Source organism: Triturus cristatus, chromosome 3_1 (genome assembly GCF_964204655.1).
Source record: "Triturus cristatus chromosome 3_1, aTriCri1.1, whole genome shotgun sequence".
NCBI lineage: Eukaryota > Metazoa > Chordata > Amphibia > Caudata > Salamandridae > Triturus > Triturus cristatus.
Window position 1 is genome coordinate 333844722 of NC_140583.1, and position 72089 is coordinate 333916810.

The following is a 72089-nucleotide window of genomic DNA, read 5'->3' on the forward strand; positions in this document are numbered from 1 at the left end:
AATAGTCTGAATACATTAACATCCCAGAAAAAGAGATTGAACTGTCAGCAGCATGCAATTTAGATTCTATTAATTTACTACAGCCCTCCATGGAGATTGCTCCCTATCTTCCCTTAAGGCAAGATAGTGGGGACACATTGTCAGTGGCGGCTCCTCAGCTAAGGCGGAGGAGCGTCGCCCCACTACTTTTTTGCAGTGAAACACAGAGAAATAAAATGATAATAACTCGCCTTATTATCATTTTATTTTCTCCTACTTCCACCCACAGCTTTGCGTGAGAGGCAGGGGCTGGGGAGGAGTGGTAGCACCTTCCTAAAGTGTGCAATGACTGCTTGGACGGCTGCCCAAAACAGTCTTGTGCACTTCGCATGTTCACAATGCAGGCTGCATTACAGCCTATGTGGAGAACATGCCCAGGTCCCTAGTCAGTGTCTGAGTGCCGAAACACAGCCTTCAGACCAATCACAATGCTTAGCAGCATTGTAATTGATTGACTGGGACCCTGGGTGTTCTTCTTATGGCTGAGCGAGGGGAGGACTATGGAGGAAAAACGTGGTGAAGAACCGGCAAAAAGGTAAGTTATTTTATAGCCGCTTCCCTGCGTCCCCCCTCTCCCACATCCTCCCCCCTACATCCTGCATCCTGCCGCCCCCATAGCTCTGATCCATGCCAGCAGCTGCTGCACAATGTACCCTTCAAGGAATACTTTAACATTTGAGTTAGCTGAAAGGCTGCAAGCGGTAGAACTGTCATGGATGCTTCAAAAGACCCGAGATCTCTACCAACTGTAGAGGATGGGATGGACGAGGCTGGAAGGCCGAGAATACACATATTGAACACTCTCCCTGCTTGGACACTCCCCACAGAGTTTATCTCATATGTGTTGGTGTTGACTAGTGTCCCATCACAGGAACAATCAAGGACTGAAAGTTAGACCCAACTCAAGAATCAGACAGTCCAGTGGCTGGGAAATTTGGTTGGCGACAATAATGTTTTAGCAGGGGCATTATTGTGGTGCAACAACTTGAGTGGATGGGAAGAGGTCAGAAATGTCGTTCAGGAGATTGTGTTCTTAAGTTACAATACACAGGGGTAGTGGACAGTAATTTGAAGAGTGTGAGAACTCAACACCCACGCCCCTCGCAGATTATGGGGGTCCTTCATTTTTTTTTATAAACTCATTAAACTTATGAGAAGTTCAGGGACCTCATCAAAGTTACCCTACAAAACCAACATACAAGATATTTTCAATTGTTCACGCGTTATTCAATTTAGACGTCTAAGTTCTTAAGATGCTGCAGAAAATCTCTAAAGGCCATATGTACAAAAGGATTTAGCATTTCTTAACAAGCCAAATCCCAATTTCGGTGCTTTAAGAAATGCTCAATTGCCTTTCCATATGTCAGAAGGTAGATTGGGAATCACAAAATGTGATTTCTACCCAGTAGAAATCGCATTTTGCAATTCCCTAAATAGGATATCGCAAATAGGGATTTCCTATTTGCGATTTCGTAAGCACAAGTAGAAACCATTTCCTAAATGTGAAATGGGCATTCAGGAAATGCCATTACCATCGGCTTCAAGTCCATGGTAATCATATGCAATTTTTAAAAATAAACCCACAATGCTTTTCTTAAGCGTCATGTAGCACACATGCCCCTAGGGTGATTGTGCACTTTACATATGCACCACTTTTTGGGGGGTACATCAAGGGGGGGCCTTAGGCCCATAAGCACCCTTGGTTTTGTATTTCCTCATTTGGGATTTCCTACTAGGAAATCGCAAATTTCGAAATGCAAAACCATTCATACCTATGGGCCTTTTAGCCCATAAGAACTAATGGTTTAGCATTTCCTAAATAGGGATTTCCTAACAGTGATTTCTACTCTGTAGGAAGTGCTGTTAGGAAATTTCTATTTTTGTACATTCCATTTTGTATTTCCTAAAAAGCGATTAATTGGGATTTGCTATTTAGGAAATGCAAAATGGAAATTTCGTAAATATGACGCTTAGTAAATTATTTTTCACCTAATGCCCACAGTATTCAGATGCGGATTGCTGATTTGGGGTCAGCTCCAATTCTTGAGTCATCAGTAACAACATTCAATGGTTGAATGGGACTTGTGAATTTAAAAGTCAATGCAAAGGTTTCAACAGGGCATACTGAGGGAGATCATTTTGAAGATGTTTGTTGTCCGACTCCTACCGGTGGGAGTGGAGTAGCTGAAGGGAGACTTGTAGCTAATTTGTGTATTCTTCTTTGAACTGTGGCAGGGTCAAACAGCAAATTAAGTAACGAGTATTGGGGAAACTTTATTGCTGGCTTTTCCATCGTATGCTTCCTAGAGACATGGGAGATGTATAGTCTAAATATCAATGAGTACAATACCTTCTGTCTTACAGCTATTTGATCAAATGCTAGAAGAGAAAAAAGTTGAGGCTATGAAACATCCTGCCTACTTTGGTATCAGCCAAGATTTTTAAATAGTGGGCTGGGAATCCCTTCTATCAGATTATAGGTTTAGAGAATGGACAGGGTGAGTGCATAATTCTTATTAAGTTTATTTCATTTTAGGTAAATCAGGTTTCATCAATCGTTCTGATAATAACTTAGATCCGTTTAGGCAAAGGATGAGCCAGGATTGTACTTGATTTAGGGTGGGGATTTTAATGCCCATCTTTGCAAATTACCATCTAGGGAGGTGTGTGGGTTTTGTGATCTTGAGAGCAATGGTCAGGCACATTTTAAACACAATGATTACGGTAATTTGATTAAATCATTATGTGGTGAATATGATTTTGGCTACTAATCAATTATCTATGCCTAAGGCCCAATTTAAAACATGTTTAAAGACAGGGGTGTGGGTTCCATTATTGACAGCTTTTAAATTTCAGCTCATTTAAGTGCATATGCTCTTAATTTCAAACATATTTAAATTGTTTCAGTGATCACTATAAGCAAATAATTGATCTCAGCATGGAGCTGCGGGGAAATTCAACCAAATCAGTAGACTAAATAGCAGGGCTATGGGTGCCTAAAACGAATGGCCAAGAAAAAGGTGGGATAGGGTCAACCCAGAGGAGTTCTTAGCCATACTTATACAGGACAAAACATCCTTAGTTGATATCGACCTGGATGAAGAGTCAAAGCCTGCGGATATTAAGAAGGAGTTTCAAGAGAGAGTGAACTATGTGTAGACGGAACATACAAGATCTGGTCCAGACAGACCACCTCAGGTTTGATCACAGCTGCTCTAAAGCACACACTGACTTGATAGGGACCTTAAAGAAACAAAATTGATCACAAAGTGAGATATCAGAATATAGGAGGAATTACAAAGCTGCTATTATGCGAAGGAAAAATACCATCAAAGCAGAGACCCGGGAAGAATTGATGACAGCAAGCAAGGACAGGTGATGGAAGCTTCGGTCTTCTGGCATGTTATCAATCAACCCTATTTTAAGGTACAAGGTGCCCCAACTATGGAATTGGTAATTCCGGTCAAACAATGGTTTACCATTTTACCAGTATTTATACAGGACCCTCTATTCCCAAACTAATTCTGTACCCATGTCGCCAGGCATGGGGACCTCTTAATTACCTTAAATGAAGTATTGAGTGCACTCCTGAGAAGTGCTAATGCTGAGGCGCCTAGGCCCAATGGTATTCCGGTGGACTCTTTAAGGTAAAAATTACTTTTGGGGGTCCATTCTTACCATCATCCTACGGTCGGAAAATATAAATGGCAAGGTGGGCACATAGTCACAATCTGCAATTGTGCCAATCTATAAAAATGGATTTGCAAAGATCCTGGATGTTACCACCCAATGTCTCTGATGGATTCTTTGGTAAAGGTAATGGGCCACTACTTTTAGCCAGATTAGAGGATTGGGAGGAGAAACACCAAAACCTCGCTGGCATTCAATACCGATTTCTCAGGGGTTTAGGTACTGTGGATCAGTGCCGAAATCTATCTTTAATGGTCAGTAAATAAATGGTATCTAAGCAGGGTTCAGTTCACTTGGCGTTTATGGACATTTCAAGTGCAGTATGGCTTTAGACCCTCCCATTTTAAATTTGATATGGGATAATCTTAATGTATTGACTGCTAAGGTAAAATACGTCATTGGAGGGAATGTACAGACAAATTCCAGCTCAATAGAGGGGCAAGGCAGAGGTGTGTCCTTGCACCTTTCTCTTCACTCTATATATTAAGAACATACAGAGGGTGTTGGTGGAGCAATGCACGGACACGCTTCAGGTAGGCCATCCTCTGATTCCTGCACTTTTTTAGACAGATGATGTAGTCCTTATGGAATGTGCTCTGATAGCCGTACAGTTACATTTGGATAAGTATGCTGCCTTCATGGGGGATTTAGACCTTAAGGTCAATCTGGCAAATTCTCTTATCATGACTATAGGCTCCAGTCGGTCCTATTCCCACAGGTTTTGGGTAAATAATGTGAATTTTAAAATGTACTCCAACTTTTTCTTACCTGGGAATTCTTTTTGATACTGAAGGAGGCATTTATCACCCTAAGTGGGATGGGTATGCCCAGACATGGGTCCCGCTCTCTCCATGCCTCTTGACTCAAGCTAGACTGGCTGCTGAGGGATGAAACCCTGAAACAAGACCCAGGATGTTTGTTTTTAGTCCAGGGAGGACCTGGTATGGCAGTTCGGGCTGGACTGTTCCCATGGATAGCAGGATCAAGACTGATTTGCATATGGCTGGGTTTAATATGGAATGGCATGCGGAGCAAAAAAACAATAGATTTAGTCCCAGAACTCTGCTGCAGGTAAGAATGGTGGGGCGGGTGGACCGGGTGGAGGGATTCAAGAGACGACCATGAGGGAACATTAAATAAATAATTAATGTTTTCCTTGTGGTCTTCTCTCCAAATTCCCCCCCCCCCATCCACCCGGCCCTATTGCCCCACTGCTCTTACCTGAAGTGGCCGTGGCTGGGCGGAATGTTTGACATTGTTCAACATTCTGTCCATCAATTGTTCTTTTTGCATTTGTCACTCCGAGTGAGAAGGGTATGCCCAGACGTCGTTCCTGTGCTCTCCATGCCACTGAAGTCAAGCTAACCTGACTGATGACGGGTGAAAGCCCAAAACCAGACCCAGGATGCTTTTTCCCTTTCCAGGGAGGACCTGGCCTGGCAGATCGGGCTGGACTGTTACCATGGCAATCAGGGTCAAGACTATTTTGCATATGGCTCGGTTTTAAGTGAAATGGCATGCGGAGCAAAATAAATTATGGATTTAGGCCCAGATCTCTGTACTGGGGAGAATGCTTGACATTGTACAACATTCTGTCCATCAGTTGTTCTTTTTGCATGTGTCACCCAGAGTGGGAAGGGTAGGCCCAGACGTGGGTCCAGTGCTCTCCATGACACTGATGTCAAGCTAGCCTGACAGATGAGGGGTGAAACTTCAAAACGAGTTCAGGCTGGACTGTTCCCTTCGGGAGCAGGTTCAAGACCGATTTGCATATGGCTGGAATGGCTTAGGGAGCAATAAAATGATGGATTTAGGCCCAGATCTCTGTACTTGGGTGAATGTTCGACATTGTTCAACTTTCTGTCCATCAACTATTCCTTTTGCACTTTTTAAAAGAGGCTTTTCAAACACAGGATTTAAAAACGGACTTCACTAAAAGATGTATCTTTAAATCCTGAGTTCAGGGAAAACAAACTTCACATCTCTATCTATTCCCAAATAAAAGTTACATTTGTAAGTTGTAACAAGGTAGCTTCTTTATTAACCTGCAGGAGAGATATTCCTTACAATAGTGAAAAATTAAATTGACAGTATTTCACTGTCAGGACATGCAACATACATCAGTACATGTCCTACCTTTCATATACACTGCACCTTTGGGGTGCCTTACATGTAGTAAAATGGAAGGTTGGTCGAGCTGGCAGTTTAAAACTGCACTGGCAGGCACTGCAATGGTAGGCTTGAGACAGGTTTGAAGGACTACTCATGTGGGTGGCACAACCAGTACTGCAGGCCCACTAGCAGCATTTGATTACTGGGCCTGGGCACCCACAGTGCATTTTACTAGGGACTAACCAGTAAATCAAATATGCCAATCATGGATAACCAATCATAATCACAATTTACACAGGGAGCACTTGCACTTTAGCACTGATCAGCAGTGGTAAAGTTCCCAGAATACACAAACCAGCAAAAACGAAATCCAGCATACCATCAAAAATACAGGACTAAGAGGAAAAAAGACAGGGGAAACCACACCATGGATTCCAGGTCTAACAGGCATGTGATGGCTTCAGTGATGCAAACCTCTGAAAAGAATTGTTTAAGGAGAATGCTGCCATTGCCTCAGAATACTTTGTCCTGCCTGTGCCATAGAGTTGGGCCTACAAAAAAGGTTCTATTGACTTTAAATTACTTTAACTTGAAAACATAGTTTAAACACACGGGTGACTACAAAAATAAAAGAATGACTAATAATGGAAAGAAAAAAGCATTGGCAAGTAATGCATTCATTCACCAGCCTTGACACTGAAGTGCACTTCTTTTGAGGATGATGTGCCCATGTGATTAAGCAAAATTCAGCCATTCAGAGTTCAAGGGATCCAATGGCCAAAGTGGGCTGACTGATTGCTCCGAGCTCTATGCTGTGGCGGGCAACAACAAAATCTGAATCAGAGTTGAATAGACCAATGTATTACTAGGGATGACCGAAACTCTCTCTATATAAGTATGTATGTATATATAACCCATCCCCTGGGCCCTATTGCCATTAAAAAGGGGAGGGAGGCCTTTTGCCCCCTCCCCAAGCCTATAATGGCAGTAGGTACCCCCTGCTCAGGGCCTATCTTAACTATAAGTCGGTGCCCAGGTGAGCACCCAGGGCAACCACCAACCAGGAAGCTGAGGGCCACAAGGGAACTGGAATTGCTCCAGCCCAGAAGGAGTAGCTATTTTTTGCATACTCTGCCCCGGGAAGGAGAATTTATTTTTCTGTTTCCTTGTCCACAGGAGTGCAGGCAGAGAAACAGAGGTCTGCTCTCACCCAGCGGGAGCATTTTTAAATCTCCCACCAGCTGGGAGCAGATATGTTTTCCCTGCCTGTGCTGTTGCAGGCAGGGAAAGTATGATTGCTCCCACCTGGCGGGAGATTTAAAAATGCTCCTGCTAGCCGGGAACAAACATATGTTTCCCCGACCAGGCTAATGCGAGCAGAGAAACTACTCTGTTCTTGGGAGCCCACCCCTTTTTAGTTTACTTCAATCCTGGGGATGTGGTTCCTGGGGCCTTTTAAGACTTGGTGGGGGTCCTCCCCTACAATAAACTGTTTGGCCCTGGGGATGGGGTCCCTTGGGCCTCCCAAGCCCTTCCCTTTTCATTATGGATTTTTGCTCTAGCGTATGGGGTCCCCGGGGCCTAATGAGGCTCGGGGACAGCGACATGAGCATCCTTCCCAACATGAATATTCTGAGTCGCCCCAATGGGCTCTGGTTTGGCTTAACAGTAGCACAGTAGACCACAGCTTTTTTTAAAAAAAAATGCTGCCATAGATTTGCGGATCCTCCACGAATTTTCAGCAAAATTTTTAAAAACTAAGATTTTTGTATCAGGCCTAGGGGGTCTGGGTATCTATACCCTGCCTCCTTATGTCTTTTTTCACCTTTTTCTGAGTCCAGAGTCCTAAGATGGTTGCTGTCACATCGTTTTTAAGGTGGTGGTAGCCAGTCAGATATTTCCAAGACATCTGTCAGTTCTAGGGATCCTCAGGGGTGTGAAATATACAAAGTATTTGAGCATTACTTGCTCAAAAACTACTAAACAGATTTACACCAAATCACAAAAGCACTCTTTCTGAACCAAGATATAGTTTTCTGCGACATTTGATGTAAATCCGTCTGCGGTTTGGGCTGTAGCTGTGTTTAAAGTTCAGATGAAAAAAATAATGGGAAAAATATGGACCCCCTTTTTCTTGGCATCCACTGACAGATACCCCCAAAACATTCCATATGCAAACTAGCCAAAACGTAGCACTTTAAAAAAAATGTTTAGTTGAGATTCATCAAACAGCGCCAAAGTTATTAGCAACACAAAAAAGGCATTTTTCTATGGAAAGACTATCAAAACAAAGGTTACAGGGATTTTATAGTTAGGCTCAGATCCCACATGCACAAAACCATCAAAATTCAGCAGTTATAGTTACCGGAGCTAACTATAACTTACGCCCTCACACTTCACTGCTTATGACCTCACATGTTTCATCACTCATTTTTTTGTGTAAACAGATTTTTCTTGGGGGTTTTTCAAGGTGACATCATAGAAAAACAGCCCAGAGGGCCCAGTAGATGAGCAACGGTGCGATTAAGGTCCAGTGCGGTTAACCCGTCCCCCCGCTCAGTGTCATGCGGTCTGCCTTCCTCACTCAATTTCTCCCATCTGTTGGACAACAGGAGTGGGTCCTGGGCTCACTGTGCCACTGGAATCAAGCTATCCTGGCTGAAGAGGGGTGAAACCCCGAAACCGGTCCTAGGATGCTTGTTTCCGGTCCAGGGAGGACCTGGCTTGGCAGTTTGGGCTGGACTGTTCCCATGAGGCACAGGGTGAAGACTGATTTACATATGGCCAGGTCTAAACTGGGGTGACATGGTGAGTAAAAGAATGATGGATTTAACCCAGATCTCTTGACTGGTGGTGAATGTTTTGATTTGTTCTGCATTCCGTCCATCAATTGTGTGTCTTTTGCTTGCTCGACCTAAGTGCGCCGGGTATGCCCAGACGTGGGTCCTGGGCTCACTGTGCCATAGGAACCAAGCTATCCTGGCTGAAGAGGGGTGAAACCCCGAAACCGGTCCTAGGATGCTTGTTTCCGGTCCAGGGAGGACCTGGCTTGGCAGTTTGGGCTGGACTGTCCCCATGAGGCACAGGGTCAAGAATGATTTGCATATGGCCAGGTCTAAACTGGGGTGGCATGGTGAGCAAAAGAATGATGGATTTAACCCAGATCTCTTGACTGGGGGTGAATGTTTTGATTTGCTCTGCATTCCGTCCATCGATTGTGTATCTTTTACTTTAACCAACAAGAGCACACAGCTTTGTAAAAAATGTCTTCCCAACTGGAGTACTTTCTACTGCTTAACTTAAGCTTAAGTGCTAACTTGTTGGAAAAATATGAAGTGCATATTCTGCACTACAGCTGCGTAATGGACCAGGAGGAAATTTTTCCAGTGACCTTTTGCATGTAATTTCAGCAATGTGATTGTTCCCCAAGCATCATCTTCCAGAAATCTGTAATAACATGAATCCTCTTATAGCAAAGATGATGAGATTACGAAGAAGGGAATCTCCACCAAACAAGGGCACTTCCTCTTAACTATATGAAGTAAGTGCTTCTTTGTTTCATGGAGATGTCCTTCCTCATATTCCTCAGCATATAGAACCAAAACTGTTGGGAAATGCGCTCTGTGGGATTTTTAGTAAGCTGTCAATTAGCATGGTGAAAGGTGGGAAGACCTTTGCCCACTACTAAGGAGGATGATGCGGAGCCAAATAGGTGGAGCTTGCAAATGATTTTGTGCATTTGCATACTCAAACTAATTTAAAGCAAGGACCATGCACTCTGCTTTCACCAGGAGACAACAAGAAAGAGCCCACTCGTCACAGTCACTACTGCTCTCTATTAGATCAAAAATGCATTCACATCCAGCAAAGATTTCAGAACATTTTTCAATGTGGAATTGGGGAGAAAACACACTTGCTTTGCCTTCACCAAGCCAAAGAAGTTAAGATCATTTGTACTTTACAGAAATGGAGTTTCAACTGGGGAGCCTGCTATTTTTATATTTGTAAGTGCTTCCTGTTGAGGTTTAATTTCGTGAAATGAGCATCAGGGCCAGAAAGAAAGCTCACCTGCCCATCTATTTAACAGGAGGCCACAGTTTTGTACAAAATGTCTACCCAACTACAGACCTTTCTGCCGGTTAATTAGTAAGTGCTAACACGCTGGGTTAATATCTAGTGTGTATTCTACACTGCAGCTGTGTAATGGACCACGAGGAAATGTCTGCAGTGACTTTGTGTGTATTCAATTTCAGCAATGTGATTGTTCCTTGAGCGTCTTCTTTCAGAAATCTGTGATGACATGACTCCTCATATATGGAAGATGAAGAGACTACAAAGACTATATGAAATAAGTGCTGCTTGGTTTGGTGGAGATGTCCTCATATACCCCAACATCAAAAATAGGTCACCAAAATCAGTGGGAAACACACTGGAGGCCTTTTGGTAAGCTATACATTAGCCTGGGAAATGGCAGGGATAACTTTGAATACTACTAACATGGTCAGAGCGGGACCAAACAGGCGGAGCTTCTAAATGATTTTTTGATTTTGTATACTTGTAGTAATTTAAGAGGCTAACCATGGACTCTGTTCTCACCAGGAGACAACAAGAAATCGTTAAAGTCACTACAGATTGTGTTCTGATAGATCAACGATGCCTTCACCTCCATGAAGGATTTTAGATCTTTTTAGGTCTCACCTATTCCCTGTCTCAAACAGACATGTTGTGTTTCATATGTGAACTTCAGCCGACCAACAGGATTCCCATTTGCTTGCTCCATCATCTGACTCATATTCTTTGTCACCATTTGTCCTGACATGGATGGTCATGCCTCTTCTTGTGTTTAGACCCTGTCACTGCTTTAAAGCCCCATTTTAGTCTGGTTCTTTCTAGTGAGTGGTGGTGTTCTACCTTTTAATGTCCTCTTAGTCTATAGCTAATGTTCTGATTGGAGTATGTGTGTATTGCTGCTATTACTAGGCACACATGCAGTGTGCGTGTTTACACCATATGTTGTTGTAGGAAGCTAGCTCTCTATAGTGTACTAAAATAAGGTGCACTGTGCAGAGAGTCCAGTAGCTCCCCAATTGGTTTACAGAGGCTAAAGTAGATAATACTATTGCTTTCTTTTGTGGTATTGTGGGCAAGCAGTTATGCTTATCCTAGGTTAGTGCTAAGCATTTGTTGTATTCAGAGAGGCAATAAATAAGACACACACTCAAAGAATAAATCTGAGATCAATTTAGAAATAAATAAATCTTTTTATATATATTTTAGAACCAAGAACTACATTTAGAGGTAATAGTCACAGTCATGCACAATTACCCACTATGCAGTCCTATGGAAGGTAAAAGCAGATAGGTAAAGCACACAGCACAGACAGTTGTAGAAGCTCACCTTCTAGGTTTAGAGTAGCAGGAAGCCAAGGTTCAATGTTTTACCAGCAGTTCGTCTGGTTTGTCCTGAATTCTGCCAAGAGCAGGTAGTTGGTGGAGTTGGTAGCTGACGCGTTATGGGGAAGGGTTGGCTTCTAAAGATAGGCTGTCCAAGTGTACTTGTGGGCAAGTTGGAGGGCTATGGTCGGAAGGGCTTTAGGCACAAGGGTGCAGAGCTGATTCATTGTCACCCAAGTCAGGCGGGCTGGGTACAGAGCAGGTAGGTTCACCGGCTTTGGTGCATAAAAGTGCTTTTCACAGTCATGGGAGAACAGGTGGCACGGGAAAATTTTGGACTGCTGGGCCACCCTCAAAGTAGGTCTCAGGGATCTTGATGTCCCTCAGTGGCTGCTGGGCTCTGGTACAGCCTTTGATTTCAGTCTTGGTTGCAGGGCATCTGGTACCCCAGGGACAGGTACTGCATGGCTCCAGTCGGTCCTGGTGCCTCCACACTTGGTGGGGGACAGCTCTGACCACTTCCTGGTCAGTTGCTGTCCCAGTCGGGGCAGGAGGCTGCAAGTCGGTGGACCTGACTCTGGTTTTTGATGCCTGTGGTCTGTAAGCGAGTAGCTCCTCTACTCCGAGGAAGCTCTTGAGCAGTTTGTGAAGGATTGTAGTCCTCTAGTGTACTTAAAGGCCACGCAGCAGCAGGACGACACAGCTCACCCGATGGTTAGGTCTTGAAGTGACAGGCAAATCTCCACAGCAGGCACTCAGTTCTCGGGTTCAGAAGTTCTTCTTTGTCATCCTCATCTTTAGTTCCTTCAAATCTGAATTTCAGGGTGCAAAAAATTAGAGAGAGGTTGGAGGAAAAATTATGACCCCTCCCTCAAATCTGACTACAAGCTGCTAATCAGATCATACCATAATGAAATGAAGTTAGCCCAATCCAAATTCTATGGAGAAAAAATAGCCCGGGCAGCAAACACTCCTAAGGAATTGTTTAAGGTAGTAAAAACCTTGTCTAACCCACACGAAAACACAAATGCCCCCCTTACTTCTATTAAAAGATGCAATGACATTGCAGCCTATTTTTCTAATAAGGTGACTAAACTATACGATCAATTCGCAAAAAACAGGGAATCTATCACTGTTATAACAGCTAAATCGCCCCCGACATCTTCCCTGGCCTGTTTTCCCAGATTAGAGGAAGAGATGGTCCGACAGCTGATTAGGACAATTAAATCGGGTTCTCCATTGGACCCAGTGCCCCCTCGTCTGCTACTGGACGCACTGGATATTCGTTCACCCTCGGTGACTGAACTTCTCAATCTCTCCCTAGATTCGGCGTTAGTTCCAAAAGCCTGGAAACATGCTATCATCAAGCCACTCCAAAAGAAAGCCAATCTCGATCCAACAATTTTGAATAATCTCTGTTCAATCTCCCTCTTACCATACCTGGGTAAACTCCTGGAGAAGCATGTTAACCATTCTTTGTCTAACTTCCTGGAGTCCAATGATATCTTCCATCCTACCTAGATGGGCTTCTGAGCCACATACAGTACTGAGTCAGCTTTACTGACAGTTACTGAAAAGCTAAAATCCACACTTGATGAGGGTCGGTCTGCCGCCATCCTCTTGCTAGATCTCAGTGCCGCTTTTGACACTGTGGATCATGCTATTTTAAAAGTGAGATTGGGGGAAGTGGGAATTCAGGGAAAAGCCTTGGAGTGGCTTGCCTCCTTCCTGGATAATAGATCTTTCCAGGTGATGGAAGGGGACTGCGCTTCAGAGCACCTCCCTACCACATGTGGCGTCCCGCAGGGCTCGTCCCTCAGTCCGACTTTGTTCAATGTTTATGTCCGTCAGTTGGCTGAGTTGGTAAAGGAATTTGGAATATCGGTTGTGTCATATGCCGATGACACCCAACTAGTGGTGTCCTTTTCTAATGGCTCCGAATCTAGTAACAATCAACTAACCATCTGTCTTGAGAGAGTGGTGAGTTGGATGTCCAACAGCTGTCTTAAGCTGAACGGGGGAAAACGGAGCTCATGTTGCTCGGAGAACCAGGTATCCACTCACCTCTGATACATTGGCCCAAATGTATGGGAGATCCTCCTGTCGTCAAATCCACAATAAAAAACCTTGGTATTTGGCAGGAGGACTCCCTAACACTGGACTGTCAATCCAGGAAACTTTCAGGGATATGTTTTTCCCTGCTCAAAATGGAAAGGAAAACCATTAATGTAATCCCTGAGCAGCTGAGGAAAATGGTGATACAATCCCACCTCATCTCACGTTTGGACTATGGAAACTCCCTCCATCTGGGTTAACCTAAATATGTCATTAGGAGGCTGCAAGTGGTACAGAATGTGGCCGCTAGACTCTTTTTAAAGATCCCCAACCGCATCTCTGCTAGGGAAGCACTTAAACAGCTCCACTGGCTACCCATTGAGGCTAGAGTTAAGTTTAAAACTCTTTGCATAGCTCGTGAAGCTATTAACAATTCTGGGCCGGAAGAACTGAGGAACCTGATATCCAGGTACATTCCTTCTAGACATCTCAGATCCGGCCAGCAACAGCTCCTCAAAACTACCAGAGTTAAAAGAGCCAGATGGGGAGGTAGATCTTTCTCTCATCTGGTACCTAAGTTGTGGAATGCCCTCCTACTGATAATTCGTGCTGCCCCAAACAAACTAGCTTTCAAGAAGAATTTGAAAACCTGGCTTTTTCCACAATAATTAGGCATTGGCTAAGCTTGTTCACTGTCAGAGCTCTTTTTAGCGCTGGGAAGCCCTTGGGCACCCATGCACTCTATAAATCCAATAAATAGAAATAGAGGGATGCCACTTAAATACTCAATTTAGGGGCGTGAAGGAGAGTACCAGGTAGTACCTAATAGGATAATTACCAGTAGGTCGACTCCACCCTCTATATGACCACTTCCTGTGGAAGGTGGGCATACCCCTGACCCCAATAGGCTAATTCTCTCCAACACAGGTTGGAGGATACTGAAAAATGGGGTCCACATCAGCTGGCTTGCCCTAGTGGTGTTGCTGGATGAATGAGGGCACACCTCCAAATCTAACTAATTTTCTTGCCGTCCTGCTGCCAAAAGGTGGGGCCAGGCGGGGGGGGGGTGAGCACCTCCACTATCTGGAGAGGCCCAGGGTTGCATATCAAAAGCAGCACAGCCTTTGAAGCTTCCCGCACTGGAAGCAGATAGTGTTCCTGTCCTCTGAGAGCGAAGGTTCTCACCTCAGGAGATCAGAAACCTGTCTATGTTAGCTGGCTTGTTGAGACCAATCAGTCAACACACTAGTAATCAGTAGGTTTTCAGGGGGTACCTATAATGTGCCCTCTGTGTGCATTTATTAATAAATCCAGCACTGGCATCAGTGTAGGTTTATTAAGACAAGGTGTTTGGTACCAAACACCTTGGAGTACAGTGAAGCTCTCATGTAGCTGGAGAACTCATAATGACGAGTGTCCAACTCATGTACTCATTATGGCTTCCCTATGTACTGGTAATATCTAAGGGTGAACACCAGGGCATATTCGCTCTCGCAGATATGCCCTCAAATTAATATAGTGCACCATGCCTTAGGGCTGTAAGAGGTGAATTACCTATACCACATATAGTGCTGGCAGGCATGGCACAAAGCGATGTGTGCCATATCAACTCTTCGGTTTTCACTGCACCAAGACACGCAGACTGCAATGGCAGTTTGCATGAGCTTGGTGAGGGGTCCCTTGGGTGGCACAATTTGTGCTGCAGCCCCTAGAGACCCTAATTTAGGTCCGAAGTCCTATTTACCAGGGGTACCATTCACTATGGGCTTGCATGGATCCTAAAGGCTTGCGAATTGTGGAACAATCGTACAGTTTAGGGAATGAACACTGTTTCTGGGGACCTGGTTAGATGGTACCCAGCACACTTGCAGTCAAAGTTGCACCAGATACAAGGCAAAAAGTGGGAGGAGATACTGCAACAAAACTCCCAGTTTTCTACAGTTGTCGCTCGGCAATGGTGTTTATAGCTGGAAAACCAGACCTCATGTGAATCAGGTAAGGGTTATCACAGGGCATATCAGAGCCTCTAAAGTACCTGTTTCTTCTGCTGTAATTGCATAGCCATGTTTCTCCTGTGCAAAATGATTGAAATGTTTGTGTCTCACATTGTTACTTCTCATTTCATTTGGTTGGACTCTATTTCTTCAAATTTCTCCCATTGGGACACTTTCTTTTTTCGCATACACTGGTGAAGTGTCTCTGTGTGCCATTGTTGCATAACTTGAACTATCCTCAAAAGAGCCAGGCTACCCTGCCCCTCAGTGTCCATGGTAAATGTAGTCCTTTTAATGTGGTTGCAGATGCGACGTATTTCCTCATCTTCACTACTGTAAACTAGCCTAACACTGTGATTCTTTCTGGGTTTTTGTGTGCAGCTTTAAATAGCACCATCACCTTTACACATGTACACATTTGTTTTTGTAGGCTTAGGGAGATAAGTGATTTGTCCAGAATCAAGTATGTTAAGCTGATGCTGAAACTCAAACCTGGGTTCCCAGCTCCATAGTTGGCAGCTGTGGCCCTTACACCCAAGAGAATGCCACATCGTCTCCCTTGTCTCTGCCTCAGTTCCACATTTTGTGATTACGGCCAAATTACTTAATCTCTCCATGGCAGCCTGCGTTTGCTGTTGGTTGCCCCTCCACCTCCTGCCTATCACTGCTTGCCACACCTAAATTCCGTTGCGAAGATCCCCTCCTCCCCGACACTGCTTTTCACATTTGTTTTGTGCTGTTTTATGTAGCGCCAACACCACCCAGAGTTATTGTAGTGGTTAGGATCCGGTATTGCTCCTGCATGCAGGCAGCAGCAAAGAAATGCCACTCCCTGCATGTGGGACCATTTTTTTCATCGGTTTCCTTGCCTGTCTGTGAGCAGGTAGAGAAACAGATGAAAATTCAGCTCCCAGAGAGCAGGAGCATTTGTAATGCTCCCGGTCGATCGGAGCAGACTTACTGTTTGCTCTCAGTTGGCGGGAGCTTCAAATTGCTCCTGCCAAGTGAGAGCAAACAGAGGTTTCCCTGCCCACACCAACTGCTATGTCCCGATGGTAAACACATCAGGACATAGCAGGAGAAGGCCCTGGGTGGTGGTGGTCCCCAGGATCATTAATAGCTCCAGTTGGGGAATTGCCTTCCTTTAAAGTGCACGGCCTAGCCCCAAAGATTTGGTGATCCCAGGGGCCAAATACAGTGCCGAGGAGCCCCCCTCCCCCTTTTATCATTCAACCTGGCTCTTAGGAGGTGGTGGTCCCTGGGGCCGAAAAAGAGAGGGACCTTGCACCCCCCCATTATAATTTATTTTTTTAAATAAACCACCCAGGACCTGACCCACCCCAGGGACATATAGAAAACAAGTGTGGAAGACTGTGCTTGTTCTTTTTTTTCAATTTTGCAGTAGATTCAGACATCAACCGCAATATTGTGGCAAAAGTTTAAAAAAAATCTTTTTGACCCCACAATCAGGCCTAGTGGGGCAGTTTATTTCTCCTCTGCCCCCTTGTCTTTTTTTAAATGTCTTTTCTTTAGATCCAGCTGAGTCCGAGTCACAAGATGGCTGCCAACACTTCCTGGCTGAAGTGTTTGAAGCCAATCAGATCTCAGCATTAGATCTGTCAGATCGGTGGAGGGTTCACATCCCTAGATATACACATTTTTTTTTTAATAACTCCAAAACTACTGAACAGATTTATACCAAATCACGAAAAGGGTTCTTTCTGAACGAAGAGCTAGCTTTCTGCCAAATTTGGTGTAATTCCGTTCAGTGGTTCAAGTAGAGTAGCAATCGCGACTAAAACTCCTATGAGAAATTACATGGGGAAAACTCGTTTTGGTACTCCCTTTTCTAAGCCACCGCTTGAAGAATCATACCGAAACTTTTATGACAGCAGCTGAAGTAAGTGTGAAATTAGTTTTCGTGAAGATTTGTCAAACGGTATTAAAGTTATTAGCAAAACAAAAAAGGCTTTGTCTAGGGAAACTAGGTCCTAACTATAACTACCTACCTGCAACCATATATATATATATATATATATATATATATATATATATATATATATATATATACATATATATATACACACATACATATATACACATATTCCCCTTCGATGATCCCTCTCACAGACAGCAATTGAGGCGCACTCCAGGAGATATATATTTTAAGTATATTTATTAGCCACACACAAAACAAACACCCGACAGACGCGTTTCAGCTACATGCCTTTGTCAAAAAAAAAAAAAAAAAAATATATATATATATATATATATATATTACCTACTGGCGATAGCCAGTAGGTAGTTATAGTTAGGACCACGTTTCCATAGGAAAACCTCAACATTCTATTTTGAATAACTTTGGCGCCGGTCGACGAATCCTCGCGAATTTCTCAAAATAGGTGGGGCGCTACGCTCCGCTCCTACCCTGAAAGTCTCGGGGGGATTCGTCAAGCGGGGGCTGAGATAAAAGGGGGGTCCCAAAACGCGTTTTTCCCATGCATTTTTCCATAGGACCTTTAGAACGAGCTACAGCCCGAATGGCTGAACAGAATTACTCAAAATTTGGCAGAGAGGTAGTCCCTAGGTCAAGGAAGTGCCTTTTGTAGGTTTGGTGTAAATCTGTTCAGTAGATTCTGAGAAAATAGCCTTTAAATCAATATATATATCTGAGCCAGCTTACGGTACGCTTACCGTACGCTTACGGTAAGCGTACGGTGGCGTGCGCGAGCGCGATTCTGATTGGCTCTTAGATCTTAGTAAACATTCGAATCGGCCGAAACCAGGAAGCGGCGGCCGCCATTTTGTCTCTCGCACTGAGAGAGATTTTTAAAATCGGAAGCCCAAAAACATGTAAAGGGGCTGTTTTGACAACTCCCTCCCACATAGTCATGTTGAGGGAGTCCCCAAACATCCCCCAAGTGCAAAAACGGTTTTATTTTTTTTTCGGCAATTTCGCGGGGTACGCTTACCGTACGCTTACGGTAAGCGTACGGTAAAAAAATAAAAATAAAAAAAACACTATCCACACTTACCCCACCCCCTGTGCTTTTGGTGGCCGAAGGCCACCAAATGTGCTGGGCTTATTACAATGGAAAAAAACACTATCCACACTTACCCCACCCCCTGTGCTTTTGGTGGCCGTAGGCCACCAAATGTACAGGGCTTATTATAAGGGAAAAAAACTTAGCATTTAAAAAACCGTACTAATTCACTGAAAAAACCATAGGTTTCACACACGTTATAGTTAGGAATTAGCATTTAAAAAACCTTGCAAATTCACTGAAAAAACCATAGGTTTCACACATGTTATAGTTAGTGGAAATTTTACTGATAAAAAACCAATGAAATTGCCCCGTTATAGTTAGCGCAGGCAACTATAACTCACGCGACCGCAATCCTCTGCTGATGACATATGTGTCTTTATGAAAAAAAAATATTTGTAATATATGTATAGCTAAAAATGTATGGAAGAAGACATGGGCAAATAAGTGTCTAAATACAGTATTAGCATCAGCAGAGGATTGTGGTCGCGTGAGTTATAGTTGCCTGCGCTAACTATAACGGGGCAATTTCATTGGTTTTTTATCAGTAAAATTTCCACTAACTATAACATGTGTGAAACCTATGGTTTTTTCAGTGAATATATATATATATATATATATCCCAACGTAGAAGTAGCCCGAAATATATATATATATATATACACACACATATATATATATACAGAAGAAGGTTGTGAAGCCGAAACGCGTAGGCCGTCCTATTTTCATCTGTGATGCACTGTGGTGTGTGCTAAAATAAAATAACCCTGGTATTTTACTCTGGAGTGGTGCCGTGTTCTCTCGTTGAAGGCCAAGTAGCAACGTGGTGTTTTTGCAATACATATAGGCTCCACGGAGCCGAAACGTTATGTCGACAGCCTCACGATTTAATTAAATCAAGCACTTACCGAAGGTCCGTGTCAGCGAGTGTTTTTTGGAGATCTAGATGTCAAATACGTCTTCCATGCACCAGCAATTTCCTGATATATATGTATGTGTGTGTGTGTGTATATATATATATATATATATATAGGAAACGTCCTCTGTGTATAAACTGCCTCCTCCTGAACGGAAGTCGCTTCGTTACGAGAGGACCCCACAGAAGCGGGTCCTGTTAAATTGCAATAAGTCCTTCACAATCCATGGAAGGAAAAACGAAGCCGTGTGTGGTCCTTCAAATCTTTATTCAGCCACTTCTGCCAAACGCGTTTCGAGTGTCACACACTCAGTGAACAAGAGTGTGTGACACTCGAAACGCGTTTGGCAGAAGTGGCTGAATAAAGATTTGAAGGACCACACACGGCTTCGTTTTTCCTTCCATGGATTGTGAAGGACTTATTGCAATATATATATATATATATATATATATATATATATATATATATATATATATATATGATTCAAACTCCAAAACAAATGGACTGTCGACGCCGTGTCGTTTGGAAAATGGTTTAATGTCAGCTGGAAAGAGTTAGACGCGTTTCGCCTGCCCAGCAGGCTTGCTCACCAACAACTCCAATAAAGTTTTCTACCACCATTTAAACTGGTGCATAGGTTCTGTGTCACATGATAAACTACAACAATAAAAAGTGAAGACATACTCGTAGTTCCTTAATTGTAGCACATGTTAAATTCATTCGCATTGTTCTATCTGAGGCTTAAAATTCAATATATGGCTCAAAAACAGGAAAATTTGCCTATTTCATTATTTAGACGTTCCTCATTAATTTACAGTAATTCATCACTCTAGTGAGATCAATTGTTTGGCGCGTGCCGCAAAATACAATGGCAAACGTGCTGATAGGATGTTGGATTATTACTAACACAAGGACACTTTTAGATGACATTCAATGGCGCATTTCATTGCCATATCAATAATCATTGTTGACACTCATCTATGTCTCTAGTGAGACTAATCACTATGCTAGTGCCGCAGGATCAAAATTGGTCTTACACCTCTGTTCAAGTGTATCAAAATTATTAAACATTATTGAACATTATTCAACAATACTACCCCAGTGGGTTTTCCAAATCATTCCTATTGATATTGTATTTCATGTGTTACCCACTGGGGTAGTATTGTTGAATAATGTTCAATAATGTTTAATAATTTTGATACACTTGAACAGAGGTGCTTCTCCAGCTCCCCTGAATTTCCTTGCTGGGAATTCCAACCAGCAAAGAGGTGCCTGCTGCTATTTAGGACATCTAGAGACTGTTCGTCGCTGGGAGCTGCAGAATCGACGCAACACCGAGGAAGTGTGTTGCATCAGCACCTGTTTCCGACGCATCGCCCAAAAGACTGTCGCAGCATCTGCCGCGGCTCGAGAAATCGCCGCACGACGCATCGGGTGTAACGATCTCTGAAGTCCAAGATCACCGCACCGGTCTCGACGCAAGCCTGCTGTGTGGCTACCCAAAGACACCCATCGTACATGATCAACTCATCGCATCAAGGTGCCAAGTATGTCGTATCGTTGGGGGACGCATCACCTCCCCATGCAGTAAAGAACCTGATGCATCACCTCCTCTCCGGTAAGGAATCGACGCATCAACTCCCCTGCGCTGCAGTAAGAAACCGATGCATCACCTCCCCCGAAGCAAGGAAAAGACGCATCACCGTTTTGGCATGTAATGAACCGACGCATTACCTTCCCTGCGGCCATTTTGTTTGCTTTGCGTAATGCATTCAAGGTACTTTGTGAGAAATGTGTCGCATTTACAACTTGCATTGAATTGAACTATTTCTACCATTTGAAAGCCTTATTTTTAATACTGTATTGTGGATTTTTGTCGTTTGGTCTTGTTTTGGTTTAGATAAAGATTACTTATTTTTCTAAACTGGTGTGGTGTTCATTTTTAGTGTTTTCATTGTATCACTGCCTCTGAGATGGTCTGTCTGCTTATGCCAAGCTACCAAGGGGGTGAGCAGGGGTTATATTAGGAGTGTATCCCCCTTACCCTGACTAGAAGCAAGGGTCCCTATTTGGGCAAAGGTACCTACCTCTGCCAACTAGAGACCCCCGTTTCTTATAATATAGAAATATATATGGTCACCAGTAGGTAGTTATAGTTAGGACCTGAAATAAAGTTGGCGTCATTTGACAAATCTTCACTAAATATTTAAAACTAATTTAACAGCTCCTGTCTGTAAAATTTTGGGGTGATCCGTCAAGCGGGAGCGGAGAACAAGGGGGGGCCAAAACGCTTTTTCTCCATGTTAATTTCCATAGGAAACTTTAGACACGGCTACAGCCTGAACTGCTGAACAGATTTACTCCAAATTTGGCAAAAAGATAGCTCCAGAAAGCACTATTTTTGTTAAATGGTACAAATACATTCAGTACTTTCTGAGAAATCTAAAGATTTCTCAGATATACAACTGTGGCACCGGTGGATCCAAGAATCCTCCCGATCTCGGGCCTGAGATCTGATTAGTTTCCAACACTTCAAACCAGGAAGTGTTGGCAGCCATCTTGTGACTCGGTGGAACCAAGTCACAAGCAAAAATATTTCTAAAAAAAAGAAGAGGGGCCAGAGTAGAAACACCCTGACCCCCTATGCCTGTTTAGGGGATCCCACGGGGACCCCCAGGGCCCAAAAAGGCATTTAGGTGGGAGTCGCGTTGGATCCGCAAACCCCGCTGATTTTTTTTTAACTGAAGCGCGGATTACCTTGCTTTGTTTAATTAAGCCCCCGGGTGGGCCAGGTTCCAGGGGCAATAAATATTAATGATGGTGGGGCCCCCGTGTGGGACCCCCGCAGCAACCTTTCTGGCACTACGATTCCCAACATGCAGCGCAATACGAACACCTACCAAAAAGGTCCACCGGAGGGCAATAATTATAATGAGCATGCAGAAAAGAGTACCACAGAAGGAGCGTGTTGGAGCCCCAATGCAGCCTGTGATCAAGGACCGGGAGGGTCTGAAACTCGTTAGGCGAGGAGAATTTAAAAAAAAATGAAATGCCAGACCTCCTGCTAAATAAATATTGGAACCTGCTGAGGAGTGCGCCTTGATTCTTTGGACGAACTCGGAGTGAGATATTGCAGCGGTCCTGCCGTTCAAGACTGCACCACCGCAGAAGTGATATCATGGGTCCGCCTTGGCTCTGAGTCAACCGCAGCTGAATTGTGCGGAACAGTAGGTCAGAATGTACATTTTTCTGGCAAGGCATTTTAAGAAACCCACTGGAGGGTTTTCTTTTTACAAAATATAGCTTAGCATCACACACACACTTATGGGTAAGAATTGACCTTACTGGCACTATGATTGCCAACATGCAGCGCAACACGAACACCAGAGGGCAATCATTATAATAAGCATGCGGAAAAGAGTACCAGAGAAGGAGCGCGTTGGGGCCACACTACAGCCAGTGATCAAGGACCGGGAGGGTCTGAAAAGCGTTAGGCAAGGAGAAAAAATGTTTTTAAAATGAAATGCTAGTCCTCCTGCTACATAAGTATTGGAACCTGCTGAGGATTGCACCTTGATTCTCTGGATATACTCGGAGTGTGATATATATATATATATATATATATATATATATATATATATATATATATATATATATATATATATATATATATATATATATATATATATATATATATATTCAACAGCAGAAGCGACTCATCTAAAACGCATGTTGAGGAAAAACTGGCACATTTTGAAAACTGATTCTGTATTAAATGATGATATTCCAGCATATCCACAAGTCACATTCAGAAAGGCCAGATCTCTTAGAGATCGACTAGTACGCAGTCATTTTGAGGAAGCATCTCCTGGGGTGAGAACCCTCAAGGATATGAAAGGTTTCTTTCCCTGTGGAAAGTGCAAAGCATGCTCCAATAGTAGAAGAGTTCTCTCGTTTGATTTACCAGGAACACAGGTAACCAGAATCATCAATAAATTTATCACCTGCAGCACCCCCTACGTAGTGTACTGCTTAATATGTCCCTGTAACTTATGGTAAATAGGTAGTACCATACACCCATTGAAGATCAGGGTATTGGAACATCAAAGGGCAATTGTCAATAAAGACACGGCATATCCTGTAGCAAGGCACTTCGCCGAGAAGCATTCTAGCAACCGAAATCTACTACGATTTTATGGTTTGGATCTCGTACCGGATAATGTAAGAGGAGGGGATAGACTGAGAAAGCTACGAAGATTAGAATCACGGTACATAGTCGATTGCCAAACCAAATTTCCTAAAGGCCTAAACAGTGGGGAGGAACTGGCATCACACCTGGGTACATGAGAAATGCAATAAAGTGGAGATTCAACAGTAGCATCTGTACTATTTGCCATAAGATGATCAATTGAAAGTAGAGTTGTCTCCAACCAACAAACTCGATAATTGCATTGTCGCAAGATTATGAGAAGGGTTTTAGCAGTTGTGTCTTACGGGTTAAGTAAGTATTTAGGATGGTACATGAAAGCCGATACACGGCGGAATGAAGATATTGACAATTTGATAGAAACTGGGTATACTTTACACTTATTTAGTGTAGGGGTAGTGCTGCAAGCCAATACATGGACAAATCGTGGCACATATTAAAAGCCACGCATTAGATAGAACGCGTGGGTAGTCCTAGTGTTTACTTTCCATACGGAATTGAGACCCAGAGCATTCAAGTTGTGAGGTACCATCATGTAATATGAACATGTTCGAAGGAATGATCTACAACTGCAGGCTTGTCTGTTTATTTATGGCGTTTTTTTCGGAGCAATGTATTAATCCGCCTGTAGCGATGTTACCTGGATGCCGCAGCCAATACATGGCGTAAATTGTGTTAAATAGCCATAATGCATGCAAATGTGTACATAGGAATTAACTTGTTTTCAGTTCTATTTTATAACTAAGATTGGCATTAAGAATGATGGATTTGTGATTTGCTATGTATTCACTATCTGAACAAGTTACTATTGCAAATTTAGCAATGGCGGATGCTTATTTGTTGAATGTGCAAGTCCGCTTTCTATGTTGATTTATCGCTATGACAGCCCATGCATGCATTTAAAATGGCGACCTCCCGGTGTGCGAGCAAACACCGAGGAAGGCAATTCGCCGAAACGCGTCTGTTTGCTATACCGGAATAAAACATCTTCCAAGCGTCTCCCGTGAGTGCCTATTTCCTTTGCGACAGGAGGAAGTTGGAGCGTTGATATATATATATATATATATATATATATATATATATATATATATATTCACTTAAAAAACCATAGGTTTCACACATGTTATAGTTAGGTGGATATTTCACTCGCAAAAAACCAATGAAATTCCCCCGTTATAGTTAGTTCAGATAACTATAACACGCGTGTGACCGCAATCCACTGCTGATGACCTCACATATTACATCACTCATGGCATGGTCAGTGGCATCACTCATGACATCACTGATGACATCATCCTTGTGATAGAGTGGCAGCCGCGCGAGTTATAGTTATCTGAACTAACTATAACGGGGGAATTTCATTGTTTTTTTGCGAGTGAAATATCCACCTAACTATAAAATGTGTGAAACCTATGGTTTTTTAAGTGAATTTGCAAGGTTTTTTAAATGCTAATTCCTAACTATAACGTGTGTGAAACTTATGGTGTTTTCAGTGAATTTGTACGGTTTTTTAAATGCTAAGTTATGTATGTATTATTATTTTTTTATATATTTATTTTACAATAAACTACGTATTAAAAAACAAATATATTATTATTTTTTTTTGGGGGGGGGCTTTTCACCGTGCGCGCACGGTGCGCGCACCCCCGCGATATTTAAAAAAAAAATTTTATGTTTTTTTCTGCCTTCGGGGTCCTTCAGGGACCCCCTGACAAAGGCTAGGGGGTCAGGAACTCTCTACCCTGCCCACTTTTCACGTTCGCCACCATCCTTTTTCACTCTCGCACTGAAAACAAACAAAATGGCGGCCGACACTTCCTGATTTCGACCGATTCGAACGTTAACTAACATGTAACCACCAATCAGAATTACGCTCACGCACATTAGGGTGCTCGCACGGTGCGCGCACGGTGCTCGCACTGTGCGTGGCTATAGATATGTATGTGCTTTTAACTGCAATTTTCTCAGGAACTACTGAATAGATTGATTCCATATATGCAAAAGGCGCATCCCTGAGCTGAGGACTACCTCTCTGCCAAATTTCAAGTAATTCTGTTCAGCCGTTCAGGCTGTACCTTGGACTAAAGGTCCCTATGGAAAATTGCATGGGGAAAATGTGTTTTGGGACCCCCCTTTTTTCTCAGCCCCCGCTTGACGAATCCCCCCGAGACTTTCAGGATAGGAGCGGAGCGGAGCGCCCCACCTATTTTGAAAATTTTGCGTGGATTCGTCAACCGGCGCCAAAGTTATTCCAAATAGAATGTTGCGGATTTCCTATGGAAACACGGTCCTAACTATAACTATCTACTGGCAACCGCCAGTAGATAATATATATATATATCCAAGAAAGAAGTGACTCAAACAGATAGATATCTGTTTGAGTCACTTCTTTCTTGGATATTTTATTTCTTTGTGACTCATTGTATCCTTTGGGATCCAGATTTGTGCCCTGGCTGGCTGTTGTTTTCTTGTGATCCTTCATCTTCTACGAGTGAAATATCCACCTAACTATAACATGTGTAAAACCTATGTTTTTTTTCAGTGAATTTGTACGGTTTTTTAAATGCTAATTTATTTATGTATTATTATTTTTTATATATTTATTTTACAATAAATTACGTATTACATTTTTTGGGGGGGTTTTCACTGTGCGCGCACGGTGTGCGCACCCCCGCGATTTAAAAAAAAAAAAAAAAAATTCTGCCTTCGGAGTCCTTCAGGGACCCCCTGACAAAGGCTAGGGGGTCAGGAACTCTCTACCCTGCCCCCTTTTCACGTTCGCCACCTTCCTTTTTCACTCTCGCACTGAAAACAAACAAAATGGCGGCCGACACTTCCTGATTTCGACCGATTCGAACGTTGACTAACATGTAACCACCAATCAGAATTACGCTCGCGCACGTTAGGGTGCGCGTATAGATATTGATATGCTTTTAAATGCTATTTTCTCAGGAAATACTGAACAGATTTACACCAGGCACTTCCTTGACCTTATGGCTACCTCTCTGCCAAATTTCAAGTAATTCTGTTCAGCCGTTCGGGCTGTAGCTGTGTCTAAAGGTCCTATGGAAAAATGCATGAGGAAAACGCGTTTTGGGACCCCCCTTTCTTCTCGGCCCCCGCTTGACGAATCACCCCGAGACTTTCAGGGTAGGAGCTGAACGGAGCGCCCCATTAGTTTTGAAAATTTCGCGAGGATTCGTCAACCGGCGCCAAAGTTATTCAAAATAGAATTTTGAGATTTCCTATGGACACACGGTCCTAACTATAACTATCTACTGGCGACCGCCAGTAGATAATATATACATATATATATATATATATATATATATTCACTGAAAAAAACATAGGTTTCAGGGGCGTTATAGTTAGCTGGACTTTTCACTCGTACAAAACCATTGAAATTCCCCCGTTATAGTTAGTTCAGCTAACTATAACTCGCGCGCCCGCAATGCACTGCTGATGACGTCACATATTACATCACTCATGACATGGTCAGTGACATCACTAATGACATCACTGATGACATCTCAAATGACATCACTGATGACATCATCCAGTGAATGTGTGTTCTTCTGAAAATTACATATGTTTTATATATGTATATCTCAAGGTCGATGGAAGAATAAATGGGTATATAAGTGTCTAAATGGATGATTTCTTTTTGAAAAATTGATTGTATAACTGACTGATTAAGTGTATCTTAGTGAATACATGGCTTAGTGAGTAATGTTTAAATGTGTAAATATCTGTATCAGTCTCTCACTTTGTGTATAAGTGGCTGCATGGGTTGGTGAGTAGCTGCATGAGTGTCTATATAGGTTATTAGTTGGTTTTTTGAGTATCAGTATGAGTGTCTGCGTGTCTGTATGGTTCGGTGGGGGGTATTACATAGTGCATAGGTGCATGAATGAGTGACTCACTGTTTGTATGTGTTGAAGACAGCATGTGTGCAGGACTGTATGGGTGGATGAGTGTGTGCATGGGTGTGTTAGTGAGTGATAGACTGTCTCAATAGTGTCTTTATGAGTAACTACATATGTTTTAAACTAGTATATGTGACTATTGGTGTATATAAGTGAGTATATGTGAGAGTGAGAGATTGAAAGAGTTCCTGTATGAATAAGTATGTGTTTCTATAAGTGATTGTTTAAAAGACTAAGTATGTGTAAGTTTCTGTACAAGTAAGTGTGGTGGTGTGTGTATAACTGTATATGCAAGTAAATGGATGTTTGATTCTTTATTAGCATGAGTGACTATGTGTGTGAGTAACTCTATGGATGAGTGGCGTTGTGTAACAGGATGTATAGGTGTGTGAGTACATATGATGAGTGAGTACATGTATGAGTGACTGTATAGGACTGTTGGTGAATGAGTGGATATGTATGTGGATCTTCGAATTACTGAATAGGTTGTTATAACTGGTATTGGTATGTCCATTGTTTTGAACATTGTAGTTTCTATTTTTGAATGTGTGTATCAAAGGTTATATTAGGGGAGGAGGAGGTCTGCCACTCTATCACAAGGATGATGTCATCAGTGATGTCATTAGTGATGTCATTTGAGATGTCATCAGTGATGTCATTAGTGATGTCACTGACCATGTCATGAGTGATGTAATATGTGACGTCATCAGCAGTGCATTCCGGGCGCGCGAGTTATAGTTAACTGAACTAACTATAACGGGGGGATTTCAATGGTTTTGTACGAGTGAAAAGTCCAGCTAACTATAACGCCCCTGAAACCTATGGTTTTTTCAGTGAATTTCTACGGTTTTTTAAATGCTAATTCCTAACTATAACGTGCCTGAAACCTATGGTTTTTTCAGGGAATTTCAAAGGTTTTTTAAATGCTAATTTCTAACTATGCCTACAGAGATAGGACATGTGAAGAAAGAAGAAAAAACACACAGAAAGAAAAAAAAGAAATGCAGAAAGAAGCAACAGAAGTCCTCAAAGACGAAGAAAAGTGCAGGAAGAAGGATAACGTGCTGAAAGAACAAACAGAAGAGCAGAAAGAAGCCTTGTTGCAAAATCAACCTGTACCCTCAACTTTTTCAGACGGATACTGGTGGTAACTGAGTCTGACTAACCAGTCCTAGAGCCAGTGCTATGTTAAAAGACACTCTGAATACAGTGAAAACACCTGCATACACTAGGGAACACTATGTGTTGGGGTCCCCCTGTGATCAGCATAACCTCCTCTGTAAGCCCCTAGTATATAATAGGGCAGGGGATTAAAACTACCTCTTAAAATGCACCACAGGGCGTGTTTGCACACGTCACCTCAGGCCCCGTCCCTTCACTTCCCCACTGTGTAAACACGCCCTGTGGCCGTTTTAAGTTGGGAGATTAAGTCCCCTTCAATCCTGAGGGTCCCTAGGGTCCAACTAGACCACTAGGTACCTCCAGTAAGCGCCACAGAGCTGCGTTGCAGAGAGATGTAAAAAGGGGCATGGCCTAGACCACCTCTCTGCAACGCAGCGGAGTGGTGCTTACTCGAAGCACCTGGTGGGCTAGTTGGCCCTCAGGGTCCCTCAGGATTGAAGGGGAATTATTTCCCCAACTTAAAACGCGCCACAGGGCTTGTTTGCACACGTTAACTCAGGCCCCGTCTCCTCCCTTCACCACTGTGTAAACACGCCCTGTGGCCGTTTATAGTTGGGAGATTAAGTTCATTTGAATCCTGAGGGTGCCTAGGGTCCAACTAGCCCACTAGGTACCTCCACTATGCGCCACAGAGCTGCGTTGCAGAGAGGTGTAAAAAGTGGCACGGCCTGGACCACCTCATTGCAACGCAGCTCAGTGGCGCTTACTGGAAGCACCTGGTGGGCTAGTTAGCCCCCAGGGGCCCTCAGGATTGAAGGGGAATTATGTCCCCAACTTAAAAGGCGCCACAGGACTTGTTTACACACGTTAACTCAGGCCCCGTCTCCTCCCTTTACCACTGTGTAAACACGCCCTGTGGCCGTTTTTAGTTCGGAGATTAAGTTAATTTGAATCCTGAGGGTCCCTAGGGTCCAACTAGCCCACTAGGTACCTCCAGTATGTGCCACAAAGCTGCGTTGCAGAGAGGTGTAAAAAGTGGCACGGCCTGGACCACCTCTCTGCAACGCAGCTCAGTGGCGCTTACTGGAAGCACCTGGTGGGCTAGTTAGCCCCCAGGGGCCCTCAGGATTGAAGGGCAATTATTTCCCCAACTTAAAACGCACCATAGGGCGTGTTTGTACACGTCACCTCAGGCCCCGTCCCCTTCCTTCCCCACTGTGTAAACATACCCTGTGGCCGTATTTTAAGTGGGGAGTTTAAGTCCCCTTGAATCCTGAGGATTCCTAGGGGCAAAATAGCCCACTAGGTACGTCCAGTAAGCGCCATTGCAGAGAGGTGTAAAAAGGGGCACGGCCTGCACCACTTCTCTGCAACGCAGAGCAGTGGCACTTACTGGAAGCATCTGGTGGGCTAGTTGGCCCCCAGGGTCCCTCAGGATTGAAAGGGAATTATTTCCCCAACTTAAAATGCGCCACAGGGCGTGTTTGCACACGTCACCTCAGGCCCCGTCCCCTCCCTTCACCACTGTGTAAACGCGCCCTGTGGCCGTTCTAAGTTGAGAGATTAAGTCCCCTTGAATCCTCCTCCCTCCTGCCATGCATTGTCTGATGTGCTGCCACTGCCCTCCATTTAGCATGATGTACAAGTCCACTCCTCCTGCCCTCCATTGCCCAATTCTATGGCCCATCATTGACCTTCTGCTTAGCCTCTGTGCTTAGCTTGCTGCCCCTATTCTCCTTCCCCCTGCCCTCTGAAGTCTTTGTGCATGCCCCTGCTCCATCCTTTTTGCCCACTATGTTCCATGGACCTGCCACTCCTATCTACTCTGAGTGTTCTGTTGAGCTGCCACTCCCCTCCCACCTGCCTAGCATTGTCAGATGACTGTAACCTGTCCCTGCCACCTCCACCCTGCCTGTCCACATGCCATGCCCCTATCCCCTTCCTCCTGTCCTCCATGGTCCATTTTACTGCCACACCCTTCTGCCCTCCCTGATCTGTTGTGCTGCAACTGCTCCTCCTGCCTGCCCCACGCGGTCTGTTGTGAGGCCCCTTTCCCTGAACTCTCTTGTCTGTGCCCAGGTTCTGACCCTCCCTTCAAGCCTCCATGGTCCTTTGTGCATGCCCCTGCACCCTCCTTCTTGCCCATCATAGCCATTGTGCTGCCACTAACCCTCCCGCTTGCCATGCATGGTCTTCTATGCTGCCATGGCCCCTCCCACCTTCCCTGTGTGGTCAGCTAGCTGCCCCTGACCCCCTCCCACCTTCCCTCCATGGTCTGTGTGTATGCCACCATAGTCTCATTGTTGCTCTCCATGGCGTGTCTTGTTTCTAGTGCCCATCCTGACTGACCTCCATGGTCATCTTGCTGCTCCTGCCCTGCCACCTTGCCCCCAGCCCTCTGTTTCCATGTGCAGACCCCCTATTCCCTCCCTCCTGGCTTGTCTGTTCCATTGTAATGCCCCTGATCCGTCCCTCCTGCCCTTTATGGTCTGTTATGCTGCAGCTTTCTCTCCTGTCTGTCCATTATGGTCAGCTAGCTACCATTGCCCCTTTCCCATCTGTTCTCTGTTGTCCATGTGCATGGTCCTGTCCCCTCCCTATTGCTTTCTATGGATTGTTGTGCTGCACTCCCGTGCGGCATGCGCTGTGTGGTGTATTGTGCTGCTGCAAACCCTGATGCCTGCCCTGTAGGGTCAGTTTGGTGCACCTCTCCATGTCCCTCCTGTCCTCTGTTATCCGAGTTCATGTCCATACCCCAATTCCTCCTGCCTACCATGATTCAATGTACCATACTTGCGAACATTTTGAACTTGGTAAGACGAAGATTTTGAAAAAAAACTGGGGTATTGATTTTCCCCTTTGAGTTACATTGAAAAAGAGGAGATTGTAGACAGGAGACAGATCAAATAATGCCCATTTGAGCTTAAAAACATTGGACGTTTCCTGGCTGAAACGGGTCTGTTGGAATGTATGGTTGTACTACCACTGCCTCTTCCTTCTGCCCACAATGGTCTATTATATTGCCACAGCCTCTCTTGCCAGTCCTGTATTGTTGGTTTGTTGCCCCTGCCCCCCTTTCCACTGCCCTCTATAGTCTGTTGTGCTGCCACTGCCCTTCCTGCCTGCCCAGTGTGGTCAAATTGTTGCCTCTGCACTCTCCTACCTGCCTTCAATTTTCAGAGTCTGTGCCCCTGGCATCTGCCTCTCAACAGTATCCCAATGAACAACTAGATTGCTAACATTCTATATTTATTACAAAAGTGTGGAACGCCTGACGTCATCTTGATGTAATCAAAACTGTAATACCTAGAGTATTTCCTTTAGAAATTACATATATGAGAGGGTCTTATTTGCATCAAAATTATGGTTAGTGCTCTAAAAAACTAAAATGAGGACATATTTTCTGAGTTTTCAAATAGCGACAAAGAACTTTTAAATTATTTGTAATCTTTATGTTTTTTTATCCAGTTGACAACTTGACGAGAGGATGTGGTGTTCCTTCCAGAGCTGCAGACTTTGCAACTGGGGAACCAGGTTGGAGTTTCTGCTTCAGCTCTACATTCTGTGATTGTGGTCAAATCACTTAATCTCCCCATGTCTACAACCAAATTAATTTGATCTTGTGTGATGTAACCAATGCTCGTGTAAAGCATTCCAATACCTGACAAGTCTGCACTATATAAAACTGTGAATACACAAAAAATAAGTGTTTTGCACACTTCTGTCATTGGGCTACATGTAGGCTACATGTGGGTGATATTTGTGTTGCATTTAGGCTCTTTTGTGTCTGGTGGCCATCTTGGGAGATTTATTTGTTATGAAGTTTCTTAATTTCCTCATTTACTGCAGTCTCCGCAGTAGGAAATGCTTTCAGTTTTTTACTTTGATTCCATCAAGAAGGTATTCAGATATGTCACACATTTGCCATAAATTATGAATGTTAGCACTCTAGTTGCTCATTAGATCACTGTAGTAATGCTACTGCTCACCACGGAAGTCTGCTGCTGGTATTAAAAGTGCATGTTTCAGTCTGCATATCAGAATTTTTTAATGAAATAGAAGAGGATTTGAGAAGTCACTCAAAATGTGCCCTAATTTTTCTTTCTTCAGCACTAATCATAATTTCTATGGCAAAATGAACCCCCTCATTGTGTTCCTTTTTAAATTAAATGTTTTAAGTGTTACCGGTTTATTCCAATCAAGATGGCTTCAGGTGTGCCATACTTTTGTCATAAGTAAGACAGTAAGCGCTCTAGTTGTTCTTAAGAACACTCTGGGACATTCTGTCATTAGGCTATACTTGGGCTACATCTGAGTGATATTTGGGCTACATTTGGGCTCTTTTGTCTCTGGTGGCCATCTTGGGAGATTTATTTGTTATGAAGTTTCCTAATTTCCTCATTTACTGCAGTCTCCTCAGTGGGAGTACTTTCAGTTTTTTATTTTGGTTCCATCAAGAAGGCATTCAGATGTGTCACACATTTGCCATAAATTCTGAATGTTAGCACTCTAGTTGCTCATTAGATCACTGTAGTAAAACTACTGCTCACCAGGGAAGCCTGCTGCTGGTATTCAAAGTGCATGTTTCAGTCTGCATGTCAGAATTTGTTTATGAAATAGAAGAGGATTTGAGAAGTCAAATTGTGCCCTAATTTTTCTTTCTGCAGAACTAATCATAATTTCTATGGCAAAATGCACCCTCATTTTGTTCCTTTGTAAATGAAATGTTTTAAGTGTTACCACTTTATTCCTCAGGCCCCGTCCCCTCGCTTCCCCACTGTGTAAACACGCCCTGTGGCCATTTTAAGTTGGGAGATTAAGTCCCCTTGAATCCTGAGGGTCCCTAGGGTCCAACTAGACCACTAGGTACCTCCAGTAAGCGCCACAGAGCTGCGTTGCAGAGAGATGTAAAAAGGGGCATGGCCTAGACCACCTCTCTGCAACGCAGCGGAGTGGTGCTTACTCGAAGCACCTGGTGGGCTAGTTGGCCCCCAGGGTCCCTCAGGATTGAAGGGGAATTGTTTCCCCAACTTAAAACGCGCCACAGGGCTTGTTTGCACACGTTAACTCAGGTCCCCTCCCTTCACCACTGTGTAAACACGCCCTGTGGCCGTTTATAGTTGGGAGATTAAGTTCATTTGAATCCTGAGGGTCCCTAGGGTCCAACTAGCCCACTAGGTACCTTCAGTATGCGCCACAGAGCTGCGTTGCAGAGAGGTGTAAAAAGTGGCACGGCCTGGACCACCTCTCTGCAACGCAGCTCAGTGGCGCTTACTGGAAGCACCTGGTGGGCTAGTTAGCCCCCAGGGGCCCTCAGGATTGAAGGGGAATTATTTTCCCAACTTAAAATGCGGCACAGGGCGTGTTTGCACACGTCACCTCAGGCCCCGTCCCCTCCCTTCACCACTGTGTAAACGCGCCCTGTGGCCGTTCTAAGTTGAGAGATTAAGTCCCCTTGAATCCTAAGGGTCCCTAGGGTCAAACTAGCACCCGAGGTGTAAAAAGTGGCGTGGCCTCAGAACACCTGTCTGCAACGCAGCTCCCTGGTGCACACTGGAGATACCTGTTGGGCTAGTTGGCCCTCAGGGACCCTCAGTATTGAAGGGGAATTAATTCCCCAACTTACAACTGGCCTGGGGGCACATTTGCAGGGTGCTGCAAGGAGGGGGCGTGGCCTCCAGCGCGATGCCGGTCTTTTATTTATTTTATTTTTTTAAGAAGGAGGGCTGTGTGGCCCCCCTTCTTTTTCTAATTTACTGGCCCTGGGGACCCCATCCCCCAGGGCCTGCACCCTTGTTGAAAAAAATATATTTGGCCCTCCCAAGGCCTTAACCGGCCCCGGGGACCCCAACCCCCGGGTCATGGCCTTTTTTTAATTTAAATTCTTTAGGAGGGGGCTGCGTTGCCCCCCTCCTCAGGCCACTTATGGCTCCGGGGAGCCCATCCCCTTGGGCCGGCCTTTGTTTTTTATTATTTTAAAAATATATATATTTATAGAAACATCTAGGACATGCTGGACAAATCGTATGTACGCTATCACCATGACGATTTGCGCGATATTCATTAATAGGAGACTATGCATAGAATGAATCCACATGGAATGTATTTACACCGCTAGTGAAGCTCTGACGTGTCTGACGCCCTACCGTGCCTTATCCCGGAGCCCCCGCCGGTGGGTACTCTCCAAGTAGACACCCTTGTCGTTTATTTATACAAACATGGGTAGCTATTGACGGGCACATTTAATATACACACGCACCAAGCCATTCAAAGGGGATTCGACAAAAATTCGACCAAACTATGCAAGAAACCCCCCTCACGGTTAATAAAAAACACATCCACCGCCGGATGTGTAATACTTTTTATTTTAATCTCTGGAAAGGAGACGAACCTCACTTGAGAGTCACAGCGTGCTCCTGGCTGAGCCGAATGCTGTGTTACACCCACCAGTGCCCGCCAATTGCCTCACACCTCTGTGTTGTATTCCACCAGCTAGTGCGTATGCTATGACACTCTCTAGCCCATGTGCACTGTAACACCACCCCGTGAATATGTCATGCCACACTTGCCTTCGCACGGGTTATATTGCCCCATCTAACGTGCCTTCCTCGATGTGTATGTTATAACGCACAGCGCTATGCCATACATATTACAATCTGGGATCCATATCTTTGTCACAGTGCATATGCAAAGTTACACTCCTCAGCACATATTTTATATTACAACTTTAGAGACTAGTTTTGTTACACAACACTGCCCTGTGCATATTACACTCCAAGGCGCATATCGCATAGCACGCGCTAGTGCCTTTGCTATCTCGCGCTCTCCAATGAATCTGTCATTGCGCACAATGTATTGCATATTATATTTCACACCCCGGTTCATCTTATATCACACTTTTTGGTGCATAGTTTATACCATATACTACATCTAGTTTTCATTTTCAATCGTGCTCTCAGGACTATGTTCTATATAACACTGCGTCCACCTACCCTTTTCACGGGCATTACATTTTGCGATGGGGTGGAGGGTCAGGGGGTGTTTCTGCCATGTGAGCCCGGAGTCACAGTCACAAAAAACGTCCTCTTCTTCCTGAATAAAAGTGAGATTATGCTGCATACTTGTTCATATTTTAAGTAGTTCGCACAGACACACATTTTAAAAACAATAAAGTTCCTAATACCCACCTTCTCTGAACAGTTAGCTTGCTGCCCCATCTACCTCCTCCCTATCCTCTGTTGTCTGAATCCATGGACTAGCCTCCTCCCTCCTGCCATGCATTGTCTGATGTGCTGCCACTGCCCTCCATTTAGCATGATGTACCAGTCCACTCCTCCTGCCCTCCATTGCCCAATTCTATGGCCCATCATTGACCTTCTGCTTAGCCTCTGTGCTTAGCTTGCTGCTCCAATTCTCCTTCCCCCTGCCCTCTGATGTCTTTGTGCATGCCCCTGCTCCATCCTTTTTGCCCACTATGTTCCATGGGCATTCAGATGTGTCACACATTTGCCATAAATTCTGAATGTTAGCTCTCTAGTTGCTCATTAGATCACTGTAGTAAAGCTACTGCTCACCAGGGAAGTCTACTGCTGGTATTCAAAGTGCATGTTTCAGTCTGCATGTCAGAATTTTTTTATGACATAGAAGAGGATTTGAGAAGTCAAAATGTGCCCTAATTTTTCTTTCTGCAGCACTAATCATAATTTCTATGGCAAAAGGAATCCCCTCATTGTGTTCCTTTGTAAATTAAATGTTTTTTAAGTGTTGCCACTTTATTCCATTCAAGATGGCTTCAGGTGTGCCATACTTTTGTCATAAGTAAGACTGTTAGCGCTCTAGTTGTTTGTTAGAACACTCTGGGACATTCTGTCATTGGGCTATACTTGGGCTACATCTGGGTGATATTTGGGCTACATTTGGGCTCTTTTGTCTCTGGTGGCCATTTTGGGAGACTTATTCGTTATGATGTTTCCTAATTTCCTCATTTACTACAGTCTCCTCAGTAGGAAACACTTTCAGTTTTTTACTTTGATTCCATCAAGAAGGTATTCAGATGTGTCACAAATTTGCCATAAATTCAGAATGTTAGCACTCTAGTTGCTTTTTAGATCACTGTAGTAAAGCTACTGCTCACCAGGGAAGTCTGCTGCTGGTATTGAAAGTGCATGCTTCAGTCTGCATGTCAGAATTTTTTAATGAAATAGAAGAGGATTTGAGAAGTCACTCAAAATGTGCCCTAATTTTTATTTCTGCAGCACTAATCATACTTTCTATGGCAAAATGATCCCCTCATTTTGTTCCTTTTTAAATTAAATGTTTTAAGAATTACCACTCTATTCCAACCAAGATGGTTTCAGGTGTCCCATACGTTTGTCATAAGTAGGACTGTTAGCGCTCTAGTTGTTCTTTAGAACACTCTGGGAAGCTGCAGTAGAACACAAAGGAATCTACTGACAGTCTCTGCCCTTGTTGGATGTACATGTTTTACTGAGAATGTCAGACTTCATTCTCACATGACTGAGAAAGATAATGTGAATTTACAGAAAATATGCTCTCAGTTAGCTTATAGATCACCTTCCAAACCTCTGTGGGAAAAGCATGAGAAAATAGTTTTCTCTCAAACATGATTCATGATATCACAGCAGAAGGCTTTTTCACATGGTAAAATCACCTTAGAACACACCACAATTCCTAAAATGAGTATGGTACCATCAACAAATGATTTATAATGTAACTAAAGTCTTAAAACCTTCTATTAACTGCAATGCTTTTTAATGAGGTGCTATCATGTATATTGGTCCCAAGATGGCTGCCAACACTTCTTGGATGAAGTGCTGACAGCCAATCAGATCTCACGATGAGATGTGTGGTTAGGCTCCGCCCAGATATATATGTGATTTTACTTTTGATTTTCTCAGGAACTACTGAACGGATTTACACCATTTAAGCAAAAGGCACATGCCTGACCTGAGGACTACCTCTTTGCCAAATTTCAAGTAATTCTGTTCAGCCGTTCGTGCTGTACCTTCGACTAAAGGTCCTATAGGAATATGCATGGGAAAACGGGTTTTGGGACCCCCCTTTTTTCTCAGCCCCCGCTTGACAAATCACCCCGAGACTTTCAGGGTAGGAGCTGAGCGGAGAGCCCCATTAGTTTTGAAAATTTCATGAAAATAAGTCAACCGGCGCCAAAATTAGTCAAAATAGAATTTTCAGATTTCCTATGGGAACTCGGTCCTAACTATAACTATCTACTGGCGACCGCCAGTAGATAATATATATATATATATACATATATATATTCACTTAAAAAACCAAAGGTTTCACACATGTTATAGTTAGCTGGACATTTCACTCGTAAAAAAACAATGAAATTCCCCCGTTATAGTTAGTTCAGATAACAATAACTCGCGCGCCTGCAATCCACTGCTCATGACATCACATATTACATCACTCATGACATGGTCAGTGGCATCACTGATGACATCACTGATGACATCATCCTTGTGATAGATTGGCGGTCGCGCGAGTTATAGTTATCTGAACTAACTATAAGGGGGGAATTTCATTGGTTTTTAACGAGTGAAATGTCCAGCTAACTATAACATGTGTGAAACCTATGGTTTTTTAAGTGAATTTGCAAGGTTTTTTAAATGCTAAATCCTAACTATAACGTGTGTGAAACCTATGGTTTTTTAAGTAAATTTGTAAGGTTTTTTAAATGCTAAGTTATGTATGTATTATTATATTTTTTATATATTTATTTTACAATAAACTACCTATGTATATAGTTATAGATTAACTGTATCCTGTAATATGGAATGGCTCGTTTAAAATGGTTTTTTTTTTAAGGGTTTTCACCGTGTGCGCACGGTGCGCGCACCCCGCGATTTTTTGAAAAAAAAAAAAAATGTTTTTTTCACCCTTCGGGGTCCGTCAGGGACCCCCTGACAAAGGCAAGGGGTCAGGAACTCTCTACCCTGCCCCCTTTTCACGTTATCCACCTTTCTTTTTCACTGTCACACACCAAACACACAAAATGGCAGCCGACACTTCCTGATTTCGACCGATTCGAATGTTGACTGACATGTAACCACCAATCAGAATTGCGCTCGCGCTCGTTAGGGTGCGCGCACCGTGCGTGCACGGTGCGCGCCTACAGATATTTATGTACTTTTAAATGCAATTTTCTCAGGAACTACTGAACAGATTGACACCATATATGCAAAAGGCACATCCCTGACCTGAGCACTACCTCTTTGCCAAATTTCAAGTAATTCTGTTCAGTCGTTCGGGCTGTACCTTCGACTAAAGGTCCTATGGCAAAATGCATGGGGAAAACGCGTTTTGGGACCCCCTTTTTTCTCAGCCCCCGCTTGACGAATCACCCCGAGACTTTCAGGGTAGGAGCTGAGCGGAGCGCCCCATTAGTTTTGAAAATTTCGCGAGGATCCGTCAACCGGCGCCAAAGTTATTCAAAATAGAATTTTCAGATTTCCTATGGAAACACGGTCCTAACATAACTATCTACTTGCGACCGCCAGTAGATAATATATATATATAAGACCAGAGTTATCCTCAGTAAGAACGCCACACACAGAGGGTTCCACACATCACCTCGCAAGCGGCAGCATGGTGGCAGGCTACTTGTCTTCCATACGCGTTTCGAGCGGTCGCCAGTAGGTAGTTATAGTTAGAACCTAGTTACCATAAGAAAATCGTAACATTCTTTTCCCAATAACTTTGGCGCTGGTTGACGAATCTTTGTGAAATTTTCAAAACTGGTGGAGCGCTCCGGTCAGCTCCTATCCTGAAAGATTGGGGGTGATTTGTCAAGTGGGGACCGAGAAAAAAGGGGGGTCCCAAACGTGTTTTCCCCATGTTATTTCCCATAGGAAATTTTAGACACGGCTACAGCCCGAACTGCTGAACGGAATTACACCAAATTTGGGAAAAAGGTAGCCCTTGGTTCAGAAAGCACCCTTTTTTTTTAAAATGGTGTAAATCTGTTCAGTAGTTTTTGAGAAATTAAGAAATAAAGATAGTGGCACGGAGTATCAGCGCACCCTCCCGATCACAAGCTTTATTCTAATTGGCTGTCAACACTCCAAACCAGGAAGTGTTGGCAGCCATCTTGTGCCTCGGTAGAACCGAGGCACAAGAAAACAAAAAAAGAAACACGAAAAACAAGAAAAGGGGGCAGGGTAGAAACACCCTGACCCCCTAGGCCTGCTCAGGGGGTCCCACAAGGACCCCCAGGGCCAAAAAAAGCATTTTTTTCCCCCAAAAATCTCCAAGTGAACACCGCGGAACTCCAGTGTTGCCCCCCACTTATAATTCCACTGGGGTCAGTAACTGCTCCTAACAGCCTCAACAGAATTATCGGGCCGCTCACAATTTGGGTTTGAGAGTAAGACTGCACATGTGCGAATATGACATCACAGTACCGTAAAACATTGTGGGATCCACCAGCAAAAATGTAATTAGTTAGTTTTCATTTGTGGGTGGAATAAACCTAATACCACGGAGGGGAAGAGGAGAAGAGAGAGAGAGAGAGACAGAGACAGAGAGAGAGAGAGAGAGAGAGAGAGAAACAGAGACAGAGAGAGATAGAGAGAGAGAGAGGGAGAGAGAGAGAATGTGTGTGTAACAGAGGGGTCGTGGGGCACGCAAATACAACATTCTTACATTCTTCCAAGTTCAGTGTGATGGTTTGTGTTCAGGAATATCACATAGACTCTGCTCTGGTGATAGTCCACCATAGTGACCAGTGAATTTACATGGAACGCGAAAGCCTGTTCCAAATCCCTCAAAAATACCTGGTTCCTGGTGTTGACCTCTGGCTCTCGTGCATCTGTCAGTAGCTGTGGCCAATCAACGGAAGAGTTGCAATGCTCTACTGGGCCATTAGAGCGCCTCAGTCTTTGGTCCAATCAGGCAGACCTCCAACATCTAGTAGTGAATACTTTGCATAAACTTGTACATATTGCTCCGGTACTGTGATGCGACCCCTACTCAGGGGATGGGCCGCACACACTGGGTAACACAGATGGTGTGATTCAATGAGGTGAACCCGTGAGCACACGTGTTGATCGACAGTGGAGCTAGGAAGGATCCCTGGGGAACCTGCAGTGGAGCCTCAAGTTCTTTGATACTCGGGTGCGGGGCGATGATTGCATGAAGGTTATTATTTAGGTGGCGCTACAACTATGTGTAACTTGAAGTTGTAGCGCATCTTCACAGCGTGATGCTAGAGCGCATGTTTAGCACAAGCCAGGAGTCCGCTGACTCACTCTCCTTAGAGATCAGGGCTTTACTGCATGTGGAGTAACGTCAAGCCGCCCCCCCTTGAGTGTCACTAGAACTCCTCGTTTATCGTACAGTAGGAGGCGTGTGACTCACTAGCTGCCGCCCAAACCTCGGGATTCACTGCTGGCGAAGCAGGATCCCTCTGCCAGGCCGAGTGAGGAGTGGCGGGAGAAACACTAAACAACAAATGCGGTTCATGTGCATTTCCCATACCATTGACAAGAGCCACAAGTGTGTAACGCGCCGGCACTAATGACAGGGAAGGCTGTTATTGATTGAGGGGTGCAGCATTGCAGCTGTAGGGTGTCTGGGGCAAGAAAGTAACAAGTCTGGGAGTGGTGCACGCGCACGCTTGTGCCCGCGAAAATAAGATGGCACGCTGCGCGTAATCGCAAGCCGTAGGCCGTGGGCAGCTAAAATTCCTGGCAAAGGTGGGACATGCATCCGCCTTTGCCCAATTGCGTGCTGCCTTCGCAAACAAAAACCAAGAGAAAGAAAGCCCAAAAAACTCACACACGTACGAGCGTGTGAAAAGTACTGATCGATTTCAAGAGGTCGTTTTCCTAGTGCAGCGCATGCGTGCTGCCCTAGGCTCGACAAAACGAAGCACAGGCTCCCGCGCTTCGTTTAATTAAGCCCCCAGGTGGTCCAGGTCCCAGGGGCAGTTGAAAAATGTAACAAATGGCAATATGTTCATTTAACTTTTGCCTGTTTTCCAAAACAACGCCCCAAAAAACCTTAGCCCCAGAAGGACTAAAAGCGGATATCCCTGTCAGAATCTAAAATCTAGGGCCGCCATCTTAGTTCGAGTGGGGACGCAAATCTGTACCTCTCGAGACTGTGCTGCGGCTATCCATGGTGCTGAACTCTCATTGGCTCACACTGGTCTTGAAAATAATTTAAAGGAATTTAGATTAAATAAACCATGAAAGAAACGGGGTAACGTGGTCGAACATTTTAGTTGAGGATAAGTGTCTTTAGTTGAGGATAACCTGAAATTATTGCAACTATTAATTTGCAACAGAAAACAGAATGCAAAAACACTGTAAGTAGTGTGACGCAGAGCATAATCGATGAATCGGTTATGCATTTAAACGTCTTCTAAGTACTTGGCCTTATATTCAGCGCATTGTGGGGCAGCGTGCAGTAAGGTGCACAGATTAAATCCACGCCCTGTAGCAATCTGTGGCGATGTTTTGGGGTACAGTTGGTGCTATAAGAGTCCGCCTTTGCGCCTCTCGGAGAGGAGCTGCCCGAAGTGTGGTGAGTTTCAGCCAGTGCCCTGTGTTTTATGGCGTATCTCAGTACTAACACATGCCACGACCGGGCACGAAGAAAGGGTACGTGGTAGCGCATTGCAGAGAGGTGTAAGATGGGGCATGGCCTCAGACCACCTCTCTGCAACGCAGTTCTGTGGTGCTTACTGGAGGTACATGGTGGGCTAATTGGACCCAAGGACTCTCAGGATTCAAGGGGACTTAATCCCCCAAATTAAAACGCGCCACAGGGTGCCTTTGCACAGGGGTAAAGGGAGGGGGCGGGCCAGAGGTGACGTGTGCAAACGCACCCTGTGGCTTGTTTTAAGTTGGGGAATTAAGTCCCCTTTAACTGTGAGGGCCCCTGGGGGCCAACTAGGCCACCAGGTACCTCCGGTAAGCGCAACAGGCCTGCGTTGCAGAGAGGTGGTCCAGGCCACGCCCCTCTTTACACCTCTGTGCAACACAGCTCTGTGGCGCTTACTGGAGGTACCTAGTAGGCTAGTTGGACCCCAGGGACCCTCAAGATTCAAGGGGACTTAATCTCCCAACTTAAAACGGCCACAGGGCGTGTTTATACAGTGGTGAAGGGAGGGGACGGGGCCTGAGATGACGTGTGCAAACACACCCTGTGGCGCGTTTTAAGTTGGGGAATTAATTCCCTTTCTATCCTGAGGGCCTCAGGGGGCCAACTAGCCCACCAAGTGCTTCCAGTAAGCACCACTGCGCTGCGTTGTAGAGAGGTGGTCCAGGCCATGCCCCTTTTTACACCTCTCTGCAACACAGCTCTGTGGCGCTAACTGGAGGTATCTGGTGGGCTAGTTGGACCCCAGGGACCCTCAGGATTCAAGGGGACTTTATCCCCCAACTTAAACGGCCACAAGGCGTGTTTGCACACGTCACCTCAGGCGCCCCCTCCATCCACCAGTGTACAAACGCACCCTGTGGTACGTTTTAAGAGGTAGTTTTAATTCCCCTGCCCTATTATGCACTAGGGCCTTACAGAGGAGGTCATGCTAATCACAGGGGTACCCCAACGCATAGTGTTCCCTAGTGTATGTAGGTGTTTTCACTGTATTCTAAAAGTCTTTTAGCATAGCACTGGCTCTAGGCCTGGTTAGTCAGAGTCAGTTACCACCAGTACCCGTCTGTAAAAGTTGTGGGCACAGGATGATTTTGCAACAAGGTGTCTTTCTGCTCCTCTGTTGGTTCTTTCTGCATGTCTTGCTTCTTCCTGCAATTTTCCTTGTCTTTGTGGACTTCTGTTGCCTCTTTTTGCATTTGTTTTGCTTCTTTCTGTGCGTCTTTTCTTCTTTCTTCACATGTCCTACCTCTGTAGGCATAGTTAGAAACTAGCATTTAAAAAACCTTTGAAATTCACTGAAAAAACCATAGGTTTCAGGCACATTATAGTTAGAAATTAGCATTTTAAAAAACTTTGAAATTCACTGAAAAACTATAGGTTTCAGGCACGTTATAGTTAGAAATTAGCATTTAAAAAACCTTAGAAATTCACTGAAAAAACCATAGGTTTTACGGAAAGTTATAGTTAGTTGGACATTTCACTCATACAAAACCATAGAAATTCCCCCGTTATAGTTAGTTCAACTAACTATAACTCGCGCCCCCGCAATGCACTGCTGATGACGTCACATATTACGTCACTCATGACATGGTCAGTGACATCACTGATGACATCCCAAATGACATCACTGATGACATCACTGATGACATCATCCTGTGACTGTGTGTTTCTCTAAAGTTTAAATATGTTCAAAATATATAGGGAAAGGCGTATTAAAGAATGAGTGGGTGTGTAAGTGTCTGAATGGATGATTTAGTAGGTGCGTGATTGACTCTATAACTGAGTGAATTAACTTATCTTACTGAATGCATGGGTTAGTGAGTAAACTGTGCGAATGTCTGTATCCGTCTGTCTGTTGGTGTATAAGCGGCTGCATGGTTTGCGAATTGCTACATGAGTGTCTATATGGGTTATTGATTGGTTGTCTGAGTATCTGTATGGGTGCCTGAGTGTTTGTGTGGGTGCGGTATATGTTACTCTGTACATAGATGTGTGAGTGGGTGATTCACTGTGTGCATGGTTTCAAGAGTGCATCTTTGATGGACTGTATGGGTGAGTGAGTATGTATATGGGTGTGTTAGTGAGTGAATGTATATCTCAGTTGTATATGTGTTAGTGACTACATATGTGAAAGCCTGTATTTATGTGTGTTGGAGTATATAAAAGGCTACAACTGAGAGTGTGTGATTGTGAGAGTGGCTGTATGGATGAGTCTATGCTTGTATAGTGATTGTATAAGAGCGTAAGTATGTGCTAGTATTTGTATGAGTAAGTGAGCTGGTGTGTGTATAACTGTATAGGTGAGTAAATGGGAGTGTGATTAATTATTTACATCACTGACTAGGTGTGTGAGTACCTCTATGGATGAGTGGCGGTGTGTGAGTGTCTATATAGGTGTATGAGTGCATATTATAGTCCTGTACTGAGTGACCATAAGTATGAGTGACTGTACGGGTGAGTGAGTGAATGTGTGTGTAGACCTAAGAATCAGTGAGTGGATATCTAGTTATTGGTGTTGGAGTGTCTATGGTTTTGAGAATGGCAGTCTGTAATTTAGAGTGGGTGTATCAAAAGTTATATTAGGGTGTGAGAAGATGCATCAAATTATCAAATGGATGATGTCATCAGTGATGTCATCGGTGATGTCATTTGAGATGTCAGCAGTGATGTCATGAGTGATGTCACTGACCATGTCATGAGTGATATAATATGTGACGTCATCAGCAGTGCATTGCTGAACTAACTATAACGGGGGAATTTCTATGGTTTTGTACGAGTGAAATGTCCAACTAACTATAACTTTCCCTAAAACCTATGGTTTTTTCAGTGAATTTCTAAGGTGTTTTAAATGCTAATTTCTAACTATAACGTGCCTGAAACCTATGGTTTTTTCAGTGAATATATATACATATAATGAATTAATTCTTTATTTGTGTGGTTATTAAAAACCAATACAAAAACAACCAATATAAAAAAAGTAAAAATGAATAAATATATGTACACAACATATTCATAAAACCTCCTTTTCTGTTATTATGGAAATAATATCAGTCTTTTAGGTGCAACAAGTCAGTCTTTCAGTGGTGGCCAAACTGGGTAGGCCCTTCACCCGGATGATTGCCACAGACAACCTATACAGACTTATCCATAAGTGCTGTGCGGGTGTGATCAATACATTTAGCAAAGTTGACCATGTTCTTCACAGTGTCCAGTGTCCAATAAATATAACTGTTGGACTGCCTCATTTGCTGTGCGCATGCCCAGTTGAAGGAGAATGTGCTTAAGGTGAATTTGGCGAACCAGCCGCAAGGCGGGACAGCAAAGTAGGATATGAGCCAGCGACTCTCGTTTGTAGTTGCAGAGGCGACACTCCGTGATGAACGATCTTGCATTCACCGTTGGGTACAGTTCTTTTAGGGGGAAGAGGATGTAATCTGACTGCAAAGGATCCTGTGTAGGGCTAGTCTCCCACTGGCTGTGTAAGGTGTGGTTTAAGGCTGAGTGATATGTGGGGGGAACTTTGGGTCTCGTGAATGCCTCTGGCTGCCAGAGCTTCAATGTCCCACATACAAGAGCATGATCGTGCTTGCTTTTTTATTGCTATTTTGATGGTGGTATACTTAGTTATGTTGGAGTCCCAATTCTCTGTGGCTAGTTTCAAGAGTTCTTTAGCTGAGGCGAGGCCGGTAGACCAGGGATTGCCAGGTTGTTGAAAGATATAGTTTATAACAGCCTTCATCAAGTGCTCTGATGCCGTAGTTGTTAAATAAAAGTATTTCGCTAGAGCCACTAGTTCTTCTAAAGTTTGTCGATTGAGATTGAATTCCAGATGAATAAAAGTGTTCCTGGTGCAAGCTGGTAGACTAAATAACTTTTTGTAAGCTACACAATGTATCTTTTCCAGGTCCTGAGCGAATTTACCTGGAAATGCCTGTAGCGCATAGTTGAGGGAAGGTAGTAGTTTTGCCCTTAAGACTCTATATATATATATTTATTTTTTTACTGAAGAATCCAAAGGTTACAGGGCCATTATATTTAGGAAATAGAATTTAAAAAAACTTTAGAAATTCACTGAAAGAAACTAAGGTAACACGAACATTATAGTCAGGCTTAGATTTCACTTGTACAAAGCCATAGAGATTCAGCAGTTATAGTTTCCTGAACTTACCATAGCTTATGGCCCAGCAATGCACTGCTTATGACCTCACATATTACATCATTCAAGACATGGCCAGTTACATCACTGATGACATCACTGATGACATCATCCACCACACCACTCACACATCCACCGAACCACTCACATACCCACTCACACCCCTATCCAACCTCATATACACCCACTCCCATACAACCACTCACAAACCCATTTACAGACCCATAAAAGTATTCACACACCCACTCACTGATTCATAGAGCATCTCACACATCCAGCCACCCATACAACCACTAACTAACCCATACAGCTACTCATGCACCCACTCACTCACAAATACAGTCAATCACACAACCAGTCAAACAGTGAAGCAGATACTAACACACCAACCAAGACAGCCACTATAACGTCCATGTAACCTTTAGTTTTTTCAGTGAATTTCCAAGGTTTTTTAATTGTATTTCTTAACTATAATGGTCCTGTAACCTTTGGGTTTTTAAGTTAATTTGTTTGTGAGAGAGTTTGTGATTGCAGGAGAGTGCCTCTTTTGAAATGGTTAGCACCCACTTTTTGCTTGATGCCTGATGTGATTTTGAACTTTAAGTGCACTGGGTCCCTGCTAACCAGGTTCCCAGTGCCAGGTCTCTATCCTAACACTCTACCAACTTCAGCAACCCCTATAAGTCCCTAGTAAAGTGTACATCCTGATACCTAGGGCATTGGGTATTATGAGGTTCCTCTGGGGATGCAGCACCAATTGTGCCCACCCAGAGGCCAATGCAGGCTGCATGTCTTGGTGCAGAGAAAACCAAAGAGTCAACATGGCGCAAAGCCCTGTGTACCATGCGCCCATACACTGAATTAAGTATAGGTAAGTCACCCCTACTGCAGGCCTTACAGCCCTATGGCAGAATGCACTATTAACCATGTGTGGACATTTCTGCATGAGCAGATATGACCTTGCAGTATCTGAGCCAATCTTGGCTATTGTAAGTGCACAGGGAAGCCATAGAGATTGTATGGGCTGGATACTTGTCATTGCAAGGTTCCTATCTCCATGATAGTTTCACTGTACCCTAAGATGTTTGGTACCAAACATCTTGTCTTAATAAATCCTCACTGATGTATTAACAAATGCACACAGGATACCCTTAGGAGGGTCCCCTGAAAATCCCAAGCACTGGTGTGGTCTCTGAATAGTCATAGCCAGTCTGCCACTACCAGACATGTTTCTGACCTCATGGGGTGTGAGCCTCTGCTTACAGAGGCCCAAACCTAAGCCTGCTCTGGGCAGAGGTGCTTTACACCTCTCCAGGTCAGAATGGTCTTTCAGAGCGGTAAGCTGCAAAGGCCGTGCAGCCTTTGAAGTGCATCCCAGGCTGTCCCGGATAGTAGGGAATGCCAACAGCCCTGCTCGCTCCTTATTTGGCGGGAGGACAGGTGGGAAAATTAATAAGATCAGGAGTTGTGCATACATTCAGCCAGCATCACCCCTAAGGTGGTACTGGTGATGGGGGCACTACTTTTCCAAATCCTCCATTTTGAGATGGCAGGAAAATAACCTATGAGGGCTAGGGTAGTACCCCTTCCCACAGGAAGTGGTCACTTAGAGAGTGTAGACACCCATTCGCTACTACCTGTCACTTCCTTTAACACCCCTAAATTTAGTATTTAGGTGGCATCCCTGGAACTTGAACCTTAGATTTGATGGACACAAAGATTAAATGGACTAAGAAGAGCTGCTGCCTCAGAACTGAAGCCCTGCTGCAGAGAAATTGGCACCAATCCCTGCCTGCTGCCTTAAGAACTTGACCATCGTGGTGTGCTGCCTCACCTTGTCACTGTGAGGACTCCAAGAACACTCAAGCACCTCCAGTCTTTGACAAATCACAAAAGAACCTAACTTTGTGCGGGGGCTCTACTCCCCTGCAAAAGCAGGCACTGAACCCCAGACTCCGGTCTTACCGACTTGCTGCTCCCTGGTGACTCAGACGCAGCACTCAGACCAAAAGTTGCACAGAATGTAATTCCAAACGCCAAACTGGGCATTTAGATATCTGTATGGAACAGGCTTATTTTTTTCCAGATACTTGATTCAGGGTTTTTTGTTATCCACCTTAATCTACATATTCCACCACTACTTTTAAATTTTGAGATGAACCATAGCTATACATCTGAAGGAGTACCCACTATAAAATCCTTAATTCAGCAAATTGCCTTAAAATCTTTCTCCACATTTCTTTCATTTACATGGGTTGTTTTTGTCCCAGTTTCTTAAAAATTCAAGGTAGATCAATGTTTATAGTCCCCTGCAGTGAACCTCAATGTAGACACAATTCTGGGAACTATTAAATAGTTATTGTCATTCATGACCTATTGCTCTGTAAAGGATTTGTAGCTGAAATCCTTTCAAAGCCTGGAATCATTTAGGAGAGATATTTGTTGTTTTATCCATTCTCCAGATAAAACCATTAAGATGTATTTTTTAAGACAGAGCAAGCAGTGGAAAGATAAAATGTCTCAGCTATTATCTTGAGACAAATAATATTTACCAGCAGAGTAGTATTATGTGGTAAAATTCAAGTTTTATACATAAGAGTATCTTTAGAAATCCTTGAGAAGTGAATTCTTTCCAATTCAAACTTAGATAATTAAGAAACAACTATTAGTCGAAATGGATATTAGGTATCTCCCGTGCTGGTAAGACTGCTGTTTTGTTCTACAAAATAGGCTTGATGTTACCCATACCCAGTCTCATTCTTGGTCTTATTAACCATCTACAGGAGACCTCTGTTGGGTCTCTGTCTCAAGCACCTGCTCGAGACAGAGTGTTCAAGGGGTTCTGTAAAGGTGGGTCATTACGGTTGGCAGAGGGAAGAAGGAGACGGAGGCTGATCCATTCCTGCCGGTTTAATAAAATAAGTTTTCCTATTACCTTCGAGTCACTTCTTTTCAGTGGCGATGAGTTGCTGCCGGCAGGAGCCCCATGCGTGTACTGCATTCTATTGCCAGAGCCTGCTTCGTCTTTCATTTCTGATGACGAGCTGTCTTACTCCGCCTGCTCAACTCCTGCTCCATCAAGGTGAGGTCTCGCCGCTCATTTGCGCACCGACTCCACATCGGACGGCCCCGTGAATTCCTTTGGCACCGGTGTTTCCTTTTTATTCGCGAGCTCCTACCATGAGCTCCCTCTGCTAAGGCGGCCATTTGACAGTGCCTGACTTGCCTGACCTTCAATTATGGCACGCACGCACGTTACGCATGTCTGCAGTGGCCATTTTAAATCCAGGCATTTTCCGACCAGCTCTGCCAGTGATACACACACTTCAATTTAAAATGAGTATCACTCGTGCATCACTCTAGAGGCAATCGGTGGATCACACACATATTTCTAATTACTTCAGTGATACACACACATGTATAAAAACATGTTTCTTCTATAACAAAGGGTACAAACATAGGAGAAAAATAATTTACCAATGTATTCAAACTCAGTGCAATTTTAGGATATACTAAATGATTGTTCTTCAGTGCGCCAAATTTACTCCACTTATATTCAATCTCGTGCTCTTCTTTCAACATGCAACAATCCATAATTCCACCTGCTCCTTTCATTCCCAACCCAGTATCCCCAGAAACGGATTGGGAAAGATGAAAGGAAGGCTTTGAGGCATACCTAGATGCTCTCGACTGTGATTCTTTTACACATGAAAAGAAATGTGCGATTTTAAGACACTGTTTGGGCTCAGAAGGTCGCAACATTCTCAAACACATTCCTAAGGTGGTTGTTTTAATAGTTGAAGAGGAAGGTGATGGTGTTGAGGATGAATATGCTACAGCCATCAAGCCCTTGGACACAAGATTTAAAGCTTGCAAAAATGTTACGTTGGAGAGATGTACATTTTATAAAAGAGCACAGTTGCCTGGTGAATCAGCAGATACTTATGTTGGTGCGCTACGAATGTTGGCGGTCTCGTGCAACTATAACACGTTTGAAGAAGAAATGATAAGAGATCAGTTGGTGGAGAAAACTAACAGTAAAAAGGTTCAAGATGCTTTATTATCCAAGCCAGAACTTACTTTACAAAAAGCCCTAGAGATAGCAAAAAGGATAGAAAGCACTACATCATATTTAGAACAAATGATGATTTCTGATTCCAAAATTCATTCCTATGGTATTTTGGCTGTCAAATGTAAGTACAAAAAATCAAAAGAAAAACTGCATCAAGAAAAGAATAAAGAAAGTGACTAGTTCTTTTCAAAACCTACATACAAACGTGGGGAGTGTCACCATTGTGGTAGTTCATTCCATCTCGGCAATGCCAAGACATGTCCTGCTATGGATGTAACATGCACAAAGTGCTCGAAAAAAGGTCATTTCGCAAGAGTTTGCAGATCCACTGGAAGAAGATCATTCAATGCAGGACCTTCAAGAAAAGTCTTCAACCTAGAACCTTGTGAAGAAGGAGAGTGATCGTCAAGCGAAGAAGAGCAAATCTGTATCATTGGAGAGTCGCACGGAAAGAATTAAGCGTCCATTATGTATTGTAAACATCAATGGTGTGGATGTTAAAATATTGGCAGACTCTGGTTCTCCTTTTACATTTGATTAGTGTAAAAGTTTGGGAAGATTCATTTAAAAATCAAGGGTCTCCTTCAAGGTTATCCACCATAAAACCCATTGGTTATGTGGGAAAAGTCATTGATGTTTTAGGCGAGTTTGATGCTGATTTATGCTTCAAAGACAGTAAGTGCAAAGGAATAATTTATGTTGCCAAAGAGGACTCTTGTTTGTTGGGATGGCAAGATCAAGGGAATCTAGGTATTATACTTGATCCCAACTACCCCCACCAAGTCATATTAAAAAATACTTTATCTGTATTCAAACAATCAAAGAAGAGTCTTGGGACACCAAGTATCCTGAGGTTTTCAATGGGAAATTAGGTCTGTTCAAGGGGTTTAAGCACAAGATAAGATTGGTTAATGGGGTAGAACCTATCGTACATAAAGTTTGCAGGGTACCTTTAGTATTACGCGATGATTTGAAGAAAGAATTGGATAAGCTATGTGCCAACAATGTGATTGAACCTATTAAATCCTCAGATTGGGTTTTTCCTATTGTCCTAGCCAAGAAAGCCATGGTACCCTTCGCATGTGTGTTGATTTACGCAATTTAAACAAACATATATGGGGAGATCAACACCCCTTAACCAATATTGTCGAAATGACATCCACTCTCAAGGGGGGAAAGTGGTTCAGTCTACTGGACATGACTTCTGCCTATCACCAAATTGATTTACACCCCGATTCCAGACATTACACTGCTTTTATCAGCCCTGATGGTTTGTTCCAGTTCAAACACATCGCCTTTGGACTTGCTTCCGTTTCCGCTGTGTTCCAAAGAATTGTGGAAAGCATGTTCAAGGGTACGTCCGGGGGGGATGTCCTTTCAGGACGATGTTTTGGTTTTTGGCACCAGTCAACAACAGCACAATGAAAAGTTGCACTCTGTTTTGTCAATTTAACAAAGGTGTCACCCTGAGTATCGACAAATGCAAATTAAATAGGCCCACCGTAGACTATTTAGGCTATAAATTGTCTGCTGAGGGGGTGCATCCCAAGTCCAGTTTAGTTCATGTAATACAGAATTTCAGCACTCCTGAGGACAAGGATCAACTGAGATCCTTCATGGGACTCATTGAATTTTACGCAAGGTTTGTGCCTGATTGTGCTGCAAAAACTTACCACATGAGGGGTCTCCTCAAGAAAAACTCTGTGCTCATGTGGGATAACAAATGTACGATTTAATTAAAAGAGAGATTGCGCAAGCCATTCCCTTAAAACATTTTGATACTAAAGACCATACTATTATCATGACTGATGCCAGTCAGAGAGGTTTAGGTGCTGTGCTTATGCAACACAGAGTGGGAAAAGATGAAGTAATAGCCTTTGCGTCCAGAGGATTGAGAGGTGCTGAGGGCACGTACTCTGTTACAGAATGCGAAGCTTTGGTGTGCTGGTGGGGCATTGTCCATTTTAAACATTATTTGTGGGGTTCTAAATTCACTGTAAGAGTGGATCACAAGACCTTGGTTCATCTTCTCACCACAAAGGGTGGTAGCAGGTCGACCCCCAGGATTGCCAGATGGCAATACAGATTGTTGGAACACAATTTTGTGGTTGAATACGTTCCTGGCAAGAAAGATCTGTTGGCAGATTGTCTTTCTAGGTTACCAAGTTGGGATGTATCGAGTTGTCTAGATGATGAAAAGGATACTGATTCTGAAATTATCTGTCATACTGTGTGTAATTCCTATGGTGTTCTAACAGAACAAGAGTGGAAAAGTGCTTACGATTTGGATCAGGAAATCAAGGGAGTGATGAACCTGATGCATGAAGGTTGGTCTGGGCGTTACTCTACGGACGACTCCCTCAGCAAATTCAAGAATGTTTTTGATGAGTTGTCCATTGTGAATGGACTATTGTAAGCAACTTCTTTGCTTGTGGTTCCTGAGGTCATGCGTAACAAAGTTCTTGCATTAGCTCAAGAGGGTCACATTGGCATACGTGCCATGAAAAGGAGAATCAGGGAAACATTTCTGGTGGCCTGATTTAGACTTTGTGAGGCATGCTGTATGCCATCAGTGACAAATCTCAAGTGACTGTACCTGGTCCTGTGAAAGCACTTGAGGTTCCTGCTGTCACTTGGTCCAAGCTTGCCATCAACATCATAGCTCCCATGTCCTTGTCTGCTAATGATCTTTCTGAGTATGTCATTGTCCTTGTTGACTTTTACAGTAGCTGGCCTGAAGTTAAGTTTTTGAAGTCACCCACGGCCAATTGTATCATTGAGTTTCTAGAATTATTATTCGCTAGGGAAGGAATTCCTGATAAGATGCTTTCGGACAACGGCTGTCAGTTTACCTCTATACAATTTACCAAATTTATGGGCATAAAACACTCTAGAACTTCTCTTTATCACCCTAGGAGTAATGGCCTTGTAGAAAGGTTTAATAGGGTGATAAAGGACAATGTACAACTCTCCAAGGCCAGCAGTTTGAATTGCAAAAAAGGGTTGAAGAACTTAATGTGGGCAGTGCGCACCACTGCCAATGCTGACACTGCGGTTCCTCGTTTCATTTTGCTGAGAGGACTCATTCCCTCTTCCAAAATATTGAGGAAGTGGATGGGTGAGTTTAAACTACCTGAGGCAAAAATAAAGGCGGTAGTCAGAAAAAGGGTTGAAGCTCAAGACAAATATATCTGATCTGCGACCAAAGAGTTAAGAGTATGCATTGGTGACCGAGTGAGACTAAAATATTCTGGGATTCTTCCCAAGGGAGAGTCTAAATTCTCTGATCTCAAGACTGTTGTAAAAATCAATAAAGGTGCTGTAAAATTAGATGATGGCAGATGGTGGAACAAGAGTAAGATCTCGGTTCCTAAGTCTCGTCAGTTCATTGGGTCTGGAGGAGATGGGTTCCAAGGTTCTCCGGCTAACGAGGTTCATCGTGCACCTTCTTCCAGAATTTCTAAGTTGCCTTCAAAATTCCAAGAGTATGTCATGCATTGATTTTCCTTACTTTTCCATGCTTCTATGTTAAAGATTTGTAGGGTATTTTGTCATGCTGAAGTTTTCTTATGTGATTACACTGAAATGTTACAATACTCTTTGTGCCTTGACACTGTTAAGTTATCAATGTACATTATGTTTTAATCTTGTGATTCCTTGCTCCTTTACAAGTAAGACTACCGCCTTAGCCCGCCTATTTATTATAAAGGTTGTGTTTTGGAGATGACATCTTTGTTATTCTCAACTTTTTTTAGGGCATTTGACGGATTTATAATTAACTTTGAAAGCCTCTTCTGTGCACATTCAGTCGCAGGTAAGACACCAGAATAAGGTGTGTGGTTCGGTATTCAATTGGTTTAGGGTCATTTGGTAAAATTCAGTTTTGTTTCTGTTTTGTTTCAGAGAGTGTTGGTCCTGATGAGAATCCCTACATGCGAAGGGATTCGAAACGCGTAGACCTTTCTTCGCTTTTGGCCAATCATTTACAAAACAAAACAATCAAATGCAGTATATTATAACTGAGACAAGTTATATCTGTTGATGGCTTGATGTATATTTACTACATTCAACTAATATTTTTTGTGATAAACAGTGTCTAGTTAGTATGTTTGATGAGTTTGCCTGTTTCATGCTCGAGTGATTGTTGTATGCTAGTGGTGGTGTCGTTAAAATTTGTATATGTAATGTGGATATCAATGTTGTATTGTTTTTTCTACTTGGATATGTGATAAGTGTTATACCGAAACCGTGCAAATTAAAAAGCAAATGTACTGTATGAAAATGATGTGGATTAATCCAACGGAAAAAGTGGTTAAGAGTGAAACTGTTTCATTCAGTTCATGGTCCAAATCTTTTTTAGAGTTAAGTGCAGCATTGGCACTGTTCTTGTTTTGTTGCCTTTATTTTTATTGGCATTTTTAATTTTGATCAACCATGTTTATTTTGCCAATGTTAACTTTTATTTGTTAGTCCTATATTTTTGTCATTGTATGGAAGGAAGATGTGTTAGGTCTCTGTCTCGAGCACCTGCTCGAGACAGAGTGTTCAAGGGGTTCTGGAATGGTGGGTCATTACGGTTGGCAGAGGGAAGAAGGAGACGGACGCTGTATCATTCCAGCCAGTTTATTAAAAGAAGTTTTCCTCTTACCTTCGGAGTCTTTTTTAAGGACCTCTTTGTTCAATGCCTGAAAGTAGGAAAACTGTATTCTTTTCAGAAACATTTATGTTAGGCATAGTACAATTTGATTCCTCTGTTTCTGTATCCTATGGATGTGAATATCAACTATTAAAATAGTTTCTGCTTTCCTTATTGATACATTTGTTAAATATTGATCTTTTTTAGTGTTACTTTTAGCTTCCACTGAGAAAACATAAGCAAAGCACAAGTAGGCGCGACCAGTTGGGTTGGACTGGGAGTTCAGGGCAGATTTAAACCTGAGTAAGATTAATTGTTGCCCGCTCATATACAGGCATCCCGGAACAAACAAAAACTTATCCAGAACTATAGAATAACTAAGTGTGTGGTGGTTCCATCTGTGGTGGTGTGGTGGTTTCATCGTCCTGCTTTAGAGCAGGTGTAGACTAACCTTGCTCTTACCCCACTCCCATTTTCCCTGTAGTCTCCTCATGAGCTCCTAGTATCTAATCCTGGGATTTACTCTCAGTCTCACTGAAGAAACATGTTCAGGAATGCGTCTTGTGCACCTGTCATGAGCCTAACAGAAGGGTCCACAAAACTACCCCAAACAGATGAACTGCCCAGCCATCCACAACAAGTAAAACATGTTCTTTGTGGTTTTCATGTTTTCCTTGTGGTTCCTTGTCTATCTTGTAAAGCATTGTGTCTTTGAAAAGTAAGCATTTTGGGCCTCATGTAGGTAAATAAATTTTACCGGTTCATAAATACCGAGCCGTACCGAATCGGTAAATTAGAACCGGTAAGTTATATGTAGGTAAAAATTCGGTAACAGTTACCGATTCGGTAACATTCGGTAAATACGAATCGGAATTCACCGAATCGGTAAATACCGAGGTGGTATCCACCGAATCGGTAAATACCGAGGTGGTATCCACCGAATCGGTAAATACCGAGGTGGTATTTAGCGATTCGGAAAATACCGAGGACACTACCACCTACCCTTAACTAAGTAGCCAATATCATAATCATGTCATTATAGAAGGTCACTCAGGCTTGAATAGGGGACCCCATACCTCAAAGATCAGCTTAGTGAAATCACATCACAGGAGCATCAGGAGTCTCCCCGCAGGAAGGCTCGTCTACGGTCTGAATAATAAACATGACGTCTGAGATATGAAAAGCACCAACTGTCAGGTATGTGCAGCTGCGCGTGTGCCATGGCTAAATCGTGGGTCGAACAACCTAGAGTGGAAAACATGCATTGTGTAAAATTCCAGACTGTGTGTCACAGCATGTACAGACCAAGGTCGCTGCGCAGAGCTTGGGATGGGAACAACAGAATGCACTCGTCAGAAGGAAGTCTCGAGTCAGCAGTTTATTCAAGAAAGAACATGGAAACGCAGTGTCGTGTGCAAAGACACAAATATGGCTACATAACATTCAACGTGGTAATGCCAACTGAACAATGCATGTACGTATTCAGGGAGAACTCACTACACGCCCCCTTGAGCGAAGCAATATGTAATAGGCAAGAAAAGAGAGAACGCAGAGTTCAGTTTCGTCAGAGCAGAACAGGGCGTAACCAATGCAACGCCAAAGTCCTACAGTCCAATTAATTGCAGCATACAATTCCAAAAAACACAATGCAAGTAGAGTAAAAAACTCAAGCAGACCATCAGGAAGAGAAAAACGAGAATTAAAAGAAATAAATGTTGCGCCAGGGTGCTGTCCAGTAGCACAGGCGCAATGGACGACAATCCAGTTAATCCATGAATGTATAGGCAGCATATGTGGCCACGGCTTCCAACAAGCAATCGTTTTCAGGGCCACTAAAAGTCTCAGCCATCCAATTGAGTAAAGAAAAGGAACATACGTGTTCTCCAACCAACGGAGCCTCTAGCACAATCAGAGGGCACCCGGAATGTTCCTCCAAATAGCTCATGGACAAGAAGTCGTAGGCTGCCGCTGAGATGTCCCAATTACCCAGGATACCATGCGCCGCTCCACACGCCATGATCCGGACACCAGAACAGGACAACTCGTGAGACACTAAGGGCCGCATCAGTCGATCGAAATCCGGCACCGGAGACACCATGTTGGTCAAGCACAAATCCAGAGGCCATTCAAAGGGACAATCCAGGCAGTGTAATACAGGTTGTACGCAGGTGAAGTAGGAATACCTGAAGGATAATCCATAAGCCAGGCTCAAAGTCGCCAATGGCAAAGTACCATAGAAGTCAAGCATCCTATCACGAAGAAGATGCAGACGGGACAGGTGCTCGTGTGGCACAGAAGGAGCAGCCATTCCGTAGTATGAAAAGTAAAAGCAGCACACCTGCCACCAGCGCCAGAAGCAGCGGAACACCTCCAAAGATGCTCGAGAACAGTGAATGAACAAATGCCGGAATTACACCAAAAATTGTTTGGAAAGAGGTCACGAGACCCGAGCCCCACATGTTAGAAAAAATTGAGCCAGGCCGGTCGTGGACGAGGCATTGATAATACTTTGGATCAAAGAGCCGAAATGCAGGGGGAGGTCAGTATTCAGAGGCGCCTGTTCCTCAGTGCGCGTAGTAGCAACGTGAAGGACAAATATTTCACGAGAGGAAGTCAAAGGCACCTCTTTGTGGGACAATGGCGCTCTATTCTGCTCAACTTGTTGGACTCTGCTTTCAAGGTTGGAATCGAAGGCCAGATGGAAACATCCCGCCGCCCATGCGGGGGTGGAAAAAGAACAGTATTGCAGCAGACAACTTCATGCGAGACAGTTATGTACGGGATTACCACTCACATCCCGCAGCAAACTTCATTAATCATTATTAAATGAATACCGTTTGCAAGCACAGTGAAAGAAGGTGTAATCACAGGCACTGGGATACCTCGTAGGACGCACGCCAAAATCGGGGCTTGTACATTGCATGCGCCGTGTACTTGCATGTGCCTATTGTCTCATGTATGAATCCTAGAAGTGAGAGTGCTAGAGCTAATATCTATAACGGCTTAGGCCTTCTCCATGTTTGCTTGGTCAATAGCTCTCAGTCTGGAAGCCGCCTCACTGTGCGACAACTTGCAGACCTCGTTGTAAATAGCATACGCGCACCTTTTGGTTCTGCCACCCACGGGACCATTCACATTATCATTCCATTCGGTATGCACATTGATGGAGTGGGTGGACTTCCTGATCCTGTAGATGTGCTCTGTGTCAGCTGGTGGACAGAGTGGGATGTGTGTCCCATCAATGCAGCCAATATAATGGGGGAAGAAATTCCTGAAGGAACGGGACAGGCAACTCTGGGATACACCACCCACCGCAGCTGTCACCACCTGAGAAATGCCGGATGCCAGCAGATGTGGGCTGCAGAGCACCTGCACATGTGGGGGTATGGCGTGCGCCCTTCTTATTGGCTGGTCCAGGAGTGGGTGCGGGTCCCTGATTGAGTCCATGATGGTTTCGGGGTGTAGCCTGTACCTCTCATGTATCTCTGCATCAGTCAGCTGGAATAGTGTGATGCGCTGTCTGTGGATGCGTTCCTTCCGTCGCCAAACCCTCAGTCCTGCTGCCTGTAGACGTAGGCGCATTGCAATGACGTACATAGCTGCCAGGGTGTCCACGCTGTTGCATTTTGGGATTGCTTAGCTGCACTGTTGTTGGTTACCACCTGCTTTCAATCCGTGTTAATTACCGACTCTTATTTACCGATTTTCTTGGATTTCTTAATTACCGAGTGCTCCTACATGTCATTTTAACTTTTTACCACTTCATATTTACCACTTCATATTTACCGATTCGTTAATTATGTATTCGGTGAATATGAATCGGTATTTTAGCATTCGGTAACTATGAATCGGTATTTACCGCCTCATATTTACCGAAAAGTGGTTTTTGGACTCCTACATCTCACTTGTCTGAATACCGGTCGGTAACGGCATATTTACCGAAAATCGGCCGTTACCGACCGGTATTTCGCTACCTACATGAGGCCCTTTAGCTCTGTTTTAATTTAAGCTACTGTGCGCACTGTGTGTGTGAGTTTGAAAGAAATAACATTTCTAATTATACATGCTTTGTAGCCAGGTGTAACCAGGAATCAGAACATGGAGGCATGTGGAAAAGAGCCATGTTTCATCTCCATTTCCAACCAAAACGCCATCTATAGCTTGAGCTTTGTGCAAGGCAAAGACCTGTTTTCAAGAATGCTTTCATGATCAATAAAAAATATTCCAATCACTGCAGCGACATCCAAAAAGGACTGTTGTAATTTTACCACTTGGAACATTCCAAAACACCCCCCCTCTCCCTCTCGCACAATGGTTTAACTTTAGAACCCTGACACAAACAACTTGCCTCCTTGGTGTTGTTGGGGAAGCTCAAATGAGGAGAGGGGGCCGAGAAAGAAAAGCTCCGAATTGGCACAAAGATTTCAGTATGGTGGGACATATTATATGATGTGTAATCCTTCCTTGGGACCTGTGGGTGGTTTGGGGATCCTGCAGGGCGCTTCTCCTGTTATCCCTCACTGATCATATGTTGTTTAACTTGCCTCCTTGGTGTTGTTGGGGAGGAAAATGTGTTGTAATGTTACCACTTGGAACATTCCAAACCCCCCCCCTCTCCCTCTCGCACAATGGTTTAACTTTAGAACCCTGACATGAAGCCTGCCTTAGAATGTTGACGAGGCAGGACTTCAGAGTGTATGACCTGGTTGTTTTAGCAAGCTGAGGTTGCAGCTATTTATCTGATAATAAAAAAGATTTCTTCTTACCTGCGTTGGTTGCTTACTTCAAGGACGTGGAAGAAAGCTGCAGCGATAAGAACATATGTCTTCCACTGAGCATTGATGGAGCAGGGGAGAATACAAAAATGTTTGTACCCCCTTCAAAGTTGATGATCTCATAACCTTAAAAATACTAACTGTTTGAATGCACGGATTAATCAATAAATGCACCTTTAATTACACACTACACGCTGGAAACTAACTGGCATTTGCAAAACCCAACTCATTTACCAATGTGAAATTAAATTACCATAGATTTGTGATTTGTGTAGAAAATAGAAGTAAATTGCATGTATTTCGTAGTAGTAAAATATTGTGGCAAAAAGAATGCAGATGGTAAGTAAAATGGCTTTTAAATATAGCTTACGCTAGGTAACACCTAACACGGGTCATTAGAATGGTGGGTGGTAAACAGAAAGGCTTATTTTCTATATCTAATTTCTGCGATGTAGTTTTCACATTAGTTTCGTTCGGGCCATTAGTCTTCGCTGAGAAAATGGCTGCTGCCGACAGATATGACTGTCTGAAAGGAAAATGGCCCCACGCATGAGCAGAATGGAAGTTTCAGTCACAAGTGTGTGGCCTATGCCCAGAGTGAGAGATGTCAAGGACGCACTGACCTAGGATAAGAGCTGTGCCAAGACTTTTGTGCAAGACCATGGGAATGGATTCAAGAGTCAGACTGGAGAAGATGAATTTATTAATTATGAAATAAAATTGTTGCGAATATTGTAACAAAGTAGAACTTAATGTGAACTGACGAGTCATGAGGACTGTGCATAAACGTATTATTTACAGAACCGGTTTAGGCAAGGAGGACAATGAGGTGACCATCACCACCCCTCCAATGGACCAATCAGACTGAATACAGCCCCTAAAATTTTTCAATTCTGGGTATAGCAAGTTAGTGAAAGGGTATATAAGTTGGTGCTTATGATAACATTGTGCGCACTTGCTTATTTCCTAGTCAACACGACATGCTGTCCGTTGATATGATTTTTCCTTCCTGATGCTGAGAAGACTTTGACAAATTTTGAACTTCTATCTTTGATGGGGAAAGGAACGAGACCATCGCGGGATTCTATCCTGGGAGGTAAAACGTCCGAGGAGGTTAGAGGGACAATCAGACAGTTTGGGAACCTATCCTGAAATCTGCAGTTCATGCTCTGGTGAACCATTCTCGTCATCGCCCTAAGGCCAAGGGTAATGAGTATTTTTCGGTTTTCCTATATTAATCTTTGCTTAAATGCTTATGAATTATTGCCTATACTTTGTCTAATAAAAATTTCACTTATTCATTTTTCCAATGAAACTAGATAAAATTTCATGCTAACACAAACTGAGTCTGGGGTTATTAGAATTAAAGTTATGATTCATAAAAGTTAAAGGTTTAAATTGTGATTGAGCTGGACTTAATCGCCATCAACTGATTCCTACTAGTTGGTCCATCGACCCAAATAGCGGAGTATCTTGATGTATAAACCGGAGACTCTAGAGATGAAATGTATATAATGTATATTAGCATAATTTAGGAAAAAATTAGTATCAAGATACCCCGTATGTCTTGCAGCTCGTCAGCTTGTCACTGATCCAGAAAACTGAGTGAATGTGTGTTGTGTTTCGGTGTTATGGGTCCCACCAATGAATAAGTGGTGTAAAAGGTTTTCTGGGTTGGTGTTAATTATAAAAGGTTTTGTTTAAGTCACGCTGCATCAGCATCACACTCTGTTGAGGACGCATTCTATATCTACCTCAACGCTTCCCAGGTGCAGACTATGTCCTTACAAATGTAGCAGTGCTCTGCCTAAATTAAGTTAACCCATATACTATCTCTGTAGGGGCAGCAGTGTTCATTAAGCCATTATATGTTGGCATTACACGTTGAGTGTGGGGAAAAACACTTTGGGCCCTATTTATGGGGATTTGGCATAGGGCACCACAGCAAGTCACCTTGCTGCATTGCACTACGACAAAGTGCAAGGGCTGAAACATGTTGCCCCAATGATACAGCTTCAATTGTTCTCCTTCCAGCCTAGACCACATAATGTAAGCATAAAAAAACATATCAAGCGACCTCCTGTATCTTGCGTTGCCCGTTTCAATAACTGTAAAGGTTTTAACCAACTATTGTTCAATATTCTCTGGTTTTCATATACCTTCTCAAAAACGTATCACACCACATTGTTGTAGTAAGTACCTACATCAAAGCCACAGTAGATGCATAATGTTGTTTCTTCAGTCTGTGTTCTCATAACTTTAATTGCCCCAACTTAATATAATATGCGATGATGGAAAAATGCAAAAGCTTAAAAATACAAGTTTCCAAAAACCTTTTCCTCACGGTCTGTATGTAGCCTATTGATATGGAAATAGATGACAAAACTGAACAATATTTTTTTTATACACACAAAAGGTATGTATCTTAATTATACATTATATTTATTATATATTATAATTATTATAAGTATACAGATGCTGCTACCTCCTCTTTGATACTAATCTTGCCTTTAGAAAATCCCCCATACAAATATTCAATGCACGGGGCATCATCGAGAATTTGACAGAACAGGAGCGCTATCATAAATTGGTGATGCTCTTGACCAACAAAACCAGTGTTCCCTCTCATTTAAAGTCTGGGGGACCACGGGGTTCCCAACAGCAGAGCCCCAGCCCCCTCTGCCTTCAGAAACCCTTGAGCTGGTATTCAGCCCCCAACAGAGCTGCCGGGCCACAGTGAAGGTCGCCTCGCCCCCAGGGGTTTTCCTTGCCAAGTACACCAGGCAAAGCAGGCCGTACCCGAGCATGGAAACTAACGATGGAGTGGACCCTAAGTGAATGAAGAAAACTCAGTGCGGGTCTGGGGCATTGCTATTGTCTTTTTTCGCAACCAAACCCCACTTTGTAAGCTTGTTTCTTAAAAACAAAACAAATGATTTTCTTGCTCTTTATGCAGTGAAATTAACCCAACAACTGCAAGTGTTTTGTTTGGCAGCACAACATGATAACTGCAGTGATATGATGTCTAATATGTTGGAGACACCCACACAAATTCTAATTAATTTGTCAACGCAGTCCAGTAAGTGCTCATTTTGACTGCGGGCGTGTAAACATTCATTCTAAAGCTGCTTTTACTCTGAGATTCATTACTTTTTTGTATCCCTCTTCAACTGTGATTCAAATAATTGGTTGTGCTTTAAGAGACATTACAAGGAGGCTTACAGCTCGAATCTCATCATGCCGCCACGTCTGGCATCGCAATTACCTTTTCCACTTTCTTTCTGCTTCTATTAGACTCAGGGAAGTTATAGACAAGTGTTTTTGCTGTGCATCTACACACTGCTGTCCAAGACTAATAATTATTCTCCAACTGGATACATTCTCTGGTGTCGCAAAATCCTATGCATTATACCATATGGAGTGCGTTTGTCCAGCAAGAGTATGATCTGGAACATTTAAACTTGTGAACTGAATGAATACAGTATGTTAGACCTGGCTCTTTTGACATTTTTAGCCCCAAACTTTGTGCCTTTTGCCTCCTATTTTTCTGACCCTGTTTTCATTGGCTATAGGATTCTGGGCGCTTTACCACTCCTGAACAGTGCTAAAGTGCAAATGCTCTCTGTATAAAATGTGGCAATGATTGGTTATCCATGATTGGCATATTTGATTTACTGGCAAGTTCCTAGTAAAGTGCACGGTGTGTACCAGGGCCTGTAATTCAAATGCTACTATTGGGCTTGCAGCACTGGTTGTGCCACCCACACAAGTAGCCTTTCATAGGGGTCTCAGACTTGCCACTGCCGTGTCTGCATTCTGTTTTACTGCCCTGTCGATCTGGCAAGTGCACCCACTTGCCAGGTCCTAATCTTCCTTTTTCTTACATGCAAGTCATCCCTAAGCTAGGCCAAGGTAGCCCCATGGGCAGGGTGCAGTGTATATGGAAGGTAGGACATGTAGTTGTGTGTTTTACATGTCTTGATATTGAAATACTGTGTATTTCGTTTTTCACTGTTGAAAGGCTATCTGTCCCATAGGTTTTTCATTGGGGTTGCACTGTAACAATTTTACATTAGTAACTTACAATAGGGACAAGCTAGAAAAATGAAGTTTAGACCCTCTAAACTCAGAATTTATTAACGCACCTTTTGGTGAAGGTGGTTTTTAAAAGTAGTGTTTGAAAATGCCACTTTTAGAAGGTGGGCATTTTCTTCATTCACCATTCTGTGTGCCTCTGGCTGTTAGTGTATTCAGAATCTGGTGTGTGTGGGACAGGAGCTGACGTGTGCATTCACTCTAGACAGTCACTGGGGTGGTTGAGGTGTGCCCCGCCTTGCCTGGGTGACTCATTGCAGGGCTGAATAGACCTGGTCTGCATGTAAAGTGGTGGTAAGAGTTATGATTACACATAAATAGGCTGTGTCTCCTTTTGCACAATGCTGTCTCCGCCCCCTGTGGTCAATCTGCACCAGTGAGGGCAGAACTGGTTTGGACTGGGTTCAGAGACCCTTGCCATAAATAGAACAAATACATTTTGGGGTATATGTATTGAACCTAAAACCTCAGGACTTTAGATTACTTCAAGGAACAAGAGGATTCTACCAAGGAGAAGAGCTGAAGAGCTGTAAGGAGGAGTACTGCCCATATGCTGTGTGGGGTTGGACTGCAGTTACTACTTATGTCTGTGCTGGAGGAAAACGACTGACTCTTTTTGCCCTGCTGTTGCATTCTGCTTGTGAAGGGAATCTCCAAGGGTTTGTGTGTGCTGGCCTCCTGTTAGAAGTCTCAGGGATACAAAAGACTTCATGGAAAGATACTTACTGGACCTCAAAAGGAAACCTGCAGGGGAAGGACTGGACTGTTCTTCTTCCCTTATGTTTTACAAGGTGCAAGGAGTGCTTTGTTTCCCAGTCCAGCACGAGGAGAGCGCTGAGGAAAAAGTGCTCTCCTCCTCCCGCCCGGCAGCTGCTGCATGTGTGCACCCATTAATGTGCGTGGTGAGCGCCTTCTTTTTTCCTGGGGAGATTGTGCGGAGAAGTGCATGGTTAGTGTTTTGTTTTTCTTCCAACCCATGTAATGCCAAAGGGCACTGAAGAGCAAGTGTGAAAGCACTTCCTGTTCCCCCCCCCAACTCCGGGAAGTCATGTCAGCGTGCAGAGGAAGGCACTTCAAATATCCCAGCATGTTGTGGTCAGAAGATATCGCTAATCCAGAGCGCGGCCGCTCGTTAGCCGAGCCAGCGCACAGGGAATCTCACTGTTGCCAAGTAACCAACGCTGCAGCTCTCTCCCTCCGTGGCCAGCACCGCCCCTGAAGCTGTGGAACTCCTGTGGCACACAGGAAGAAGACACGGCCTCAGCCGCAACCCCAGCCGACGGGGGAGCCAATACCACAACCAGAAGAGGACGAGGAAGGTCCGTCGTACCCGCGGCTGGTCTTATCATTGGAGATAATTTTATTTTGATGCACTGTCTATTTTTTTGTCCCAGTCCAATCAAGTATAAATGGAAAAACACCCCCTGCCTGGGTGTGATTATACTCAACAAATCGGGCTGGATACTTTGGCCTACAAATTTGGGAATATCTGCATTTCTCGGTTATCTTGGCTTATTGGAGCCCAATGTACGGAGTCAAGGTCTCCAACCAGCATGTGCAAATTGCACTTTCAACTGGTTTGCAGCCTGGGTTTCATTTTTCGATGCAAGAGCTATAATAAACCATCCCATCGGAAAAAGCACTCCCACCCTATGACTAATAAATAGTCGTAGGGTTGCTCGTATTCTGCAATCTACTATAAAAACACAGGGATGGAGGTCTGTGAGGCACAGCAGACCTCCATTCCTCTGTTAACTGTCATACTGTTAGAGTTGGCATCCTTGTCATGTTTTGCTTTGTGTCTCTACCCCCAGTATCTTTGACTGCATGCTATAATTAATCTTTTCTGGTTTTTGAATTTTGGGCACTTTACCACTGCTGTTCGGTGCTAAAGTGCAAGTGTTCCCTGTGTAAGTTGTGATTATGTTTGGTTATTCCTGACTGACATATTTGATTTACAGGTAAGTCCCTGGTAATGAACTCAATGTGCCAATGGCTTGTAAATCAAATGCTACTAGAGGGCCTGCAGCACTGATTGGGCCACCCACATGAGAAGCCCTGCAAACATGCCTTAGGCCTGCCACTGCAGTGTCTGCAAGGGCAGTTTTTAACTGTCATGTCGACCTAGCAAGTGCACCCACTTGCCAGGCCCAAACCTTCCTTTTATTACATGTAAGGAATCCCTAAGGAAGGCCCAAGGTAGTCCCATGGGCAGGGTGCAGTGTCTGTGAAAGGTAGGACATGTGTTTTACATGTCCTGATAGTGAAATACTGCTAAATTAGTTTTTCGCTGTTGTAAGGACTATCTCTCCTATAGGTTATGATTGGAGCTTACACGTGTAATCTTCAATTGTAAAAAGATAGGGATTTGGAGTTTGGGTTCCCTGAACTCAGGATTTAAAAATACATCTTTTAGTGAAGTTGGTTTCTAAATTGTGTGTTTGAAAATGCCACTGTTAGAAAGTGGGCATTTTCCTGCTTTACAATCCTGTGCCTTGGCCAGCCTGTGGAATCCACGTCTAGGTTACATTGAGAGTTGGGTTGTAAGTGTATTCACGCTAGACAGTCACACAAAGGGAGCTGAGGTGTGCCCTGCATATCCTGATTGCCCATCACCAGGCTGATTGGCCTTCCTGAGCTAGAGTAGTGGGAGCAGTTGTCACTGACACCTGAATAGGACTGTGCCTGTCCTCTCACAATGCTGTCTGTATTGTGTCTGGAGCCAGGACAGGGCAAGGCAGGATCTGTGCACTACAAAGACTATCCTTTGAATTATGCCTACTTCAAAGGTGAAATAGGGTATAAGTATTCGACCTGTAACCCCACAGTTTTAGAACACATTCTGCAAAGAAGATGAGCTGAAGAAGCTATAGGAAGAGAACTGCCACTCTACTATTGCTTTGTTGTACTTGCCTGCTTCTTGCTGCTTCTGTCTTGGGCAGAAGAAGGACTGGACTGGACTGTACTTTCTTATCCTGTTTATAAAGGCTCTTCAAGGGCTTTTGTGTGTTTGCCTCCTGTTGGAAGTCTTAGGGCCATCAAAGCCTTCATCTTCATCTCCCCTGAACTCCTCTGCTTGAAGGTCTGGCCTACCAAGTGATGCCAACTCCAGTTCTGGACCCTTGAAGGTGGTTTTACTGCTCCAAGAGCTGAAAACCCACGTATCGCCCTTCAGCACCATATTTCCTGCTGCAAGCTTGCTGTGCTGTAGAACGCATTGCCGTAGTGCGGCTGAAAATTTGACACAGCTGGCTGGAAGGACTGCCGCAGTCCAGAGCACTGTGTCTCCGACGTCCGAGACCCTGCTATGACCCCGATGCAGACCCTGCTGTGCAGCTGAAGGAATTGATGCATCACCTGCTCGTGTCTGGAAGAACTGACGCAGCGCCTGTTTTGCCGCCGCCGCATCGACCCCAGCGCATCCAGATCTTCCACGCATTGCACCAGGGTGCCAAGTGCCCAGTGCATTGCCCCGCAGTAAGGAGCCGATTTATGAATTCGACACATAGCTTCTCATTGCAGTAAGGAATTGACACAACACTTTTCCTGCGTGCAGCAGAACTGACGCCTCCATCCCCTGGGACTCAGGGACTCAAGAATTTATGCATTGCTTGTGTTTTCTGATGTTTCCCTCCTTTGCAGGTGTTTCTTGATTTTGACACATCAAAGGTACTTTGTGGAATCACACTGGATAAGAACCTTAACATACAAAGTCATATCAACTTGTTGGCTAAAAATGCCCGCGTCCACCTCAGCTACCTCAGAAAAATGAAGCCATTCATCGAGAACTCGGACCTCAAAACTGCAGTTCAGTCCTTAGGTTATCTCAAGGCTGGAATACCGATGTACCACCCTCTCAGGACTTCCCAAATTATCAACCACCCCTCTAAAAGTCTGTTTCAATGCTGCAGCAAGACTCTTAACAGGATCCAGGAAATACGACCACATATCACCACACCTGAAGGTACTCAACTGGCTACCCTATGAAGCTCGAATCCACCTAAAGATGGCCTGTATCACTCACAAAGCGCTACACCACAACACCCCCCAGTACCTAACCTAACCCAAAAACATACCTTATCGGGAGGAAACAGACACTCTAGGAGCACAGACAATCTACTTCTGAAACCCTCAAGTTTCAACAAGACCAAAATCTCCAACAGAGCTTTCTCTGGAGCAGCGCCAAACTCACTTCCGCCATACATCAGAAAAATCTCCTCTACGCCTCTCTTCAAAAAGGAAGCAAAATCATTCTTGATGAGCAAATTCCTACCTTAAATCTGCACAATCACGACCCCAGCTATACAACCTCCTAATAACCTCTACTTTCGAATCAATGAGACCGCGAAGCTAAGACCTACACAAACTTGAACTTGTTTTTATTGCTCAGAACAATGCTCAATGCTGCTATCCACCCGAACCCTTTTACTATATGCTGTTACTTTTATGCTTTGTTTTAATATACAATGTGTTTCACTAATTGTTTTCACCTTGCTCTGTATGTAAAGCGCTCTGATACCCTACACTGGGTCTAGTTCGCGCTTTAGAAAACTCTAAAAATAAAATAAAAATAAATTTAAAAAACGCATCCACAGAATTTTGTGGACTAATTTGCTTAAACGTTTCAACAGTTTATTCATGTTAGATGTTTGTAGTTTGGTCTTGTTTGGTTTAGATGAAGATTGGTGATTTGTCTAAACTGGTGCAGTGTCCACTTGTAGTTTTTTTGCTGTGTTACTGTGTGTTTTATGTACAAAAGCTTTACACATTGCCACTTTAATAGGCCTGATTGCTCGTGCCAAGCTACCAAGGGGGTGAGCAGTAGTAATCTTGGGTGTGTAACTCCATTAATCTGACTAGAAGGGAGGGTCCCTATTTGGACAAAGTGCACACCACTGCCAACTAGAGACCCACATTTCTAACACATTCTACATGTACATTTGAATGTCAGGCTTGACAGTGCAGTTGCCTGAAGGTCAAACTTTTACCAATTATTTAAATTATATGTAGAGTGCAGTTTAGCTCCATCCAAAGAAGTATTTTACATAGACACAAAGATTTGTGCTGAATTATATAGCTGGTTTTTAGATTACGCACACAGGGGCACTGCTGCCTACTGCCCAGTGTATGCGCTATGACCCCTAAAACATATAGAAAATGCCCAATCCCGGATTGATATTTAACTCTCCTATAATGCCATGCAGAAACTGTACCCTTAGCATAGAAAGTAAAATGTCACCTGTTGACTGCAGCACTTATGGTACCATCCACCAGTGTGACAAAGGAAAACATGGCCTACAATTGGTGCCTGACTGCTGCAGAGTAAAACTTGAAATGTGATGTGTTAAAAAAATCCCTTCTGTCAGGTAAAAAACTCACTTTTAAATATTAGTAAGTCAACCCTATGTAATCATTTTAGGTCACCAGGTACTGTGCATGGTATTCAGAAGTGGGGCATAGGGGAAAATACATTTTACCATATCCCTATAGTGACAAGGTTATAAAAGCTACTTTCTGTGTGGCAGCCCTATTTGACCTATGTAGAAAAGTACAGACTAAAATACTAATACTGTCCTTGGTCTTGTTTATATATGTTCTGACCTCACATGGAGCTCACAAAACTCAGGTTATTTCCTTGCTTGTGACCAGGGCATGCCTGACCAGGGTTTTCCGGGTGCTGATTGGGAGACATTTGAAAATCTTCCTCAGCATCCTCGGGATATGGAAGCATGAGGCAATGGCGGCATTGACTTTCAAGGTTGTTAGAAATGGGGTTTCTGGTTGGCTAAGGTATGCACCTAAGCCAGGCAGAACCCACCACTCTGGTCAGGGCAAGTGAGTTACACGCAGAAGATAACCCATGTTTACCCCCTTGGTAGCTTGGCAGAGCAGTCAGGCTTATCCCAGAGGCAATGTGTAAAGCGTTTGCGCAACACACTCACACAGCAGCGACACACTAGGCACACCACAAAAAGAGACTCCACACAAGGTTATATAAAAAATATCCTTTGTATTGCACATAAAAACACATTAGACCATAACTTACTTTGGGCCATATGTAGATAATTTTTATTTACCGATTCATAAATACCGAATTTTACCGATTCGGTATTTATGAATCGGTAAATAGAATGTAGGTAAACATTCGGTAATTATTACCGAATCGGTAATATTCGGTATTTATGAATCGGTATTTACCGAACCGGTAATAATGCATCCCTTCCAATTCATTCCTATGGGCCTGGAGGCCCATAGGAATGAATGGGAAGCCATTCACTATTACCGATTCGGTAAATACCGAATCGGTAATAGGGGGAGCATATACATGGGTGGCAGGGTGTCACATTGACACCCTGTTGCACCCCTGAATCGTGCATGTGTGCACATGTGGCGCACATACATGCCCTAAGGGCATGTATGTCTGCCACATGGCACTTTTCAAAAAGCACAATATTGCTTTTTAAAAGGTATTCATCATTTACCATCAACTTGTAGTCGGTGGTAAATAACGAATTCAGAAACCAAAAATGCACTCACTTGAGTGCCCCCTACATAGGATTTCAGGATTCGGTAATTTACCGAATCGGTATTTTACCGATTTCTTAAAATTCCGATTCGGTAAATTACCGAATCCTGAAATCCAGCCACCTACATCTCAATTGCCTAAATACCGGTCGGTAACGGGATATTTACCAATTTTCGGCCGTTACCGACCGGTATTTAGGTACCTACATATGGCCCTTTGTAGCATGAAAAGCACATTTGACCACATAACATAAATCACTGCGCCACCAGGCGCATGTCATAAAGGCGCACATAAACCACCTAAGACCACAGTTACATGAATTACTGTGCCACTAGGCACTGTTCATAAGGAGACATAAACCGCCAATCATCAGTCAACTTGCCACTAGGCACTGGTCGAAATATTACAGTGCATGCAATACAAGAAAGGTTTTTGTATGCACTTGTCAGGAACACCTAACAATATTTGTGGCATTACGAAAGGGCCTGGCAAGGCAGTAGTTGGGGCCAGTGCATAAATCACCCAGTGCCATTGTACATGAGGCACCCAGCATTACCCTAACACACAGGTTATCCCAACCTCAGAAAAACCATCCCTGTACTTATGATGCAGTTTCTCAAAATGACCTTCAATAGTTTAGCACTGTACAGCAGGAACCTGCCTCAGTTAGATTACACCTGGGTCACCAAAACATCGTAATGCCCGAATCAGACCTTTGCACTTCGATAGCTGCCCTAGCGCTCCTGTGCTTATCGTATGGGCTGCACAGTAACTACGGGGGGGCATAGGAACGGGTCCTCTGTCGAGGGTTGCCACCCAGTCCTGCCCCCAAAGAAAAACTGGCCACGCCACTACAGGTAACTGTGCCTGAAGACCTCCAAGGGAACGGTGGGGACCTCTGAAGGTCACGTGCGGCTGGCTTGGTGTAGGCGGCACCTACATCTCCCAGATGCCTTAGGCGCTGTTCACGGATGCTGCACTGTTGTGGGGAAAGTGGCCATTTCTGCCCGTGTCCGCCATGCAGTCCTCGTGACACTTGAGGCTCGTCAGTTGAGAGCCGGCTCGGGCAAGCGTCCTCTGCTCCTACCCAATGCTCATTCGTTGTGGGCAGCGGCTGTCTCCTACAGCAGCCGCATTGCGGATACCTGGCCTTCGCCAACACCAAGGTTGCTCCGGCAACCCTCGGGCGGGAAGCGCAGACCACGCTGGCCTCCTTTTTCCGCTCCATGGGGTTGCCAGGCAATGCCCGGAGCTTCCTGCACGCGCTCAGATTCCACGTCGGAACGAGGGATCCGCGCACACACTTCGGCGATGAGGGAGAAGTGCAGCTACGTACCCCCAAACAGCACCCTCCTCAGGCATATTTCATAGACAAGGCAAGAAGTGAGCAACACAGGGCTCTCTGCCACACCAGCCAGTTTCCTTCTCCTCAGGATGAGAAATACAGTGCTCGCCAGGCGCTTCCGCAGCTTTGCTTCAACAGGGGGGCATCAACTGCAGGCCATCCCACCCCACACACCTCAGGGAAGCGCCCCTCACACAGCCCTCAGCCCACCTTCCAGGCAGGTTATTTTAGGATCCAGCAGGGATCTGCATTGAAGCCTTTTGTATCCCTGAGACATATAACAGGAGGCCAGCACGCAGAAGCCCTTGGAGATTCTTCACAAGCAGGGAGGACAC